Here is a 60,948-nt window from a genome sequence, read left to right on the forward strand (position 1 = left end):
GCGCTGGGCTGCAGAGGTCCAGGGGAACACACAGCTTTCTGTTGGTTTATTCCAGAATCTCTCTCTCTGTTTTCCCCTCCGTTCTTCACTGCAGTTACACGACCACCCTCGACTCCAAATCTAAATCTTACTGTCGAATTCTTGTCCTTTTTTTCCTGGAATCTTTTTTTTTTTTTTACATTTTCTTGTTTCATTCCATTTTCTTGGTTCTATTCTGTGTTCAGAGTTTCTGTGCCTCACTTGAGGTTTTGATTTTTTTTTCTCACAACTTTTGGTTTGAGCAAAATATCTCTACTTGTTCTCCCTTGCATTTTTTAAACTGGACTTGTTATTTTTGTTGATCATTTTTTAGTTTGCATCAAAAGACAAAGAAGGGGAGAATCCCCAGCATAGGGGTTGGTGTTTGATACACACAACAGATGACACAAGTCATAAAACACCAAAAAAGATGGAACAAAGAGGAAGGTGGAGCAATGGTTGAAGACTAAACGATTACGATCATCTCGTCTTCAAGAAAATTAATGAAACTGAAATGAAGCTACGAACTCCTTAAATTGATGTTATATTAATATTGCATTGTTCCGATATTCATGGAGCCTCAAGTCTGAGCTCTTCCAAAATAAATGTAAAATCAACTTTTTTCAAATAATGCTGGTTATGATAGTGAGCAAAGAGAGAATCCCTGGTCCCTGCAGGACGAACTCATCCTGGATGTGAACCGTCTCATCATATCCACCTCATAAAGAACTGTATAGTAGCTCCATCGTCAGGTTTCATATTTATTTTGTCTTATAATTTCTCTTGGTAAACAGTATATCTGCTGTATAAATTCAATGCTAGCATTTAGCTCAACGCACTGCACTGTAAAATAAAATATGCTGACTTAACTTAAAAAATTTATGCAAACTCATTGCCTTCAATGAATTAAGCCAAGTCAATTAAATATAGTTGAGCAACCTTAAAGTATCTATCTATCTATCTATCTATCTATCTATCTATCTATCTATCTATCTATCTATCTATCTATCTATCTATCTATCTATCTATCTATCTATCTATCTATCTATCTATCTATCTATCTATCTATCTATCTATCTATCTATCTATCTATCTATCTATCTAACCTTAACTTGATCATTTTAGGTGACCAATACTTAAAACCTTTAAGCTCATGCAACTTTCACCCTGTGGCTTAAAATAATCTAATTCAGGTAACTCATTTATTTTTAAGTTGACTTAGCTTAGTTCTTTTAAGGCAATGAGTTTGCTTAAATTCTTTAAGTTATCCCAGCCTATGTTCAACCCTTTACCTATATGGCCACGTAGCATCACTGCTGGTGCTGATTTACTGTCAGACTTGTCATATATACTTCTGCATCTTAGGATCTGAACATGCTTTTTCTACAAAAGCCTTGATCTGGAACTAAAATTCTTTGCTTCATTCTGATCCCCATCGAGCCGAGTGCCCACCACACCAGTCTTTGTTGCAGAGACACTGATCCCTCTGTCTGCAGACAGAACTGTGTGTGATCAACTCTCTGCAGCGCCACATGGTCAGGAATGTAGCAGGGAGGACGTAGAACATTTGTGAGTAAGAGGGAGATTCAACAAAAATCCCACCTCCCTCCCCCTGCCTGTTCACAGACAGTAACTAGTCATATTAATACATATACTGTATGCCATTGATACTGCAACCAATAACCGATCAGTAGCAGCTAACAGAATATCATTATTGATGCGGTTTGGATGCTCAGATTGTCTCTTGCCGCTCTGGATGTCCCCCCACGAGCATTTCCTGTTCGGGATAAAGGAGGGATTGTCTGGGAGGGGGTGACGGCATCATCACAACATGCAAACACCCCCCCAATTGAAATACTAAGGGATGTGTCCCTCTGCCTCCAGGGGCAGAAAGCACTAAAAATACTCTGTCTGACCAGGCACCCATCTGCCCCCACCCCGAAGACAGGCGCACAAGAATGTCATGTTTTGTCAATCTGTAATGAAATGGATTAAATGATGGATTAAATTATTTTCTACATTAAAATGGTCTAATATTCCTGCTAACAGTCTTAATATACTTATTATCATTACTGAAACCAGCAACCTCATTTCCGAAATGCACGTCTCATTACCGCAACAGGTGTGCATTTAGCATTATTTTAATGCATTTAGCATTAAAATAATGCATTATTTTAATGCTAATGAATTTTAAAAAAGTGGTTTGTTTTTAGATGCATGTGCACGATATACATGTTAACATCTTTAAAGTTTGCCAAATCATTTTTGAAGAAATATGTCAGTTTTCAATAAAATATAAAAACCTTATAGGTTGTAGATTGTAAAAGGTGTTGTGGTAATGAGAGAAAAAAAGGACAAAATCAAATAAAAATTTAAATTTAAAAATATTTTTTATGACATAGTTTTTGAGTAAGTAGTGCATGACTGTTAAAAATCAACTTTTAAAATTTTGAAAAATAATTGGCTTTTGTTTATGGCTCTGATTGCGGTTGCGGTACTGCACTGTTGCGGTAATGAGATTTTTTAAGGACGTATTTTGGAAAATATGTTCAAAAAGGTGTTAAATTGTTAGAAAATACCCCTCCCCCCCTTCATCTGCTGTCAGCCTCATGAGGATCAATCAGAAGCAGGATTGACCAAGAACAGAGGAGGCGGTGGAGACGGGAGGAAAATAAACGCTGATGCTCCTGCGAGTGGGTGGAGGTGGAGATATTGATCCATTCCTATGACTCCACTGTGTTCCTCCTCAGCTGCCTTTTCCTAAACAGTCATAAATATTGAAACCCATTGAGCAGATGTCTCGTGCATGCGCATGCGCATACGCAGAAATCTTTTCCCATGCAGTCGCACAAGCGTTGACGTACAGGAAATGCACGTGTCAGCTGCAGTGGTTTCTCACGGCGAGGCGGTGCAGCTGTGAACACAGCCGGCGTGACTCATCATCAGAATCGTTCCACACGCCCTGAGTTCTATTTGCTCTTCTAATGTTTCAGCTGAAGTTTCAGTTTGATCCTGACAACCCCCCCCCCCCCTGAAGGTTATCTCCGTCTGAGTCAGAGGTAAAGACTGGTTTGAACAAGTCAGACTTATGAAAGCCTTCTTTTTCCCTAGTTAAGAAGTTCATGTTGAGGGGATGCATCTGGCAGGTGTTCAGATTGATGACTCGCAGGATTGTGTAATCCTCAAGGGCCCAATGGGGGGGTCATTGGGCTCTTGGAGATTCACCACACTCTCCGTTACATCTGTCGACTCCCGTGACTCAAATGCAACGAGCAGAAAAAGGGAGTACGGTCGCTCGGAAAGAAAAAAGAAAGATCAACTTTGCTTTGGATCCAAAGAACATTTTATGGCAGAGATAGTGAAGGAAAAAGACCATAAATGTGTCCATCTGCTACTGAATGGAACCATCTGTCACTGCTTTTGGTTCTACCGGTCCGTGGGTCATTCGATACCGGGCTGCACAGAAAGAAAAAATAGGTTACATTACTTCCGTTTAATTTATTTCTGAGTCTGAAAGATGTTTTATTTTGAAACGTGACGTCTGTGAATGACACACAGACGAATGCGTGTGTCCTCCCACTTGACAGGTCTCGGTCACGTGACAGGTTAGCAGCCGTTACCCCTAAATTAAGCACCCAAAACCACTCCAGTGTTCTGGATTAAAGTCAAGGCAGATTATCCTGAGATCGTCCAAAAAGTATCTTAATCCCTGTTTCCATTTCCACCTCCTGTCTCTGTGAAGTGGGATTTTCTGCAGTGACAGTAAAGAAAACCAAACTGGAGTAGACCGGACGTCTGAACACAATTCAGGTGTCATTGTCTCCGTTACCCCGAGATCAGGGGTCCCCAATCACTAATTCATTATTGTAATTATTATTATTGACTTGTTCACCCTTTTATTGATAATGATCAGTATTTCTCCTACGTTGAATGAACTGATTATAAGTCGCTATATTTCAAAATAAACCTCATCAGTGCCGTCACTTCAATCCAGTTTAATATAATTATTTCTTACAATTATTTTGTTTACAGAGATGTTGATGATCAATATATGAAAAGAAGGTTGTTTATTGTCTGTTGATGTCTGTATTTTACATAAAACCACTGATTTATTATTAGACTACAGCCGTCCTGGTGTCATTAACGATTATCGAGCAAATGAAGAAACCGGTCTGTGAAAATATTGTCTGCAATGAAACCGGTTGGGGACCGCTGGACTAGATTGATCGTTCCGATGGTTTTGGTTTGTTACTCGACTTACAAGCTGAACTCTGGCCTTTGTGGGGGTGTTTGTGTCAGTGTGTGTGCCGTGTACACCTCACCACACCTTGTGTGTCTGCTGGTCTGATAAACCTGGTGGGGGTGTCCCTGACCTTCCTTGAATTGACGTAAAAAGACGACGACGCTCTTCTCAAATGAGTCCTGGTCACAAAACAACGTTATCATCGATGTACCCAAACTGTTTGAGTTTGTTTTATCAGGATTATGAAATCTCCACATTTTCTCTCTCGACAGGAGCGCATTGGGACGATGGTTTGACACTTGAAAGGCCCGGTTACCATGGCTCCCGTGTCTCTCGTCGTCTTGGGTTTCCTCCTGTCGCTCCTTCGTCCGTCGGACGCCCAAACGATCGTCGGCTCGTCCAGCTTCCCCCCCTCCGACCTGCCTTCTAAGTCTTCACCTCCGCCGACCAGGCAGACCGTGAGGTCATGGCCGTCTTTGCCTCCCAGAGGTCGCAGCGACGTCCCGGTCAGAGTTACCCTCCAGGAGAGGTTTACGACCACAAACGCAGTTCAGCCGGGGCAGAGAGCGTCCCGCCCCACTGCGGAATCCACCCCATCCTTCGAATCTGCCCTGACGACGCAGAACCTCAGCAGCGGGCCGGTTACTAGACCGAATGCCCCCAGGTCCAGGACTGACACGGCCAGTTTAACCTCCAGAGGGGCAGTTGGGAAGGGAGATGCCACGACTAAATACTCGACTCCCCTTCTGCCCACGCTGCCCTCTGCTGGTGATGCTGAGGAGACGGGAACGACAGGAAGTTCACAGGAAGGAGCGATCAAAACGACGCAGGATAATGATTTGAAGGAGTCGGGATCTGGTAGCGTTCCATTCCGTTCACCCGATCTGCTTCCGACAGTTGGCGGTGAAACGGCGCAGCAGCAGCCTCAGGCGCAAACCGGGATGTCCCAGCCTTCTGATGTGACGACGCCATCGCCCGACGGACCGTCGCTGAAGCCGGGCGTGTTCACGCTCACGACAGAAGGTCAGAAGGCTTCAACGTGGCGGATTCCCACAACGACGGGTGAGGAACGTCTCCTACCGGAGCCGTCTGACAGGAAGTTGAAGCCAAAATCTTTGTACTTAACTGTTTTGTCGCCGTCGTTTCAGGTGGACAGACGGGGACGGCGTCACCAGAACCCACTTCTGTTGTCAGACCGTCGAAAACTGCTGGGAAACCGATCATGGCACGAGGTGGACCGCGTTCACAACCCACAACCGGAACGCCCACGACAACACGAGACGGCGTGAGGAGATCGTCCAACTCGACCAATCAGCTCAACGAAAGAACACAACGAGGAAGAAGCACGGCGACCACAGCCGTCCAGTCGTCAGGGGCAGGTGATGGTTATTCATAGTTTTCACATTTAAAAACAAAACATATTTCAATTGTATTCATAGAAAACCAAAAAAGGACTGGGCTGAAGCAAATTGCTCATATAAGCCCCCCCTGATTAACACATATTAATCACAACATCAACATTCTTTTGTTTTTTAACAACATTCACATAAATCGAATTATTGACCACTATCCACTGACTTCCCCTCAGCAAATTTACAAACATTTATAACCGTCAATTAAGTCATATTTTATTTTTTTCTTGAATTTAGACAGAATTTTTATCAACTTAAATTCATCTTCCCTCCTAGTTCGGACACACGTCTCTGCCTGACGTGTGTTCTTGCTTTAACAGACTCTAATCGTACTAGACCTCGGAGGTTATATGTGCTTTTTCTTAGTTTATAAAAGTATTGAATGGTTAAAGGAATATTCCTTATTCACAATTTGAAATACAATTTTTAACAAATTTAACTTTACAATATCTACAAATTTCAATATATTTTGATTTTATGAAAAGTATGATCATGAAACCCTACTTCATTAATTAGTCTTTTTTTGCATTTTAATCAGAGGATCTATTTTGTTTTACATGTGTGTCCCCAGATTTCACAGCAGTAGGAAAGAAATGGAGCACAGGTGACGGAGACATTATGTGCAGACATTTCTTCTTCAATGTGTTTAGTTTTATACAATAAACCAAGTGATTTGTACAGCTGGGCCCTTTTTTTTTACTGGAAGGATCTGGATGAGGCTTCAAAGGAGGGAAAAAGCAGACAAATGTTTCCATGGAAAGTGGGGTGGTAGATGTGTGGGGGGAGTCGAGGGAGGGTAAAAGAGGGGGTGGCAGCCAGACAAAGAGATGGACGAGAGGGAGAATGGGGTCTGACAAAGAGACGGGAAGTAGACATGAGAGGAGGAGATTGGGTTAAAAGTACACCAGAAGAAAGGTGCAGGCGTAGAAACGCAGGGAGAGGGAACGGTAATGAAATCCAGATGGGATGGAGGGGGGGGGGGGTGGAAGAGGAAAAGTATGACACATGGCGAGTGTGAGGCAGTCTCGTAGTTACCGTTAAAACAACGTCTTAATGACTTTTAAACACTCGTTTCTCCTCCCTCATGTGAACATTTTTTGTGAAGTGAACTCCTTGGAAACTATTAACAGCCAGTATCCATGGCAACGCAAATATGTACTTTTAATACTGCATTCATCTGCCTCCGTACCTGTGTGACCCATGAGGTGAAATGGGATATTTAGTTTTGGGTTTACTGCTACATGTAGACCTGTAAAGGGTACGTGTGTGTGTGTGTGTGTGTGTGTGTGTGTGTGTGTGTGTGTGTGTGTGTGTGTGTGTGTGTGTGTGTGTGTGTGTGTGTGTGTGTGTGTGTGTGTGTGTGTGTGTGTGTGTGTGTGTGTGTGTGTGTGTGGTGTGGGTCTGTGTGTGTGTGTGTGTGTGTGTGTGTGTGTGTGTGTGTGTGTGTGTTTTCAAGAGAAAAGTCAAGGGCAGGGGTTGGTTTAAGTGTAACCAGCAGTGAAATGTGATCAGAACATCTGGAATGTGTCAGGATTTCACTCCTGGAGGAAAAAAGTTGGAAGGAAGGAAGTGAAAAATACCTTTAGATAAATAAATAAGTGTGTGTGTGTGTGTGTGTGTGTGTGGGTGTGTGCTTGTGTGTGTGTGTGCAGAGGCAGTGACTCCGAGTGGAATTAAGACACAGGTTAGACTGAGGCCCCGCCCACACGATGACAGATTTTTTTGAAAACGCAACTTTTTAAAAACGCATCGAAAACGATTCGCGTCCACACGACAGCGTTTTCAAAAAAATCTCCGTCCACACGTAAACGCAGCAGTGCGTTTTTGAATACGCTGTCAGCATGCCAAACCATGTGGTGGCAGTATTGAGTCAAATTTTATCCAATAGGAATCCTCCGTGTTTTCTTGTCACAACACACGGGCCCATAAATATGACGTCACAGAGGTTTTTGTCGCAGGAAAGACGTCAGCGTTTTCAGAAAGTTGTGGATACACCGTCCACACGACAACACAGACCCAGAGTTTAAAAAAACCCACCTCGGCCAGCGTTTTTAAAAAGTTGCGTTTTCGTTCTGGATATTTGCGTTATCGTGTGGACGGAAGGCGTAAACACAACTAAAAAAGTTGCGTTTTTAAAAAATCCGTCATCGTGTGGACGGGGCCTGAGTCATAGGCCTGAGTCATGAGTCTATAGGAGATATACAGTAGTCTATAGGAGATATAGTCTATAGGAGATATAGTTGGACAGATGTTGACTGACTTTCTATTTGTATTTATGTTTTGTCTTAAAAATTACTTTTGTCTTTTTACACCTTAAATTTAGCTCCACTGAAATCTGTCCGTCTATTGGTCCTTTTTGGTACCTTAAAAAACACCCAAAAAAATGTAATTGATTGATAATTAATTTGAGTCACTTTGGATTATTTTTTATATGTCGGGTTTGGTCAGAATTTAATTTAAAAAAAATCTTATATACCTTGAACAACTTATAAACAATGTGTTCACAAGTTGTTAAAGATCCTGCCTCTTTTTATCTAAACATTTCTACAATTTTAAATTCTGTGTTCCTATAATAACAGCTCACTATTCTCAAGAAAAGTGTGCACATCTTGTAAACTGCTTATTGTTTTTTTGACAAATTGCACTTATATACTAGGAACATTATCTTTTTCGATTTCTTTTGTTTTGATAATTATTTGCTGCTAAACTTAATTGCGATTGGGATTTTTTTTAAATATATATCTTCAAAATGACAAATTAAGTGATCATTACGAAGTGATTTGCTCTTCTAGGTTAGTGAAAGAGAAAGTAGGATGAGGGAGGGAGCAGTGTCACCGTCTATCTGAGATCATTTGTATAGAATAATGTTGGACAGCTGAACAGAGACTTTATCTCATTCATAGATGCATTGTGACACTGTTCAGTGTTATATAAGGTAGATGTTCTCGCTAATTACATAATGTAATCCAATTAAATGGGACAATAACATCTCAGATGTCCGGGGGGGGTGGGGTTGGATCAGCATAAGGTCGTACATATTTAGGATTATGACACGAACGCTCTGATGAACTGGAGCTGTTGGTATTTTATTTGTCTGTTCTGCTGAAAATTGCTGAGCAATAAATAATCAGAATTTGGACTGAATATGTAAAAATAATAAATATCTGCAGACTGTAAGATAGCATGATTATTATTTATATTTTTACATATAAATAGGTTTATTATTATTTCTGTACTAAGCCGGGGGTTAAAGCATCGCACTAAGATAAGATAAAGGATGCAAATTTAATGACTTTTAAAAATTACATTGTTACATAATTACAACACATTTTAGATGGATAACTGATGCTAATGGAAAGCTGCCCTCTAGTGGCTGTTGAGTAGAATCTCACGTAGAAAAAGATTTGATTATTTTGGACAGTTTGATTTTAAAATCATTTAGAAAATTAAAAACAACATTCTCGTTGTGTTTTCAAAGGAACCGTCGCCCCCCCCGTCACCAGCGTCGTACCCGTAACCGGAGGAACAAGCGTCGCCCCTACGCATCCGGCGGTCATAGCTCGGAGGAACCACTCCGTCTTCCTGGCACATCCTCGCCAGGGGTCCCACGTGACGTCCAAACCGGCCCCCTCCATCAGCGCCGAGCCCCCCCCTCCTAACGCCACCCTTCTCTACTGGGGGGACCTGAGCCGGACGCTGGCCTTTGCGTGGGAGCTGCACGTCTACGGCTCGGCGAGCCTCTTCCTCCTCCTGTTCGCCGGCGCCGCCCTCGGCCTCGCCCTGGCCCCCGGCACAAACTGCCCCCACCATGGCGCCCTCGCCCTCGCCAACGCTTTATTATTCCTGGCTGGGGGTGTCAGGGCTGCCCTTTTTCTGATCGACCCATACGGCACGCGGAAGCTGCTCCCCCGCCCGGCGGTGACCGCCCTCTACAACCTGCCCCTGCACCTGCTGGTGTGGGGGCAGGCGGCGCTGGTGCTGCTGGCGTTGAAGGCTGCAGGGGTAAGTGTGTTGCCCTCCGCTTTGGAGCGCCCCCCCCTGGTGGCTGCGTCGGCCGTGCTGCAGTGCACCCTGCTGCTGGCGGCCGACCTGCTGTCCCCCGCCCTCTCCCCCGTGGTGCCCGTCACGCTGCAGTTCCTGTCCCTCTGCGGGGGCGGGGGCCTCTGTCTGGGGTACCTCTGCTACGTCTTCCCCCGTATCCGCCACCCCCCCATCCCTCACCCCGAAGAATCCAGGAGGAAGTCGTGGAGAGGCAGCAGGAGGATAGGGGCGATCCTGGGGAGGGTGTTGGTGGTGTGTGCCGTCCTGGGGGGGCTGTGCTGCGCGCTGCACGTCCACCCCACCCTGTGGCTCTACGGGCTGCTGGGAAACTGGACGCGCTTCACCTGGGGGTGGTGGCTGGTGCACTTCTGGGCCCGGCTCCTGGAGCTGGCGTGGGGGTTCTCCCTCCTGTTTTTGGGTTCCTGGCTGTTCTGGAGGCCTGACAGCGGCCGGGGGGGGGACGAGAGCGGAGGGGATGGCAGAGCTGGAGGAGACCTGCCCTCCCCCAGTCAATCGGTCGGCTCCCCCCAAAGACACACCTGCTGGTCGAAGATCGTCCAGAGCCTCAGGGGGAAGCCCTGCAGGAAGTCTGACAGTAATGGGGTCGGGGGGGGAGGAAAACAAGGGGAGGTGTCCAACAACTGGACCAACCTGATCCGGAACCAGGAGCAGGCCTGCGTGAAGGACCACAACGCGGGGCGGAACCATGGGGGCCCGTCTGATGGCTCCACCGGCTCCCTGCTGAGACTGCAGGCCCTGGGCCGGCCCCCCCAGCCCTCCGTCAGTGGCGGTTTGGACCAGGACAGGGACACCTGCCTGTCCTTTTATGAGTTTGACCTACGGCCCCCGTCCCCCATCGACCTGACCCGCAGCATCGACGAGGCCCTGCATAGGGAACACCTGCTGGGAGGGGGGAGTCTGTTTCACTCTTTGAGCCAACACTCACAGCTGCCCTCCCCAGGCTCAGGGGCCAGCCAGGGGCCCTGGCTCCGCAGGAACAGCGACCCTCAGCTGCTGTCGGAGAGCAGCGACGCCCCCACAGAGTCGTCCATGCCACTGGGGGGCAGCATTCTCAGCAGTGTGCCCAGCAGACAGGTGACCGCCCCCCCCACGCCCTCCCACCAGGGTCACAGGTCGGCAGGAAGCGTCCCTTCGTCAATGTCCTGCCCCGTGTCGCTGCACCCCTCCAGAACGTCGACGGGACACCTGGGGGGGGACGGGGGGGACGACACCCGACCGTTCATCACCCCGGACTCAGAAAGGCTGCGAGAAAGAGGAGGAAGACCCGTCGGGTCACGGAGTTACCTGGAAGTCAGCAGGCGGGAGGATTCCCCCAGCGTCAGCAGCGAGATTATTGACCTATGAAGAAAAGCTTAAAGGACAATGACCGTAGATCAAAAACACACCGCCAAACAAAGTCATCCTGAACGGGGTTCAGAGAAGAAAGATCAAGTTTAACAGATAAACAACACAGTACGCTCATAGGCCTTCTCTTTTATTTCTGACACACACACACACACACACACACACACACACACACACACACACACACACACACACACACACACACACACACACACACACACACACACACACACACCATACATTGGTATAACTTCAAGCACTCCAGGACCAGAAATCCAGTTTCTTACGTCCCAGAAATCGTTCATCCAGCCTTTGACTTTAACTGGTGTAAAATGTTTGATTGTGATGAATTTCATGTCCTCATAATTTATATTATAGTTTTAGCTCCTAAAACATGCAGTTTCAACAAGTTCTGATGGGTAGAAAAGACAAACGTGGGACCGTTTTTATTGTTTCTGTGGAGAAATGTCACCTTATAAACTGTTCAGAGTTGACTTGTTGTCTTCCTTCTTAAAACTTGCTTTGTGATGTAAAAACGTGCCATACATGACCCCGGTCGCTTGGATCTTCTCTATATTTACGATTCTGATATATGTTCCCACCGACACGACGGTTCAGACAGACTGCTGCTTCTAAAATCTCCATATGCTGCTGCTGCTGATGTTGTCCAGTTGCCTCGTACGTCACGTAAAGAGGCAACCTGTAGGTTTTCAAATTCAAGATTCAAGTTAAATGCATTACAACTCAACATATTTCTATAGGACAAAGCTATTGCAATGCCTATTTATGTATATTAAATATATTAAAGCCTATGACTGCACTTTTAAAGATGGCTTGGCATGAGATTCAATCGCAGTTCAGTATTTTCCACGCTATAAGGTGCATCTCATTATAAGGCGCACCTTCAATGAATGGCATACTTTAACACCTTTTCATATATAAGGTGCATTGTCTGTTTGTGTGAGAATTAAAGGCTTTTAGGTGCATCTTATGGTGCGGAAAATACTGTAATTATTAATCAAACTGTCAATACGTAACTCTGTTACAGAGCACTTCAGTGTAAGACTTTTACAACTTTAGAGGAAAATATATTTCAAATAAACGACGTATAAGCAACAATGTAAATGACATTATTTTTGATGTTCATGATTAAAGTTTTATTTGGAACATATTTCTAACTGTTACTGTGAAAGACAATCTGAAGCGGCACCCGCTTCCGTTTCTGTCTGGACATCAGGTTGTGGTCGAGGACATTTCAGAGATCATGTCAAACAGGTTTTTGAGTGGTGACGTAGGTTTCACACAACAAATCAATAATTAATCAATTGAAATATGGAAGAAGATGACTGAACATTTCACTTTGAACCACGATCTAATGATTAACTTGAATCTTTGTGGCGACGCCTGTTATTCTCTAGTTTTGTTCTGTTTTTCTGGGTTACTTTTCTAATTATCAAATGATATATTTGAGGAAGAAAGCTGTTCAAAGCAGCGACACATGCGTTTGGAATAGACCATAATTCATGCGTCTGTTCCTGAGGAGATTCGGTCCATGACTTGTTTTCCTACTACCTTGAAGTGACTTGCTGCCCCCCCCCCAAGTGATGTGAGATGCTCAGTATTTACGATACGATGGCCGTGTGTTGTCGTCTACATTCCCATGAACTCATGAATAAGATGTCGCTGTTACTGCTATTATTTACAGGAGTATTATTTCTGTCACCCACAAAGCAATACGTGCCATAGAAAATAAAAGCAGTGACCCCCCCCCCCAGTCTGTAGTCACAGTGCAGAAGTACAGTGTTAGATTCATTCATTTAGTTTTCAACATGAACTTTTGTTTTTGTATTTAATGCTGCATTTCATGTCTGAATTGAAATAAACGTAAAACCGTGAAGCGTTGTTATTACTGTTGTTTATACATTTAGTTAATTTTTTATTTCGTATTCAGGGGTGTCGCTTAAGATGTTCATCTTCTTGCTCTGATTTCAAACCAGCGGGGGGTTTTCCTCTCCTTTGTTTCCTACTGGATAACGCCTTCTCGCTTCGTGCTGGTTGGAGTTTCTAGTTTCTAGATCAAATAACTACCGTAACAAAATTTGCCTTTTGTTTCTACAGTAAAAAGTATTTTAGACATAAATACGATTCTAAACAGTCTGAATAACTGTGTAAATAACTAATAACCAAACAGAGAGAGGGAAGCTAAATTACATGCCAGTTCAATGCAAATCCTCAAACTACTGGGCAGTCAAGGGCCAAAATAATAATCACAGGTAATTATCATTTAATTACTCTAAACCTCAGTACGGAACCTCAGTGTAGGATTCTTCATTTTCTGCTTGTAGTCTTCATCAAACGTTTCATTCTGGGCCACAGTGAAGTGGTTTTTCCAGTCCCCAACTGTCCCTAGAGAATAAAGATTTGATGGAATTACTAATAAATACTGTTAGCAGACACTTGGTATCACAACAAAATATTATAATAAATAATTCCATAATAGAATTTTTTTTCACTGTACCTTTTCTCATGAAAGGAGACACATTCTGATTCATATATTTCACTGTGGAAAAGTTAACCGTCTTGTTTAGCTTCATACGGTCAAACTTTGCTTCAGCTAGAATCGTTTCTTTATCCTGGACTGAAGGAGTCAAACCAACGAATGAGCAGAGTCCCTCCGCCTCTCGTCCAGAGTCCTGCAGAAACGTTTAAATCATGGAATAATTTAAACGGAATCATCTAATAATTTAATTAATAATTTAGGATTAATTTAAATAATCATAAATAAATAATAATTTAATTTAAATAATAATTTAAACAGAAAGACTGATTTTAACACGGTAAAGATAGTTTTGAAGGATACAAGTTGTGTTAAAAAGGACACACAAACACGCCTCTGCTCACCTCAATCATATCCTCGTAGAACATGTAGTGAAGGTTTGAATACGTCTGTTTCTTCTCCCACCAGCCGTTCACGTGGTCGTACCAGGATCCAAACACCACTGAAGTCAGGGAATAATATCTGATGGGACATCCTGAAAGATATTACTTCCATTTACAGTCACACAACCAGTCCACTCACTATTTCCTTCCATGAAATTGTGCAGAAAGGCGTTCCAGTCCCCCGGATCCGGCTGGGCCTCGTTCATACGGCTGAAGTGGAAATAGGAAACCACGCTGTCCTTTGCGTTTCGAGCCACATAGATCATCTATTCAAGGAAAAATTACCTAATTGTAAATTATCTGCATCATAACACTTTATACAAGTGCCGTATGTGTCGTAGCCTGATGTCACGCTCCCAGAAAGATTTGGGTATGAACTGGACTGGTAGATGAGTTTTAATCAGACGAGGCGTGGTGGGAAGCTGGTCTGCCACGTCTGTTCCTTTGACAACAAGAAGAATTGGATTCCTATGTTTCACATTAGAAAACTCTAAAACTAAAAACATTATTATCAAGCATGACAAAGCTGCTTTTCCACTTTGAACAAACTCAAATATTTATCATGGTAATTTCTATGTCAATTTTTGTTAAAAAAGGAAAGTATTCTGATTTTCATGGTATGAAAATGTCCTGTGCAACCATTTCCTCCACATCCCACAGACATGCATGCATCTCATGCAGACTGATGGTTAATCCCGTTAACTCTGAACAGAATCAGTAAAAAGCCTCTCATGGGATCGTGAATGAAATGAAAACTGCTGTTCAACCTTTGGGTCCATTTGGTCTGCTCAGTTCCAGAAATGGAACTCTGTGGTGTAGAGGAAGGGACGCCCCCCGCTCTGGACACGTCTCCCCAAAATACAGAAGGTCCAGGATGTAGGAGACCCGCGTGTTTCCTGAGATGACACGAATACACTGGGCTCATCCATTGAAACACAGGACATTAAAGTGCCATAATTTCCTTCACACAACCCCACCTGCTTTCGGGTAAGTAGCTATGAGGACATCATCTGCTCTCGCTTCAAAACTCTGCACGTTGTCCCAGTTGGAGGTGAACTGTTCTGTCATGGGGGCTCCATGGAAGCTGAACGGGGTCGGTCTAAGTGTCAGCACCTCCAAAAGAGAGGCTTCTAATAAATAATCTATTCATGTGTTAATTCAAAATCAATGTTGAGTATTGATCCTAAAGTCTGACTCACCTATGAATTAAATTTAAAAATGTCTTATCATATAATCCAGTCTGTATTCAGTTAATGAAGTAAAGGCGAGTTTCCTCAGTATTTCTGATGAACAAATAATCCCACTATTTGTTCATCAAATAGTGGGATTATTTGATGAACAAATAGTTATGTAGTGGAGCGTTTCTAACACAGGGGAACACTGAAATTACACTTTTTAAAAAAAAAAAAGCTGACGTGGTTTTCTTGTATGACTGTGGAGTCATATAAGATATGACAAGATATGTCTGACTTGGATGATTAATCATCTGATAAATAAGTTCAGTATCTTTAAATTTTTTAATAACCAGTTATAAAGAATCCAAACTGCTCACCCTTCGTCCTTCTGTCTGCATTTCTGACTGGTCTTATGAACTTCCTCATCACCTTCCTCAAAAATGTTGCAGTACTATAAAGCAATACTGTAATACTGTGACAGGCTGGTGCATTCTTGAAATAAATAAAAAAAATAGTGAGAATGAGGAAATGATCTTGAATGGACACCAGAGAGTTCTCTAACACGGGCAAAATAATACGTATAGCAGAGGGAGTCAGTATTATGGGGTAGAGCACCGAGATCACGTCAAGGTTTCCTGATAAAAGTGTTCAGGTGTTATATAATGATTACAAAAGGTAAAGGTTCCTGCTCTTCCCCCCCCCCCTCCTTGTGTTTTCTTTTTATTGTACGGGCGTGTCTGAACAATGTCATCAACATCGCCGTGAAGAACTGGTTTTACCTCCAGTAATCTGCTCGATAATTCCATCCCTGCTGGCTTAGTGCCCCTCACCAGACGGAAAACACAAAACTGTGTTGGTGTGGAGAGTCTATATGAAGTCGTTCATAGAATAATAGAATGATATAAAAGTCTCATTTTTAAAGTCCCCAAAAATGCAAAAATGAACAAACATTATGAGCACACATATGACACTATCATCCACATTTTAATTAAAAAAAGTGAACAGAAAGGAAACACAAGACATGCAGAGAACTAAAACAACCTGGTAACAAACCAAAAGAAGAAACCAGCTTATAAAGCCTCAGGCTAATCAGTCCAATCAGGTCCAGGTGTGGAGACGAGGCTCCGCCCACAAGAGTAGGACATGACCATACCCCGTTCAATCCTGCATACATAAAACGACACGTCAGTTAATCTACATTTTATTATTTCTCTTATTTCCAATCTCTAATAAAAACTCAAACCTGACTTGTTTTTCTTTACATCTGTTTTATTTTCAGATTGAATTAAATGATGAGATTAGAGACATCTCACACGTTGTCACTTATCACATTGATATAAATGATCATGGAAAGTATTGTCATAATCCATATAGCTTTTAAGCTGTACTTCTCCTTTTTTTAATTACTTTTTTTTTTAATTAAAAATTAAAAATGATAACAAATTTTTTAAATTAAAATTGTAGTTATTTTTTTTAAATTATTACCAGTTTTATCTTTTGTGCTCTCTTTCTGCACAAAGTGTGGGTCAGTTATCACAATCACTCATCGGAACTTTCAGCTGAACTATTAACCCGACAGAAGAGTATTATATAAAATACTGTATATGAACTATACTGTATACAAAATGATGGACAGATGTTTCCTCAGATGTTTCCACCATCATTACTGGTCTTGAACCAGTGTCAGAATACACAACCAGTTCAGACTGTGTTGCGGAACTGCAGAGTGGGGTCCTTCATCTTTCTCTTGTAGTCTTCATCAAACTCTTCATTCTGAGCAACAGTGAAGTGGTTCTTCCAGTCTCCAACCTTCCCTGTAGAACCGACCAGAACCAGTTTCAGCTGAAGGTGCAGATGCATCATATTATAGACATTTTTTTTAGCTTACCTTTTCTCAAAAAAGGAGAAATTTTGAAATTCATAATTGGGAGTTTGGAATAGTTGACCAGGTCATTCTTTGCCATTTTATCAAAGTGCACTTTCTCTGTGATCCGTTTCATCTCCTCAGCTGGGAGAGACAAACCAACAAAGCTGCAGAGTTTCTCTATTTCCCTTCCAGTGTCCTGGTGATCAGAAAACATCGGTGCAGCGTTACCATCAAGAGGAAGACTTCAGAGGAATTATCTCCTTTGGAAGAACCTTCAAAAATGTACCTCAACTATATCTTCATAGAACATATAATGGAGATTTGAGTAAGTCTGTTTCTTCTTCCACCAGTTGTTCACGTGGTCATGCCAGGATCCATACCCCACTAAAGCAGCAGATCATCAGTTGGAATGTTCATTAGGAATCTGTTAAACAACCCCAGTGTCTGTGTCATAAATACCCTTTCCCTCCATGAATCTGTGGAGGTAGCTGTTCCAGTCTCCAGGCTCTGGTTCAACGCTGTTCATCCGATCAAAATGAAAGTACGACACTGCACAGTCTTTGGCATTGCGGGCAAGATAGACGATCTGCAGGAGAAGAACACTTAAATTAAATTACATGAGAAATATTTGCATGCACATTTTTATCGTAATACCAGTGGTAAGTATCTCTAAAATTGTACATGTTCACTTTCATTGATTTCTGACCTTGCAGTTTTTCTCCCAGAAGGATTTTGGCACAAACTGAACCGGGTAATGGGTTTTAATGAGTCGAGGAGACGTGGGAAGTTTGTCCGCCACGTCAGCTCCCACATGAAGAACTGCATGAGAAAGATAGATTCAGCAAATCATGAACCTGTGAAGTACTGCAGTAGTTTTGAATCCGTCTTTTCCACACTATAAGGCGCACTGAGAAAATTAAAGGGTTTGTGGTGCGCCTTATAGTGAGAAAAATACTGTACTTCTATTTCATGCCATATTAGAGACATACACTTTGAAGCAAAATATAGAAAATCACGAAACAAGACACTGAGTTGAAGTTCTTCTACTTTTTTTTATGAGACCCGTGTGTGAGGTGTGGTGAGTGTTGGCTCTTCAACCTGAATTTATGCTGACAGTGAACTCCAAGAAAGGCACTGCTTCAGCGATGGGGATGGCTGTCTGACGCTCTGGGGATGTCTGACCAAAAAACAGCAGGTCCAGGATGTGGGAGACCCATGTTGTTCCTGAAAGGTGGAACACAGGTAAGAAGATGGGAAATTAATGTGCCCCACCCTCCACTTCTACACCCACCTTTAATGATTTTTGCAAATCCTTTTCAACTTATATTCTGTTGAATACACTGCAAAGACAAGATATTTAATGGCAGCAACATGTTGCAAAAAAGTTGGAACAGGGGCACAGGATGATGGTTTTTAATGCAGTACCGCCTGAGGGGTCGAAGGTCACGGACATTCAATGTTGGTTTTCTGCCTCGCCGCTTTCGTGCAGTAATGTCTCCAGATTCTCGGAACCTTGTGATGATATTACGGACCGTAGATGGTGAAATTCCCTGAATTCCCTGCCATAGCTTGTTGAGCATTTGTTCACGCCTTTGTTCACTAGTGGTGACCCACTAGTGAACAAAGGGAAGCTGCTTTGATACCCAATCATGGCATCCAACTGTTCTCAAGTAGTCTGTTCACCTGTGGGATGTTCACCTGTGGGATGTTCACCTGTGGGATGTTCACCTGTGGGATATTCACCTGTGGGATGTTCACCTGTGGGATGTTCCCAATAAGTGTTTGATGAGCATTCCTCAACTTTCTCCATCTTTTTTTTTAACCTCTTGTGCAGCTTTTTTGAAACTTGTTGCAGGCATTAAATTCCAAATGAGCTAATATTTGCACAAAATAACAAAGTTTACCAATTCAAAAGTTAAGTATCTTGTCTTTTCTGTGTATTCAATAGAATACAGGTTGAAATAGATTTGCAAATCATTACATTCTGTTTTTATATATGATTTACAAAATGTGCCAACTTCCCCAGATTTGGGTCATACCCAGGACGGGACATGGATGGTCGTAAGTTTACAAGATAGAAACACGATTAAATAAAATTCCCAAACCTCCGAATACAGTGGACTGACCTGCTTTTGGGTAGGTTACAATCAGTATATCATCTGGCCTGGCTTGGAAATTTTGAACTTTTTCCCAGCTGTCGGTGAAATATCGGGTCAAAGGGATGCCGTGGAAGTCAAACAGTTCTGGACGAGAGGGGGAATTTATCTAAAATGCATAAAATATAGAACACCGTTCATCATCACAATAATAAAGTTCCATCGTCAAAGAAAAGTCTCTTTTTCTGTTAAATAACAGCCATTAAATTCACCATGGTGTCATCATATCAATAAGAAGCATCAATGCAGCGCAAATGGCTTCAGGGGGGGTCAAACTCATTTCACTGAGGGCCACATCAGCATCACGGCTGTCCTCAGAGGGCCAGATGTAACTAATAAACAGGGCTTTGAACCAGAATTTTTTGCCAATCGGTTCATTCGGAACAGAAACAGTTTCACAACATTTCCAGTTTTACGATCCACCCAAGAACTGATCTTCCTGAACCGGTTCTTCTTCTTCTTCTCCTCCTTTGGGCTTTTCCCTTCAGGGGTCTCCACAGCCAATCAGAGTCCTCCATCTAACCCTGTCTTCTCATCCTCTTCTCTCACACCAACTACCTTCATGTCCTCTTTCACTACATCCATAAACCTCCTCTTTGGTTTGCGGGTGTCAGAGTGTCGGAGGTCACCGGGGAGGGAACACAGTGTCGCTCTGAACGAAGCATGTGGTGATCGGTCAACAGACAGAAAACACCGATAAATGTCCAGAGCATCGGAGGAAGAAGTCCACCGGAGATTAATGTCTACAAGTCGCTTGAGGGGGACACACTGCACTGAAAATGACTGGCAGTCAATGAGTTAATGTCTAAATCAAACATGTTTTTTTAAATTGTCAGACTGCAGTGTTTACCTGTTATAAATATTGTGAGACTCTCTTTTCCTTGATTGTTGATCTGCCTCAACTTCTCTCATCACACATTGAATGAATGACAGGAAGGGAAACATGAGGTCAGATATTCTTTTCAAGAACGAAAAAACAAACGATATTAACCGGTTTACAATTATTTTCTGTTCCCGGAACATTAAAAAATATCAAGTTTTCGAATTCATGTTCGTTCCTGGCAAAATAGCAAACGTTTCTGGTTTTCTTTTTCATTTCCATGAACCGGTTCAAAGCCCTGCTTAAAAAATGTAACTAAATGTAGAAGTTACATTTAGTTTCATTTAGTTAACTGCCCCTTAATGTTAAATAACTGAATTTCTGACTGATTCTAGTTCCAAACATTACAGTTAGACAGAAAAAACATGTTTGTTTGTTTCTCTGTTCTAACATAAATCCTTTTCATTTGTCAGGTTATTAAACCCACAGAACTCCATCAATCAAGGATCAAACTATCAATCAATAAAGAAAAATAACATCAGACACAAGTTAGGACATTAACTTTTGTTTTTTGTTCAAGTTAAAATAGGCCTAATTACTGCATTGTGGGAAATGTGGTTTTTGGTCAAAGCACGCTTTTGACCTATTTATTTTTAGACACTCTGACCTTTTATGCTCTCGAGGGCCACATTAAATGATGTGGAGGGCCACATTTGGCCCCCGAGCCGTAAGTTTGACTTGTGCTTTTAGTGAAGTGTTGGAGACTCGGGCAGCTTGTTTCCCTGAAAATATTACATTTGCAGGTACCAAAAAAACCCCAAACAAACTTGGACTTAATGAGTAAAAATTAAAAGTCTAGAGATTATTTCAGTGATATACTGCACCTTATCCGTCTCATCAGACATTTCGATCAGCTGGTGTTTCTGTTGTGAGTCTAAGCCTCCTCTGCTGCTCTCAGCTTCCACAAATCGTGTTTGTGCCGCTCTCTTCCTGTTACGTAACTCTCTCTCCGGTGTCCTTTGTGACTGTAATCCGACTCCCAGTTCCAGATGAGATGAGAGCTTAGCCACCACCCATCCGTTCACAATCTTTGTCCACTTTACCCTTTACGTCTCGCCACCCCTTTCTACTCATTGCAGTCAGGTTTACACTTTATGATGTGATCCTGGTGTGCAGTCAAAGGGAGTACAAAACGATGCAGAATAAGAAGCAGTCGTTGAAACACGTCAGAAACAGGTTGGACTCCTCCGTCTATTAACTGGATCGGATCTTTTGTTCCCCGTGTTCACCCACAGAAAAATCAAGTGAACTGTTTTGCAATCTCATGAAGGTGAACTGAGGATATTAGTCCCCCCCCCCCCGGAAGATTCAAAGGAAACAACTCGCACAACTGATTTACTGAGCAGATTAGGAATTTGAGGCATATTACCTTTAACATCACTGAAAACATGGAACATGACCAATGAAGGAAATACATTATCACAGACGTGACCAAATTTCCATGCAGTGGTGGAGTCCCATTTCCCCACCGGATCCTGACGGCTCTACACAGGGTTTTGTGATGATCCATTAGGTATATTCTTATTCCTAACAAAGCTATAAATTATTTTATCATTACAGGTAAACCTCTGCTTGGTTCCAGAAGACACGACGTAAAGCGAATAAACTAGACTCCTCAACTGATGGTAGCCATTCCCAGTTCTGTACTGTAATATTTTTCAATAATATTTTTCATCCGATGTGGTGGGTCATGTCTGACAAGGGCAATAAAAAATATACAACAGAGCAAGTCAGTGGTGTGGGGTAGAACACCATGATCAAATATTGTCATAATCCACATGATCAGTGTCACGGGAACACGGCCCTCGTCCTTGCAGGTCACTATTTGCTCGGTCTTGCAGGTCTTCAGCTGTGCAGAATTAACATCAAGTAACTGGGGACACCTGGTGTGTGTTCCCAGTTACTTAAGCCCCGCCTGCCCATTCACCTGGGGTCTACCTGTAGCAGACTGGAAATAGGGCTGCGGAGGTGGTCCTGTGACGACTGATGGGGCTTCGGAACCTTTGTGACAACTGTTTTGAAAACTGGTTCATTACTTCATTCGTTGGGAACGTGGACGCCCTCTGCTGGCGGGGTGACTGTACTGCAGCCACGCAACGATCGATGACCCTTTAAAGCAGCACTTTGAGGTGTCCTGTGTTGTATACACTTCTGAATAAAACTGAAATGAATTTAATTTAATGTGTTAATCCTTGCTTGCTATATCATAGCCATACATTGTAGGACATTTTTTATGATTATTGATTCTTGCAGGTTTCAATAAAGCAATAAGAGGTATAGATTACATGTTCATGTATATGTAATATAAATATATACACATGGGTTTTTGCATGTGATTCACATAAGAGGATTAGGGCTAATGGAAAAAAACAAGGTTTATACTTTGAGATAAAAGTCAGAATTCTGACTTTAATAACACTTTATTTTAACACTAATTGTTTAATAAACTCTTATTAACTTTTGAAGGGCAATACATCGCCCTTATTTGTTGTGGTCGTAACATCAATTATTTATTTTTATTGTATTTATTTTTTTGCTATGAAGATAAACTTATTCCACTGGGTTGAATTTTCAAAGCTACTCAGTTACAATACAGTATTAAAAATGCAGGACCATCTCGCAATTCATACCTTTATAAAAGACGCGCTGAGAACTTGAATGAGAAGCTGTTTCAATTAAGTTTGATAACTGGGATAGGCTTCAGCAACCCCTGTGACCTGCAGGTAGAAGATGAATGAATGAATTAATGAACGAATGAATGAACGAACGAACGAACGAACGAACGAACGAACGAATGATCACTGTGATTTAGAAAGTTGAAAAAGATTTTCATCCATGAAACTCAGTAGTCATGATTGTTGGTTTATATCTTGAGTCACATGTCGGAATTAGACATTGCTATTGGCTGTATTGGTCGCCATGAGAACTGGTGAGTCTCTGATTCACGTATGACTGCTGTTTCTGGGGTCAGGTGAAGCCAAGGTGAAAACAGAGAAATTTCTGCTTCAAAAAAATTATAATAGTATAATAAATCCTTTAATAACCTCCTTAGGAAAATGACTTTTTTTCCATTCGAAATATTTGCACACACAAACACACACACACACACACACACACACACACACACACACATATATATATATATATATATATATATATAGTATAGGCCCATACACACAAACACACACACACAGGGTCTGTAGGCATGCTGAAAATGGTATGGCGGGTGGCGGGCAGCTCGTGGGGTGCACCATGAGCAGCTTGTGAGGGGATGGCGCTTTGCTCAAGGGCACCTCCTACTGTCAGTTCACTATCAAAATATTTTGGACCACTTGGGTCTTGAACTGGAAATTTCCGGTCCCTGGTCCAAGACTTACTGGTCTGAGCTACTGCCGCCCCAGTCTGGGTGGGAGCGGGAATCAAACCGCCGATCTTGTGATCATTGGATGACCCGCTCTACCAACTGAGCCACTGCCGCCTCTAATGAATATTCATTTGTTTGGTTAATTTTATTTATTTTTTATATTTATTTGTTAGGTTAATTTTATTTATTTTTGTTTATTTTTTATATTTATTTTTGTTTTTATTTTTTATTTATCTATAGATGATGGACAGTCCTCAGATGTTTCCACCATCATTATTGGTCTTGAACTAGTGTCAGAATACAGATTTCAGTGCTGAAATGAAGAGTGGGATCCTTCATCTTTCTCTTGTAGTCTTCATCCAACTCTTCATTCTGGGCCACAGTGAAGTGGTTCTTCCAGTCACCAACCTTCCCTGTGGAAGAAAGACAGAAACAAGTCTGTTGTTTTAGCTGCAGGTGGAGAGTGTGTTTTCTGTAATGCCATATTTGTGTAAGATAATGCATTTCATTATGTGTCATTTTCCACATTACCTTTTCTCATGAAAGGTGAAGTTTTGAAATTCATTTGTGGGTTTGTAGAATAGTTGGTCATATTGTTGTTTTTCATATTGTCAAACTGCACTTCATTTATTATTTGTTTCTTCTCCTCAAGTGATGGAGACAAACCGAGAAAGGAGCAGAGTTTGTTTAATTCTTTTGCACAATCCTGAAAAATACCATGAAAAAATTAAATTATTTCAATGTTCACAATTAGACAGATAGAATTGTTGCCCGAATACAAACAACACAATAAATTAAACATCATGAAATAACCTGTTGGTGTGTACCTCAGTCATATCTTCATAGAACATGTAATGGAGGTTTGAATAAGTCTGTTTTTTCTTCCACCAGCCGTTCACATGGTCGTACCAGGATCCAAACGCCACTGAAGAAACACAGTTAAACCCAATTTTTTTTTTTTTTTTAATTTTTTTATTTTATATACTGGTTTGATCCCCGAAGGGAAATTAAGAACGCACACTCTAGCTACTGATTACAAACGCATGCATACATATATATTTGTGAGTACAGGCCCCTGTATTACACACACACACACACACACACACACACACACACACACAGGGGGGCCTGTAGGCATGCAGGGGAGGTAGAGTGGCAGGCAGCTCCTTCTTGGTGCGCCTCAAATGAGCAATTTGTAAAGGGGACGGCACCTTGCTCAAGGGTGCCTCGGCAGTGCTCCGGAGATGAGCTGACACCTCCCACTGTCAGCTCACCTCCGGGTATTTTTTGGGGGGGCAGGAGCGGGAATCGAACCGCCGATCTTAAATCATAGGACGACCTGCTCTACCGCCCGCTTTACCACTGAGCCACTGCCGCCCCAATGAGACTGTTCATCAGTGTGTTTGTCTCATCCACACGTCTCTGTTCCACCAACAGACTGATATTTACGCTTTGTTATGATTATATTTCATATTTACCCTTTCCCTCCATGAATCTCTTGAGGTAGCTGTTCCAGTCTCCAGGGTCAGGCTGGGTAATGAGCATGCGATCAAAGTGAAAATAAGACACCACGTTGTCTTTGGCATTACGGGCTACATAGACTATCTATAGAAGAAAGGACATTAATATTTCAGGTGTTTTCAGTCTATAAATGGAATCACCCTTGTTGTTGAATGGACTTTACATGTTGTAATTATACCAAAATAATGTTAATAACACTCAAACTACTGACCTTACAGTTTTGCTCCCAAAAGGACTTTGGTATGAACTGGACTGGAAGATGAGTTTTAATGATTCGTGGAGAGATGGGAAGATTCTCTGCCTGTTCAACTCCTTTATGAAGAACAAATGATAGAGACAGCAAACCCTTTTAATCTGAAACCCTCATTATAATGTCAAATGTATCTTGTATGATATATTAATTTTTGAGCCCTCCACAAGGGCAGCACAAAAAATTGTCCCCCTAAAAAACCCAAGGTACCCAATCAGGTACATGTAGTGACTGGATAATCCAACATGGCCCAGTTTGTAAATCTGTGAATCCGAGGCACCTGCATCAGCCAGTATGTGGAGTTAGTTCTGATGAGTGAATGACTGACAAACAGGTAAGGAGGTTAAGTATATTTTCATTAATGGAACCTGAATGCATTGGTAGGCGTGAAAACTCCAAGAAAGGCACCCTGTCATAGATTGGGATGGATGTCAGTCTCTCTGGGGATGTCTGACCAAAGTACAGCAGGTCAAGAATGTAGGAGACCCATGTTGTTCCTAAAAGACAGAGAAAGGAGAACACATCTATGTACTGAATCCACACATCCATGTCCTTCACCCACTGTAAAGCCTTCACACTGACTGATCACATGGACTGACCTGCTTTAGGATACGTTGCAATCAGAATGTCATCTGGTCTGGCCTTAAAGGTCTGAACTCTCTCCCAGGTGTCAGTGAAATAATGGGTCATTGAGACGCCATGAAAATCAAAGAGTTCTGGTCGAGGAGGAAATTCCATCTGTTAAAGAAAACAATCACATGACAAAAGATTTATAATAACTGTATGGTTAAATCTATAAATACTCTCTGCTTACAGAAGTCAGATATTTCCTGATAACTGACCCCTGAAGGGAAAAGCCAAAAGGAGAAGAAGAAGAAGTCTGAACCACAAATTCTAACTCTTGGTGGTCTATAAGGTATCAAAGTGTTAATTAGCACAAAATTTCATATTTATCAATCAAACTATACAGTAAGTCACATGATTTATAACATCTTAACAAAGAGATGCACCTCGTCCAAATCAAACACCACGACATCAAAAGTATTTCTTACCATTTCTCACGCTGTGACATCCAAGATACTCTGATTACAGTACAATCAAAAGGAGACTGTTTTCATGCTAAACTCAACTCAGAGAAAGATTATGAAGTCCAGCTCCTCCTTCTGTCTTCTGTCTGAATGTGTTATAGTTCTTGTCAATTTATAAACCATATTTTCAGAGAACTACAGGAGTGCCCATAACTGTTGCTGACATGACTCTTTCAGAGGCTGTATCATGTTTTTTGTGGTAGTGAGCATTGAACAGCCACACAGTTTTCAGGTGCCCAATTGTCTGCCCATAACTTCCTTTCAGATTGTCTCCTTAGGGTCACCGCAGCGCGTTACCCTTTTTTTATTTTTCATCTTTTTATTCATTTATTTTTCGTACATGTGAATATAACAGACTCCACACCTTCATCACATTTACACCATCAACAACAACATCTGTGAAATAAAGGGCTGACGGGTAGAACCCAACAGGCTTGTGAAATTCCCGTCCCCCAGAATCAATAAACATCTCATTACATGATGTTGTCAGCCAATTCAGACATTAAATGTTTTCAGCCAGTTCATCCATTGAATTTTGAAAGACGTTCATACTGTTATCCACTTCCAGATATTAGTCTTTGTCCCAGATACAACCTAGATCAGGGGTATTCAATTAAAAGTCACGGAGGGTCCGGTTAGAAAACTTTCCTCTTAGTAAAAGGTCCAAACCCAAGTCCAGTCTGTGTCTTATAGCCGGTCCCTATGTCCACATTATTATTTCTTATCAATAATCAATGGAGGATAATTTTAAGTGAGTGCAGAGCTATCTCTTAGACCTCACCATAAATAAAAGTAGACCCAGGAAAATAAATTTCAAGCCTTTATGTTAGGTTGTAGAACACACAAACCTCAGAATTAAAAATAAAATGTAAAAAGAGCCGAATAATCCTTTTTCTCGTTGATTAAAGACGTCCCAGCCTGAAGAACTGAAGGACGACACTTCAAGTAAAAGAACATGAACATGTTCAGAAAGCATGAAGAAAAACTGGCTCTTTCAGGGGAAACATGCAAACAACTTTCTTCATGAGAGAAAGGGGCGTGTGGTCTGACAGTCATTCACTTGTGCACAAGTAACCTAGTGCATAAGGTGTACCTGTGCACAGGCACACCTGGTGGTGGTCACCTTATGGTGGTCACCTTATGGTAGTCACCTTATGGTGGTCACCTTATGGTGGTCACCTGGTGGTGGTCACCTGGTGGTGGTCTCTGTAATGTTGGTGACAGAGACCACTGGACATGTTCAGCATCTTTTATTGCTGCATGTTTGTCCTCTCCCCTTGTGTGTGTTTCATAGTGGAGTTACACTCAGCAAAGAGCTCCTTATCTTTGTGAAGGAACCTCACACACACACACACACACACACACACACACACACACACACACACACACACACACACACACACACACACACACACACATGGTTCTCTCTGAATAGCTGCATCAAGCTGTTAATATTTCTGATGTTCTGGTTGTGTTGAAGCTGAAGTTGGGAGTTTTTCCACACATCTCATCTTTCTGTTTTCCCCAAACAAAATCTCAACAACAGCTTTTAAGCACTTCTTCACAACTGCCCCATCACTGAAAGATGTTTCTGTTGCCCCAAACTCCACCATGCCTTTAGTGAACATCCGTTTGCATTTTTCTGGGTCATTTTGCCCTCAGCTCGGACTTCAGGGGATAATTCTGCACAAAGATCTGTGCTTTGTTTCGTAGTGGCGCTTCATGTTACCACGTTTAATTCATGCTACGTGTTCAGACCATATGAGGTCAAATGATTTTGAACTGCCTGACGGAGGAATAAACATACATTCCGTCCACTCATTGTTAACCAGCGGTTTTCCTCGTTCACCTCCTTCGTTTGGAGCTCTGCTGTCTCCCTTCTTCTGTGCTCCTGTAGGTAAACTCACAGCGCTAGTGAGCTGTCTCACTTCCTGGTACGCTGACAGCGCAGGTAGACAAACGATCTGATTGGCTGAACTGAGTGGAGCTGTTACCGTATTAACTGGAGGAGCAGCGCCCGCCATCTGTAGCCGCAACCTGCAAGTAAAAATGCGCCAAGAAAATCTACTCTGGTGAATTTATCATGGAGTGGTCACGGGTCCAGACAGAACCATCACGCGGTCCGGATCCGGACCGCCGTCCGCCTTTTGGTGACCCCTGCCCTAACGGAACAATCCAGCAGATTAACCAAGCGTGAGCGGTGAAACTGGCACTTCAGTGACACCCCTTTTACACCCCCAGCAACCATCGTTGACGAGCCAGACGGGTTTCTACGATGGTCATTGGAAGACAGTGGTTCCTCTACTTACGAATGTCTCTACTTACGAAATTTCTCAGCAGGAAAGTATTACCTCTAGTTATGAAAGAAATTTCGACTTACATAAGGTAAAAATACAGTACGGGCTGATACTCTCAGCTCCCACAGGTTCCTGAACGCAACATTCTCATAGCTGCTCTGCCATTGGCTATTTCCTAGTATCTTCCTGGCATCCCATTGGCTCAGAGGGACCTCTGTGTGGAGCTAGACAGATGTCTATGCAGGGTCCTCGTCATTCGGCCCTCGACCCGTGACGTGTTCTGATAGTTTTACATAAATATATTAACTTTTAGAGTATTCACTATGGACCCCAAGAACGTGACGGAGAAAAGAGGAAAAGAAAAGACGAAGAAAAGAGTTTTTTTGTCCGTACAAACAAAGCAAGAGATGATAGAAAAGCCTGAAAAAGGGATGCGTTTGGTTGATCTCTCCAAAGAATATGGCCGTAATGCATCTACAATCACCACGTTATTAAAACTAAAGGAAGTTTAAGGAGTTTAAGGCGTCGCGTGGGTGGTTGGAGAAGTTCAGAAGGAGGACTGGAATTCACTCTGTTGTTCATGGTGGGGCAAGAGGGCATGAACCAAAGAGGGCAAAAAACAACGAGGACAGCAGTTAAAAGGTTAATGACCATTATTATTTTTTACTCTTATTTTTTATATTATGCACAACTCTCATTTATTGTGTAATAATCTAATCATAACATGTATTTGTTACATGTTTTGATGCATTTTTATGCTTTATAAAACATTTATGTCTGAATTTTTGGGGGCTTGGAACGGGTTAGGGCATTTGCATGGAAAACGCGTCTCTACGAAATTTACTACTTAAGAAAATTCTTCCGTAACCAATTAATTTCGTAAGTAGAGGTACCGCTGTATGAGTAGAACTGACCACACCTCAGCTGGAAGGAGACCAACCACCACTAGAATGGAAAAAGCCTCTTTCATGAGAGGTGGAACGTCTTCAAGAAACTTACTTAAGGTCCATTGGACTGATTTAAACAGCTTTGGATAACCTGGACCCGGAGAACTGAGAATCTACACAGACAAAAAAGCTAGAAATTATTTTAGCATTACAAGTGAAGCTCTGCTTGGTTCCAGGAGATGCAACCTAAATCAAAAAGAGATTTAAGTCAAGTTAACTATAGTCTCCAGGATAAACTGAAGGTAACCATTCCCAGTTCTGTATAGTGCTTTATTTATGAATGTGTTTTCAATAATATTTAATAATAGATATTATAGCAAGAAAGGAGATGACAGATCTTCAAATTACCAGCCTCTCTCAGTCACAGCACTTTTACGGACTCAAGTTAGCAGATATTTTAATTAACAAACTTTTGTCCTTTCTTAGTATTGACTCTGGAATGGCAGAATGGGTGTTGGGGGTTGTTTTTGACTTGTAGGCCCCTGGCTGTCAGGGCCAATGGTGTTTTTTTCTGAGAAGTTGTCATCTATAGGCTCACACAATGGTACGTACTATCTCCTTTATTATTCTTTATGCAAATGACTGCAGGAGTAATTTCAACCAAAGGCATCTTCTGAAATTTGCAGACGACACCATTTTTATCAGTCTGCTGCAGGATGGAGAGGTCGATCATGGACCTGTACTGACGAACTTTCAGTTCATTTTAACATTTGGTTTTATCTCTTGGTTTGGGAACCTCACTTCTCAGAGAAAAAATGTCCGTCTAAAATTGTCAAAATTACCAGCATTCCTCCACACAGTCCAGTCTGACCTGCCAAACCGCTCTCTCAGGAATCAGGTGGAAAAACATCATTCCCTGAGCTAAAATCAACAGGTAAAACTTTCACTTATTGCACTGGGAACAAATGAAAGTTTTAGCCTGTTGCTTTTAACCCTTAAGTTGCACTAAAGTGAAAGCTGGACTACACAGCAGCACTTTATTCATGTACTTTAAGTCGTGTTCTCATTTATTCTGGATACGTTTTGCTCATTTTACTCATTTTATTCTCTCTCTGGTGTGATTGTTCCATGTCTTCATTCATATGTTGTTGCTCTGTTTTTTTCCTTTGTTGACAGTAATCCCTCGCATATTTACGCTTCAAGATACACTGCTTCACTACATCGTGGATTTTTAGTGGGTAGTCACGAGACTCACGGAACGCAGCGCACTTCCCCGTATTAAAGAAACACTTTTAAACAGTCTGTCAGAGTGTGGGAAAAGGAAATACAGATTTAAGGGGGTTTAATATCAGTATGGAGAGGGTTCATAAAGGTTTAAATTACCGTAAAAAATTAAATAATAATAATAAAATAGTTTAACGAGGGATTACTGTGCTGAAGGTAAATTAGAGGCTCACTCTATCACACAGTCACACACATTCAAATACAGTTAGCGACTTGTAAAGGGGATGGCGCCTTACTCAAGGGCACCTCGGCAGTGCCAGGGAGGTGAGCTGACACCTCCCACTGTCAGCTCATTCCAAAATGACCACTTTTGGGACAATAAAGAACTGGATGTCAATTAATAACAATAAACATAACAAAATAACATTTGCAGAACTAGGCTAGTTAACAATATTGTCAGGTGGTTACAAAATACCTGTAACTGCATGATCACAGATCTTCAAATGACCAACCTGACATGACAGAACAACAAGTTGAAGCACGATGACAGCCAGCATACACAAAGAAGACATCATATGCACTCACGTTCAGGTTTAACTTCGTAAAATAAGAGACTGATCCCACCGCTCTGACACAAACCTCTCTGTCACAGCCAACACTCACTGAAGGCAGCCAGTGCTCAGGTATCCACCAAAGTCCCACAGGGGGTGCTGTGACGCAAAATGGACAAATCATCATCATTACCCGTTTCTTCCGATTTTGCAGGTAGTGGAGTTGCTAGAACCTTTCCCAGAAGACTTGGGGCATGAGGCAGGGTACACTCTGGGTGCGACGCCGGTGCATTACGGAGGCGCAAGAAGGACAGACATCCATCCATCCATCCGTCCATCCATCCATCCACTGGGACATCACCAGCTACCATCAGAACTGAAGAAGCCTCTTGGATGAGAAGCAAAACATCTTCAAAAAACTCGTACAAACCAGTGTATTGATTTAAACAGCTTTGGATTACCACGACCTGGTTAACTGAGAACATTCACATACATCAATGATATTATATATTTTTATTATTATTTATTGTACATTTATTTATTTTCTAGTGATTTTACAATTCAGTTAATTGTGGCAGACGTAAAGTGGAGTAAAATGATGTTAACTTGATTTTGATTTTTTTCATGTATTTTTAAAAAAAACGGATATATTATTGAGGACCACATAACTCAGAATTACATAAACTGAGGTAAACCTGTATTTGTTAATCCCACTTCTAAAGCCCATAGCCAGCTTAGATTATCTCCAGTTGAAGATGAGAAGTACCTTTGTTCAATTAACTACACGATCAGCAGCAAAGTGTTTATTTCAGTCGTCTGCTGTCGTGTTTATGTTTAATAATAATACAGACCAGAGTAACCGATCACAGATTTAATCATATACCATCAGCTAATTTATGACAAAAGTTAGTGACACTAATCAATCAAATGGATAATGTCTTCAGATGTTTTCACCATTATTATTGTTTTTGGACACACAACTAGTTCAGATCGTGGTGCGGAACTGCAGCGTGGGATCCTTCATCTTTCTCTTGTAGTCTTCATCAAACGCTTCATTCTGGGCCACAGTGAAGTGGTTCTTCCAGTCACCAACCTTCCCTGCGGAACCACAGAGAATTAAATACCTGATCTGGTTTGATTTGGATGCTCGTGTATTTGTTAGGTCACCTTTTCTAAGGAAAGTAGAAATTTTGAAATCCAACACTGGGACTGTAGAATAATTGACCATCTTGTTATTTTGCATACGATCAAACTGAACCTCATCGATTATTTTTCTCTTCTCCTCCACTGAGGGAGACAAACCAAGAAAGGAGCAGAGTTTGTTTATTTCCCGTCCCGTATCCTGGAAACACAACAGTCACATATCCTCATCATTACCTGTTAGCATAGCGCTACAGACAACTGTGTTGAACTAGCCCACTTTATTTAACATAGAGATCCATAAACTGCATGAAATCTTCACAGACACGTCAGTTCCCTGAATCTTGGATTACCTCGATCATATCTTCATAGAACATGTAATGGAGGTTTGAATATGTCTGTTTCTTCTTCCACCAGCCGTTCACGTGGTCGTACCAGGATCCAAACATCACTGAATCGACAGAAGAACGTATGAAATTCATCTTCAGCTCAGAAATCTGTTTCAATAAAGATCAGTTCTATTTTTAACTCTTTCAAGAAGGGTTTTATCAAGAACGCCTGACCTAAAACATCTTGATCGATTGTAACGGCGTTTGGCAGGGGAACTGGAAATATGTGAATGTATGATTTGTCTCCTTTTTAGCTTTTAAATTATTTTGAATAAATAAATTCACATTTATACTTTCATAAATAACTTGCAAACGTCTTATGAAACACAGCGGGAGAATGAGGCGTGTGCCAGAAAATAAAGCTGAATTTTGAAATAGATCTGGATAAATGTGGTGGATTCATTTTGATGGTTTGCAGGTATTTTTTGTTACGATCCTGTGTTTTAGTGTTGGTGTTCTGTTCATTCCTGATTTCCGTTTCCCTTTGCAGGTGTTTCTGATTTCCAGCAGCTGATGAGACACACCTGAACTGTATTCTGTCATCATCCTCCCTATTTCTTCTCTACATTTTGTCATGATTGTGGTCCTGGTTATTTCTTTTTCCCCTTTTCTGCTAATTTTTTCATCTTTACTCTGCTGCTTTCTGTTCGGATGTTCCCTTATTTTTTTATTTTTTTTGGTTTTTCTTTTTGGGGGTTGCCTGAGAATTAAATTTGTTGACTGTCTGACTCTGAGTTTTGGGATCCTGGTGTCTTTCCAGTAGAAAATTCTCACAATTTTAATAAAATTTCAATTGTAATTTCACTGAAATGGACTTTGGTGGCGCTGAGAGCTCTTGTTGTCGTGTTTCCTGTTTACCCTTTCCATCCATGAATCTGTGGTGGTAGCTGTTCCATTCTCCAGGATCTGGTGCGATCATGTTCATGCGATCAAAGTGAAAAAATGACACCATGCTGTCTTTGGCGTTGCGGGCCAGGTATATTATCTTTAGACGGAGAGAAATGAAAAGAAAGAGAACACTAAACATTATTTTGGAGGAAGACATGTCTCAAAGTTTCTCATCAACCACCATCCAGAAGAAATACGAGTCGTGTCTCCTCAGCTTTAGGATCTCGTCATCACACACTGATTTTATGGAAAAAACAAACACATTTCTGACCTTGCAGTTTTGCTCCCAAAAGGATTTAGCCAGAAAATGGACTGGATAGTGAGTTTTAATGAGGCGTGGAGAGGTGGGAAGCCGGTCTGCCAGGTCAACTCCTGCATGAACTCCTACATGGTGAAGATGGAGACAGCAATTTCCTGCTGGTGTGAAGTATTTAAGCAGTCATTTTGGACTGCTGCTGCTGTTGTTTGTCTTGTTGGAGACAAAATAATTATGAAAGGTAAAATCAGCGTGGTTTACTGTTTGATTGGAATTTGATGTTTAGATGCTTATGATGCAAGTTCAACCTAAATCCAACATGGAGAAGGCCATCTCCAGGAATGGAACCCTTTCATGAATTGGGACTGATGTCTGACGTTCTGGCAGAGTCTGACCAAAGTACAGCTGGTCGAGGATGTAGGAGAGCCACGTTGTTCCTGAACGTAAAAGAAACGCACGGCAGAAACACGTGACCCCAACTCCTCACCGCCACACACACATGCTTTATGAGGTGTGCAGGTCAGGCACTTTTACTTATATAACACCAATAAGACTCAAGTCTGTTCAACACGTTTTACACTGGAAGAAACTGAACGAAAAGAATATCAAAAGAAAAGATGCATTAATATAACGAGACTTTCTATTGGTTTACTCTTTTCTTCCCAAATAAGATTGACTTACTTATATTTATTCATCTATTCATATATTTATATGAATCCAACCATCTAGGAGTTTCTACGGATTAATGCTTGTCTCCCTTCTTGAAATTAAAAAAATTAAGAGATGAACAGAAATATTTTAGAAGCCGCATGAATTTACACAAGTGGACTGACCTGCTTTTGGGTAGGTGGCAATTACTATATCATCCGGCCTGGCCTGAAAATTTTGAATATTCTCCCAGTTGATGGTAAAACCGTTGACCATTGAGACGCCATGAAAATCAAACAGTTTGGATCTTGTGGGTAAATTCACCTAAACACACAAGTATATCATTTTCTGAAGTGTTTGTTTGGAGAAGAAAGCAAACATCAAAAATAATTGTCACAGAAAATGAAGCCAAATTAATTTTTTTGTTAAAAAAAATGGCAAAACTGAGGTAAAAACCAAATTACAACAAAATATAGATGGTGTGTCATTAAACTGTTTTTCCTGGAATTGCGGCACATGATAAGAAAAAGTTGGTGTGGTATTTCTTTTTTCCTAAAAAGCAACAACCAGAGCACACAGTCCCACCACCACAAAAAAATCTGGTTTGTAAAAAGTACATTAAATGTGCTGAAACATTAAAAGAGAGGAATGAGCAGTGTGGTTAATATTTGACCGGCAACACTCTGAGCTGAAGAGTCCATCCTATTGAATTCTATCCTATTATAACTCCCACATGTCAGAGTCTCTACATGTATTCAGCGTGCACAGACATACATCAATACACCAACTGCTTCATCTGATAGGTTGTAATAGTTTAATTGTCTAATTAGTTTAATTAGATTTATGTTTAATTATCTGATCAATTTCTTAGAATAAAATCAACCAAGAATGCATTGAAGCTGTGGCACAAAATACTACAATAATGTGTTATATTTTTATTTGTTTGATTTTTACTATTGAACTGCTATTGAAGCTGTTTGTGATAGCAGTAACACAGAAGGTGTATGCATCAAAGTAGTATACATATATGTATACATGTACATACGAAAAGAAATAATACATATTTTAGGAAATATTTCTTTAAACAATGGCAAGTTTAAACTTTTTGATGACTCTTATTTTTCTCTTGAAAGGACAAAAATTGATAGATTTTGCATTTTTTCCCAATGACATTTCTCTTCAGTTCTATTGATTTAAGCATGAAAACTTCCTTCACATTAAATCCCACTGTGTGTTCATGGGAACGTTTCCCCTGACATACCTTTGGTGGATTCTCAGACATTCTGAGCTGCTGGTTGTTCCAGTAGATGTTTGACTCTTCTCTCCTGTTGTAGTTCCCTCCTACTATTTTTGCTCCCCCCTTCATGTTATATAATCCTGTTAACTTGTAACTTGATGGTCGTCCCACGGCCTTCGTATAACCTTCCTTTGCATTCTTCCGCGTCATTAACTCAGGGTGGTCAGGTTCACAGTGAGTCTTTCCCATGATTTGTTTTTTTGATCCATAATTTTGAGTATTGAATCACGTCTCTAATAGGGAGATTTGCTGTATATGTACATATAATGTATATCCTTCTCAATTGATGGTGGTTTGAAGACCTCTAATGCTGATTTTGTGCATATCTGCTGGGGCCTGGAGACATTTTTATGACATCTGCCAACGGTAAAACTTTCCATGTGTAATCATCCACATTTTCTGAGAACTGATAGAGAAAAACTGATGCAAAACTTCCAGAAAGAGTGGGGAAACAAACATGAAAAACAAAACAAGTGAAAAATCGTGTTTAAAAAATGCCCCTCCTGAAGTGACCAGGAAGGATAGGATCAGGAATGAGTACATCAGAGGGACAGCACATGTTAGAGGTTCTGGAGATAAAGTCAGAGAGGCCAGACTGAGATGGTTTGGACATGTCCAGAGGAGAGATAGTGAATATATTGGTAGAAGTTACAATGAATATCAAAGGTTCAGAATTAAAAATTATCATGTCTGACAATTGTAAATACACAAGTAAACTGCAATTAAAAGATTTTTTACTATTCAGGCTTGTGCACTGTGTTCTGTGCTGGTTAATGAGAAGCTCTAATGAGATCAGTTAAAGAATGTGGACTAAAATCTTTAAACCATAATAACTTCTTAATTTGTTGGAACGATAAATACCAAATGTGGACGAATCTTCAAATTATCACAGCCGCTTTGGGCTTCAGTGTGGAACTGAAGTTTTGGACCAATGTCTGAAAATATAACTACAGTATTTTCCACACTATAAGGCGCCTAAAAGCCTGTAAAACTGACAGTGTGCCTTATAGTCTGGTGCGTCTTATATGCAGAAAATACTGTAGTTCAGATTGTAGTGCGGAAGTGTAGAGGGGAGTCCTTCATCTTTTTCTTGTAGTCTTCATCAAACTCTTCGTTCTGGGCCACAGTGAAGTGGTTCTTCCAGTCTCCAACCTTCCCTACAGGAACACAAATAATGACTTCAGTTCCTTTAGTTTCAGGCTGAGATCTACTTTAATCCAATATCACACAAATGCAGTTGTTTTTTTTAAAATCACATTACCTTTTCTCATGAAAGGAGAAACTTTCCCATCCATGACTGGTAATAAAGAGTAGTTGACCATATCGTTCTTCTTCATGTTATCAAACTTCAATTCGTGTCTGAGAAGTTTTTTCTCCTCATCTGAGGGAGACAAACCCAGAAAGGAGCAGAGTTTGTCTATTTCCAATTCAGTATCCTGGGAAGAGAATAAAAAAGAATTGTAGGTTACATTTACATTACATTTCATTTTAATAAGTTGCTCATTTAAGGGCGCAACCGCCTCTCTACCTCCCCCCCACTGCATGCCCACAGGAAATGATGGAAATGATATGATGGAAAACATAAATATTAGATAGATAGGTAGATAGATAGATAGATAGATAGATAGATAGATAGATAGATAGATAGATAGATAGATAGATAGATAGATAGATAGATAGATAGATAGATAGATAGATAGATAGATAGATAGATAGATAGATAGATAGATAGATACTTTATTAAGTACTAAATCGATTGCATTGCAAAAGATGCCTTACTAAGAAGAACCAACACAGACCATAATGATACCTGAATCATGTCTTCATAGAACATATAATGGAGGTTTGAATACGTCTGTTTTTTCTTCCAAAAGCCGTTCACGTGGTCGTACCAGGATCCATACAAGACTAAAGAAACAGAATGACACGTAAGAAAAAAATGTCAATGTGGGTCAAAATCTTTCTTTTCTTTTTTTTTTACCCTTCCCCTCCATGAATCTCTTGAGGTAGCTGTTCCAGTCTCCAGGGTCCGGTTGACCCACGTTCATACGATCAAAGTGGAAAAAGGACACCACGTTGTCTTTGGCGTTGCGGGCTAGATAGACAATCTATAGAAGACAGAACAGTTTAAGTTCTTTGGTGCTCTACTTTAACGTCTGATCATGCATTGTTAAAAATAATAATTATGCAAACCTTGCAGTTTTGATCCCAAAAGGATTTTGGCACAAGATGGACTGGAAGATGACTTTTAATGAGTCGTGGAGAGGTGGGAAGATTGTCTGCCAAGTCAACTCCTACGTGAAAAGACAAAGATGGAGTAAGCAGAGACCAAATGCAAACTGTCAGCCATTCACTTTATACTTCAATGGAATAAACTGACCTAAATCCAGCTTTGGAAAGGCGAGCTCCAGGAAAGGCACTCTGTCATAGATCGGGATGGACGTCAGTCGCTCTGGCAATGACTGACCGAAGTACAGCAGGTCAAGGATGTAGGAGACCCATGTTGTTCCTGAATAAAAATGTTGAAAGATGTGGAAAATGACATCATAAAAACACCTTACTTCTGTGGGCACTTCTTTTAGGAGGTTAGAAGATTATACAATGACAAGCTATATGGACTGACCTGATTTAGGAAATGTAGAAATCAGTATGTCGTCTGGCCTGGCCTGGAAGTTTTGAATGTTCTCCCAGTTATCGGTGAAATAATGGGTCAATGAGATGCCTTTAAAGTCAAACAGTTCTGGTCGAGGAGGAAATTCCAGCTATTAAAGAAAAAAACACATCAGAACAGACTAAATACTGTATATTCTATAGAGGAAAATCACCATTTTTGTTTCTTACTTTATTCATCCTTAGCTTGGAAATCTGCACCGGTATGACCGTTATATTTAGTTATTTGACACAACATAACTTCTCTGCAATTATACATCCAAGCTCGAACTGTGTGGAAACCCCGTCCCCCCCCCAATGTATCCTGGTTCAAAATAGGCTGGTGTCATCATTAGACCTTAACAGTGAAAATTATGAAGTAAATATTGGTGGTTTCATAATGATTCTTGACATGACAGCATTTTGGAATGTTCAGAATAGTTAATCAAGCTTTTTTGAACCATTATCATTGTAGCTTTCATTTAGTGTCCTGATATTTTTTTTAACTATTCCACCAATTTGTTCTTTTTTTTTTTTTTTGAGAATCCAAATTCTATACAAATACAGTAATGCCCAAAATGAGTGCCTATGGTAGTTCTAGTCGGCCGCTATCTAGGATCCAGAACCGAGGCTATGCGTGGAGGTAAGCCCCACCAGATCCAACTGGTAACGCTCCACCTCCAACACAAGCTCCAGCTCCTTCCCCGCTAGTGACGTGACATTCCACGTCCCCAAAGCCAGCTTCTGCCGCCCGGGTCTGGTCCGTCGTGACCCCCTGTCGTCACTGCCACCCATATGGCAGCTCACCCGACCCCATCGGGCTGCCCTGCGGGAGGTGGCTCCACAGGGGTGGGTCCACGTTGACTTTTTGGGCTGAGCCCAGCCGGGCCCTGTGGCAGACCCAGCCACCAGGCGCTCGCTGACGGGTCCTCCGTCCAGGCCTGGCTCCAGACGTGGGCCCTGGACTTCCTCCGGGCAGGGTCACATGTTTCCCTTTTCTGTTTTTCATGGGATCTTCTGGAACCATTCTTTGTCTGGCCCTTCACCTGAGACCTGTTTGCCTTGGGTGACCCTACCAGGAGTACAGGACTCCCAACAACATAGCTCCCAGGATCCTTAGGGCACACAAACCTCTCCACCACGATAAGGTGATGGTTCCTTGGAGAGATTTAAAACACCTGCATTTTTGTTTATTAGTACAACATTTCAAGTTAACCATGTACTAACATCTGAACGTAAAACACTGCAGCGTTCAGGACTTACTTTAGTTGAATTGTCGCTCATTTTGACCACAACCTTGTCCTTGTTTGGTTTCTTTTCTCTTCTCCTGCTGAGACGTTCAAAACAAACTGACTTCTCGACTAAATCACAAGTCAGCGCTTATTGCTTTAAGTAATCTCTCTGGCAAATGTTAAAGTCCAGCCCCTTTCCTGCCTCCTCTCAGGGTAAGTCAGGACAGCTGACTGGAAAAAATCATGTCTGTTATGTGAAATACAACCGCAAGTTCCAGAATCTGGGTTAATATCAGATCAGCCCCTCATGATTCCAGAAACCGGCAGCTATTCTTCTCCTCTTGGTTCATATGGAGGAGATGTTGTGCTAAAACCCACAGAACCATTTGCATATATGTTCTTAAATTTAAGTTATTATCATATATAGTCTGGATTGTCAAAGCAAAGATAAGACCAGCAGCTCAGTAGCAGAATATTAAGTTTATAACTTCCTTCCTTTGTGAGTATAGTTTTATTATCTCACAGATAATAGTTTTATTCAAGATATGCATATATAAATGAGTGCACAGCATGGACTGCAAAGCTCAGTGTTTTTTTCCTTCCTCAATCTTTAATTATCAACATACCTTGTTCTGATTTGCTGATATTTCCATTTCATTTCTTCAGTAATTTTTTGTTAACATGCTTGTTTTATAGGAAGAGGACATGATATAGGAAATGGAACAAAAAACATATGAAGCTAAGACTCAGTAGTTCCTGCTATAGTTCAGTTCAGGTTAAAGTCCTCGCTGCATCGATCAGTCAAAGCTTGTGTAACCAGAAGAGAGATTGATTGGCAGACCAGTTCAGTTCATAGTAAATTTCATAGTAAATATGTGCTATTTTTGCTGTTTAATGAATATTTTACTTTTCTTCATTTGAAATAATTTGAGCTTACTGACTCCTCTCTCCTGCTGTAGTTTCTATTCGTGCTCCTCCTTTATTGTACTGTATAATCCTGTCATCCTGTAATTTGAAGATGACCGCACACCTTCCCATTTAATCTTCTTTTGCGTTTTGTGTTTCTCAGGAAACACAAAAATCTGGACCACATGTTCATACACATACACAGGGGTACTTACATATTCATGACACAGAAGATTTCTGCTTTTTTTTTTTCATTTGGTGTAATTTAATTTTTTGTCTATTTTTGAATTTTTATTTGAAATATGTTAAAACAGAACTCTAAACTGTGAACAGAAGTCCAGCCATTCCAGGCTGAACCTCTAAGGATCGACACGCCCCACATGAAGAACTACAAGACTATAACGGCCTTGTCAGAGATAAGTGTTGCTGAGCACTGCTTCCTTCTGACCAACAGCTGTAACAGCAGGTGCATTTCTAGCAGGTCATATCCAATGTGCAAAAAAATAATCGAAAGCATAACGATTGTATATACTTGTATTTGTATTTTATTCTTTACTCTTTTTCTACTGTTAAATTATTACACTGCGAGGAGTTGCCCAAAATTTCTTTGTGTAGTGATAATAAAGGCTTTCTATTCTATTCTATTCTATTCTATTCTATTCTATTCTATTCTATTCTATTCTATTCTATTCTATTCTATTCTATCCTTTTCTATTCTATTCTATCCTAAACATAACAAATGTAAAGGAAACAAATCCAGTTGCTTTACATAGACGAGGGGTGGGGCACAAACTAAATCAGGAGTTTGTGGGTTCTCCGGTCCTCAGGTACACCATACCATACATCAGTGTGTTCATTCATTCTAGAAACAACTCAAGACAAAGATGTCAGATTTCAGCAAAATCACAAGCTTTATTGAACAGTTAATTAAATGATCAATAACTCTACAGAGGGTTCATTCAGTGGCATCAAATCCAACCAAGAGGAAGTTCAGTCATCGAAGAACAAAGAGTCTAAACGACGTGTTCCTGGGAGGCTCACTCTCCTGAATCTTATATAACATTGTAAACTCAAGTTTTAAAATGCTTTTTTTTAAAGGCAGATAGAGTTCCCACTCTCCTAATTTCATTATCCAGTTTGTTCCAGACTTTGACAGCAGTAAACGATAATGAAAATGTTTTTTGGGTCATTCTTGCTTTCTTCTGAAAAAATGCTGTTTCCTCTCACTTGGTAGCTGGATTCATTAATCTGTATTTGTGATTGCATATTTTGTGGGAACTAATTATTGGCTGCTTTATACATAAATTGAGTAGTTCTATAGCTAACTATGTCTTGTATGTTCAGTAGTTTAGAATTAAAATGAATCATTGATTTGTGTGAGCTCTATAATGATCATTGTGAATAATTCTTATGGCTCTTTTCTAGGTTAAAAATAAAGGTTATAAACCACTTCTATATGTGTTTCCCCACACCTCAGTACAGTAGTTAAGGTAGGACAGTACTAATGCACAATAAATTATATAAAGTGCCTTCTGATTTAATAGTTCTTGAGTTTTCTTCATATTAATGTTGAGTTTGGCTACAGCCAAAGAGATTGTGCTTTATTATGAATTTATCCAGTCTGTTATTGAACAGCTTCTCTAGAATTTTTGATAACTGTGGTAGTATTGAAACAGGGCAATAAATTCACAAACATCCCCATTATTATACTGCATATTGGAACCACTTTTGCAAACTTCATTTTGTTGGGAAACACCCCAGTGTGAAATGACAAACTGGGGTTAATAATAATGTTCATGAAATGATTGAGTAAATATCTTACAACCTTTAATTCACTGTTCAGATTTCAGTGCGGAAATGAAGAGTGGGATCCTTCATCTTTCTCTTGTAGTCTTCATCAAACTCTTCATTCTGGGCCACAGTGAAGTGGTTCTTCCAGTCACCAACCTTCCCTGTGGAAGAAGTTATTTTAGCAGCAGGTGGAGTTTTCTGCAAAGCCATATTTGTTATTTTCCACATTACCTTTTCTCATGAAAGGGGAAATTTTGAAATTCATGTAAGGACTAGTAGAATAGTTGGCCATATCGTTGTTTTTCATATTGTCAAAGTGCACTTCACCCAAAATTTGTTTTTTCTCCTCAAGTGATGGAGACAAACTGAGAAAGGAGCAGAGTTTGTCTAATTCTCGTACATCGTCCTAAAATACCACAAAAAGATAAAATTATTTCAATACAGTATTCCCAACTAGACAATACGAGTTAAGCTGTTGGTGTGTACCTCAGTGATATCTTCATAGAACATGTAATGGAGGTTTGAATAAGTCTGTTTTTTCTTCCACCAGCCGCTCACATGGTCGTACCAGGATCCAAACACCACTGGAGAAACACAGTTAAACCCAATGAGACTGTTCATCAGTGTGTGTGTGTGTGTGTGTGTGTTCCACCTAAAGACTGACATTTACCCTTTCCATTCATGAATTTGTGTAGGTAGCTGTTCCAGTCTCCAGGGTCAGGCTCGACTGTGATCATGCGATCAAAGTGAAAATACGACACCACGTTGTCTTTGGCGTTGCGGGCAAGATAGACTATCTATAGACGACAGAACACAACGTTTGTTTGTTTTTCATCACTCAGTCTTGACAAAACTCTTAAGTGTTGTTGAATGGACTTCACCATCCATCCACCTTCTTATGCGTATCTGTAGTCGGGTCGCGAGGGCAGCAGCTTCAAGAGAGAACCCCAAACTTCCCTTTCCCCCCACATCCACCAACTCTGACTGGGGGGTCCCAAGGCGTTCCCAGGCCAGTGTTGAGATATAATCCCTCCACCTGGTCCTGGGTCTGCCCCGAGGTCTCCTCCCAGCTGGACGAGCCAGAAACACCTCCCTAGGGAGGCGTCCCGGAGGCATCCGCACCAGATGCCCAAACCACCTCAACTGACTTCTTTCCATACAAAGGAGCAGCGGCTCTACCCCAAGCCTCTGGCCATTAGCAGTGTTTCTCACCCTATTTCTGAGGGAAACAACAGGTACCTGCCTGAGGAAGCCCATTTCGGCCGCTTGTATCGACAATCTTGTTCTTTCAGTCATGACCATAAATGAGAGTAGGAACAAAGACCAAACGGTAAATAGAGAGCTTTACCGTTCGGTTCCAGTTCCTTCCCCATCAGTGAGGTGACATCCACGTCCCCAAAGCCAGCTTCTGCTGCCTGGGTCTGGTCCGTCATGACCCCCTGTCTTCACTGCCACCCATATGGTACCCCACCCGACCCCATCGGTCTGCCCTGAGGGTGGTGGGTCCACAGAGGACATTTTATGAAAATACAACAATATTAATGTAGTTTCCCCTTGAAGCTGCTGCCCCCGCGACCCGACGACGGATGAGCAGATAAAAATGGTTGGATGGATGGTTGGATAGATGGATGGACAAAAATAATGCAAATAACACATGAACTACTGACCTTACAGTTTTGCTCCCAAAAGGACTTTGGTATGAACTGGACTGGAAGATGAGTTTTAATGATTCGTGGAGAGATGGAAAGATTCTCTGCCAGGTCAACTCCTTTATGAAAAGATAAAGATGGAGAAAACAAACTATTTTCATTCAATTCTCTTCAGTCTGCTAATATCTGGTAAATATGTCTGGACACAGGATATTAATGTAGATGAATGGTTAAGTACACAAAGCAGTTTCTCACTTAAATTCGTGAAACACCACTTATAATGTTTATGTCTTTCATTTGTTCACTTTGTTTGTGATCCATTTCTAAAGTGAACTTCCTTTAACATTTATTCTGTATTATCCTGTATGTTTCAGGTTGGCTGCTGGAAATCAACCTGATGTTACAAACTTCGGTCAAAGGGAGGCAGTGTTCAGAACGACAACAGTTAATCCACCAAAACGCAGCCAAATGCATGATGGTCTATTGTTTTGTGTACTTCTGGACTGAGTTGGAGGTGCACAAAGAATGATTAAACAATTTGGCATTGTTTTTGTTCTTGCTGGATCAGACCATCATAATTCATGACATTTTAATGGCAGTAATTTAACGTAATAACCCAATGGGTTGTGTCCTGTGAAGACATTCATCTCCCAGGTGGAAAAAAGAACAGGATAAAGTGTGTTTGTGATTTGTGTGAAAATATGGACAATATATTTCATCGTTTATTTAACCTGTATCTATGTATGAGTCTGAGGCCTCCAAGAAAGGCACTCTTTTACTGATTGGCATGGACGTCAGTCGCTCTTTGTGTGTGTGTCCAAAATAAAGCAGTTCAAGAATGTAAGAAACCCATGTTGTTCCTGAAAGACAGAGAAAGGAAAATAAAATCAGCACAAACTTTTACTTCTATATAAGCATCTGCATCTTGTAGAAAACATTCACAATGACTGACCTGCTTTAGGAAACGTTGCCATCAGAATGTCATCTGGTCTGGCCTTAAAGTTTTGAACTCTTTCCCAGGTACTTGTGACATATGAGGTCATTGAGACGCCATGGAAGTCAAACAGCTCTGGTCGAGGAGGTAATTCCATCTGACAAAGAAAACGGTCACGTGACAACAGACAAAATAGATAATCACTATTATTATCACTATTATTATTATTATTATTATTATTATTATTATTATTATTATGGCTGAAAGGGATTTTCGTCTTAAACTTTATTTAAGCAGGATGTCCCATTGAGAATCTGTTTTACAAGAGAGACCTGGTCAAGGTGGCTTTCAGGTAAGTCAAAAAGTGCTATAAACTGGTACAAACACGCAAAACAGAAATGAGCGTTAAAACATTAAGGGAGTAAAATGTAAAAACAATGAAAAAAACTGTGAGATGTTAAAATAATAAAAGAGAGCAACGGCTAATTTGAGTGTCCTCAAAGATGGATCCTTAGATCAGGAATTTCACCATCAGCAAATTCTAAATTATTAAAGTACAGTAGTCGTAGTAGTAGTAGTAGTTGTGTAACGGCCTGTACACAACTTTGTATGCATGGTTTGATACATATACGCATGTAAAAAAAGAGTGTAAAGATAATTTCCCCGTAAGGGATCAATAAAGTTGACTTTCTTTCTTTCTTTCTAGTCACGTCACACAGGTTAATGATGCCACACAGGTACAGTATTCACACGAAGCAGTTAGTAAGCCTTCATTTAACTTAATAATGGGGAAATTGACTTAACCACACACACACACACACACACACACACACACGCACACAGTCAGGTTCAATCAACCTAGAACATCTAAAACACACTCACAAAAAGCAGGAGACAACAGTTTATATTTTTTACTTGCAAGGAGAACGGACAGAGATGTGCTCAGTTACAGATCTCCAACCCGTTCTCAACATGTCTCTACCGAACCATCTCCTTTATTCACTTGGGGCGTTCCCGGTTTACATTATTTTTCTAAGGGATGGGGGGCAGAAAACCGACAGTAAAAACAACACCTCTGGAATGATGCCATTAAAGAGTTAATAATTCTTCTTTTTATGACATCCTCAGTTCAGAGGTCACGCCTCGATCAAGGGACCTACTGCTGTTGTCTCCCTGAAAAAGTAACTCAAGACATAGCAAGACACTTACACACAGGTACAGTATAACCATTTATATGGTCATAATATGTAAAGCCGAAAGAATAAAGGAATATAAAAGAGTAAATATGAGAGAACTTATATACATTATTCTAACACACACACACGAACACACACAGTGGCCACAGACAGACAGACCGCACAACCGAAAGACAGACAGACGTATTGATATCTATAGATACACAAAAAAACTAGGCAAACATCTTCAGTCCTTTTCAAACTTTACAGCATAAAGACTTCACATTTAAGGTTCATATGGTTTGCATGAAAAACACCAGCATCTGTGTTCACCAGCAGAACATTTCAAGTTCACCAGGTTCTAACATCTGGAGGTTAACCTCACTGCAGCGTTCAGGACTTACTTTAGTTGAATTGTCGCTCATTTTGACCACAACTTTGTCCTCGTTCCGTTTCTTTTCTCTTCTCCTGCTGAGACGTTCAAAACAAACTGACTTCTCGACTAAATCACAAGTCAGCGTTTTTACCCCCTTAAGTAATCTCTCTGGCAAATGTTGAAGTCCAGCCCCTTTCCCGCCTCCTCTGAGGGTAAGTCAGGACAGCTGACTGGAAAATACAGCCGCAAGTTGTAGAATCTGGGTTAATATCAGATCAGCCCCTCATGACTCCAGAAACCAGCAGCTATTCTTCTCCTTTTGGTTCATATGGAGGAGATGTTGTGCTAAAACCCACGGCGCTGCATGCAGCATATCTGTTCTTGAGTTTAAATTACTATCACATGTAATCTGGATTGTCAAGGCAAAGGTTGGACCAGCGGCTCATAATTTTACAACTTTTATTTATTTATTTTTATTTTATTTACTTTGTTTACTTCCTTCCTTTGTGAGTATAACTTGATTGTCTAACAGATAATGGTTTTAGTCAAGATGTGCAAACATAAATGAGTGCACAGCTCAGTGTTTTTTCCTTCCTCGATCTATAATTATCAACACGCTTTGCTCTGATCTGCTGACTATTTTTCCTTCCAACCACTTTTACACCACAAACCTCTTGTCTGACGTCTCATTGTAATATAAATTTCTATGATTGCTTGTTCTTGTGTTGTTTTTTATACTTGTTCCTTTGCACCCATGTTTTTGCACCATGAATTGTCTTAAAAAATGTGTTCTAAACTTGTGTGTGATGACATTAAATGCATTCTATTCTATTCTGTTATGATAAACTTGCCTTCCCTTTCACTCAGATTCACTCAGTTTATTGCGTAACATGCTTGTTATCATGCTTGTTATATATTGTTATATAACTATGCTTACACCAAGCAAGAGAACATTTTACACTAAATATCTTCTATTTTAGCTGTTTAATTTAGAGATTTTACTTTCATTTGAAATTATTTTGGGAGTGCAAGCTCTCTTCTGTTGTTATAATTTTCTCCTACTTTTTGTCCTCCACCTTTCGACGCCTCTTAAAATCATTTTCCTGAGTCATTTTTTTCAATATCTTCAGGAAACACAATAATGCAATTTCATCTGGTCTGGCTTTAAAGTTTTGAACTCTTTCCCAGCTACTTATGAGGTCATGGAGACGCCATGGAAGTCAAACAGCTCTGGTCGAGGAGGTAATTCCATCTGACAAATAAAACAGTCACGTGACAACAGCACTGCCCTGGCAGGAGTAGATGGGAGATGAAACATCTTTCCCCAACCTGAAGCAAGTCAGGTTGATCATTTCTTAACATTTACATTAATATTACTATTATATACGTAGATGAATTATGTTTTCGTAAAAGAGTAAAAAAACTTTTACTTAAAAGACTTTTAAGTATTCTATGTGGCCCGCCAGAGCATAAAAGGTAAAAGTGTCTAAAAATAAATAGGTCAAAAGTGTGTTTTGACCAAAACTACATTTCCCATAGTGCAGTAATTAAGGCCTGACAAATTAAAAGAATGTATGTTATTACAGAGACACAAACAAACGTGTTTTTTCAGTGTAACTAATATTTGTAGCTTGAATAAGTCAGAAATTCAGTTACTTAACAAGGAGTGGTTACATTTATGTTACATTACATTGAGTTACATTTAGTTACATTTATTAGTGACATCTGGCCCTTTGAGGACAGACGTTATGCCGATGTGGCCCTCAGTGAAAAGAGTTTGACACCCCTGCTCTAAATAATATATTTACAGGTGTTGCATGCATGTAACTCAGAATATACAGTATATAACCTGAGAATAAGTCCCACAGTATTTAAAGAGAGATCATTTTTAATACATACCTTGGGCCGATCATCAGACGTTCTGATCTCTTCGTTTCTCTGCTGTGCATCTGATACTGTTGCAGTCATTTTTTGCTCTTTGCTCCTCTTGTTGCACAACTGTATTTAATTTCACTTAATCTGACGATGTAATTACTCTAATTAAGGTACACTTAGTAATGGGTACTGTAAATGTCCTGGAGGGGGGAAAGAGTGAGAGAAACACAAACAACCTTCTCAGTTGCTCTCAAAAACACCAAACCTGTAACATAATTAAAGTCATATTTTTATTGAGGGATAACTCATGGATAAATCATCTTCCTGATGTTTATCTACAGTTTCAGGCACATTTCTTTCCAAGATGTTTCAATCTCAAACTCGATCAAATAACCAAAGTTGATGGAACGTGCAAAAAAGAAAGCAAACCAATCAAAGGAAGGATTGTTCCCCGGAACATTAATCCTGATTCTCATGCATTCCTTTGACACAGAAAAACTACACCTCTGTCCACTGACATGATTCTAACATAGTCTGACCAAAGTGTTGCACTTGCCTTACATAAAAATTAAGAACATCAAAACATTAATTAGAACCACTTATTTTTTAATGATTTTTTGTTAACCAAATCATTTTATTGTTCAGGTGAAGTGAAGGCAGGTAGCGTGCAAAAAATGCAGGACAAGTCATCCTCTGTCTGTGATCTCTGTAAGTGTTTTATTTAACAGCAAATAACCAACATGTGCATTAGTCTCTATTTGGACAAGAGTTACTGTATTGATCACTAATAATGTAAACATGACTAGATACCTGTAAACATGTGATCACAATGATTATAACAGTCTAGAAGTTGAAATCATGATTTGTTAGTTATTTATATGCACCTTTCCCATAATTGTTTAGATTTCACTGCGGAAATGAAGAGTGGGATCCTTCATCTTTCTCTTGTAGTCTTCATCAAACTCTTCATTCTGGGCCACAGTGAAGTGGTTCTTCCAGTCACCAACCTTCCCTGTGGAAGAAAAACAGAAACGAGTCTGTTGTTTTAGCTGCAGGTGGAGAGTGTGTTTTCTGTAATGCCATATTTATGGAAGATTGTGAATTTCATTATTTGTCATTTTCCACATTACCTTTTCTCATGAAAGGTGAAATTTTGACATTGGCATGTAGGCTGGTAGAGTAGTTGACCATATTGTTGTATTTCATATTGTCAAACTGAACTTCACCTAAAATTTGTTTCTTCTCCTCAAGTGATGGAGACAAACCGAGAAAGGAGCAGAGTTTGTCTAATTCTTTTGCACAATCCTGAAAAATACCATGAAAAAATGAAGTTATTTCAATACTCTGAACAAACCCACAAACACATTAAATTAATCATCATAAAATAACCTGTTGGTGTGTACCTCAGTCATATCTTCATAGAACATGTAATGGAGGTTTGAATAAGTCTGTTTTTTCTTCCACCAGCCGTTCACATGGTCGTACCAGGATCCAAACGCCACTGGAGAAACACAGTTAAACCCAATGAGACTGTTCATCAGTGTGTGTGTCTCATCCACACGTCTCTGTTCCTATAAAAAACAGATGTCTTAGTGTGGGTACCTGTGTTCTGATGTGAAAAGCTCCATTATGATTATATTTCATATTTACCCTTCCCCTCCATGAATCTCTTGAGGTAGCTGTTCCAGTCTCCAGGGTCCGGCTCAGTCACGACCATACGATCAAAGTGAAAATACGACACCACGTTGTCTTTGGCATTACGGGCTACATAGACTATCTATAGAAGAAAGAACATTAATATTTCTTAACATTAATAATCTTCAGTGTTGAATGGACTTCACATTTTGTGAATATGTTAATAACACTCAAACTACTAACCTTACAGTTTTGTTCCCAAAAGGACTTTGGAATGAACTGAACTGGAAAATGAGTTTTAATGATTCTTGGGGAGGTGGGAAGATTCTCTGCCTGTTCAACTCCTTTATAAAAAAGTAAAAATGGAGAAAACAAACCATTAGAATGTGAAGTCCTTAAATAGTCCTTAGTCTGTTAACATTTGTAAATATCATCAGCATATTAAGGTTAATGTTTACTGTAATAATACAGTTTCTCAACAAAGTTCATTAAATACCCTTAGGATGCCTAAAATTAAGTGAATTATCTTTTTTAAATTTGTTTACATTGTCTCTGGGGGGGGCGGCACGGTGGCGCAGTGGTTAGCGCTGCTGCCTCACAACACGGCGGACCCGGGTTCGAGTCCCGCTCTGTGCGGAGTTCGCATGCTCTCCCCGTGTCTGCGTGGGTTCTCTCCGGGTTCTCCGGCTTCCTCCCACCCCCAAAAGCATGCGCTTCAGGTTGATTGGCCGGTCCCAAATTGACCGTAGGAGTGAGTGTGTGAGTGAATGATTTGTTTGTTTCTATGTGGCTCCGCGGTGCACTGGCGTCGTGCCCGGAGTGTCCCCCGCCTCACGCCCTGAGACTGCCAGGATAGGCACTGGCTACCCCGCGACCTGCGTTAGCGGATTAAGCGGATTTGGAAAATGAATGAATGAATGTCTCTGGGGGTATCTGTATTAATTTTTCCTGTCATCCTGGTTTTGAATCAAGCTCATCCCGTTCACCTGTGTTTCCTCACTCACCTGCAACTAATCTGCTGATCAATATCCATTCTATATACTCTGATCAGCCCTCAGTTCCCCGCCAGACTGTCAGTGTTCATCCTACTTCCCAGTATTCCTATTTCCTGCCATTACATGGGGAATTATGGTGAACCAAACCATGGGGGGGAGGGGGATTTGTTTCGTGGACAGTTCTGGGCTCTGTGTTTGATCCACAGTTCCTGCAGGGAAGTGCAGCAAACTGGTCGTTAAGCTGGTCATTTCAGTCTACCTGCATATTTTGAATTACTCCTGTCGCCGGTTAAGGTTTCCAGGACATGTTGCCCCTCGACTCCCCAGCTGTGCTTTAGTAATGCTGTTTTCTGAGCTGCACTCGCATCGGTAAGTCAGGTAGCTTGTAGATGCATCATAGAAGACTATTGCTAGCGATTTCACGGTGTTGTAGGCTCACTGGGAGGTGGGATGATGGGATGTGAAAGAACAAAATCAAAATTTAGCAAACCTTGTCGCCAAATGTTGTGTATAAAAAAGGATTTCTGGATGAGAGGATTATTCACACAACTCAATTTTTGTTGAGAGAAACCAGAAATTAGAATTTCAGACCAATACAGCTGCAAATCAAACATGTAGTGAGGCTAAACCAAAGGAGGTGGAGAGTACAGGATGTGTTTGTGATGCATGTTTGTGAAAATGTGGTGAGTATATATCATTTATGGAACCTGATTTATCAAATACATCTCTGAGATCCAAGAAAGGCACCCTGTCATAGATTGGGATGGATGTCAGTCTCTCTGGGGATGTCTGACCAAAGTACAGCAGGTCAAGAATGTAGGAGACCCATGTTGTTCCTAAAAGACAGAGAAAGGAGAACACATCTATGTACTGAATCCACACATCCATGTCCTTCACCCACTGTAAAGCCTTCACACTGACTGATCACATGGACTCACCTGCTTTAGGATACGTTGCAATCAGAATGTCATCTGGTCTGGCCTTAAAGGTCTGAACTCTGTCCCAGAGGTCGGTGAAATAATGGGTCATTGAGACGCCATGAAAATCAAAGAGTTCTGGTCGAGGAGGAAAATCCATCTGTTAAAGAAAGAAAAGACTAAATGTCCTATCGTTCATTATCACTGTGTGAGAGGAATAAAGATAACAACTTGATTACATAGAAAAGACATAATTAACAGTGAATTTATTTTCATGATGAACTGAAGGATATTTTCACTCTGGTGGCAAAATAGGGAACAGAAATCCAACTCTAGTTTGGTGAGCTGAGGAATGACGTCATTTCTCTGACTGGTTTCGGGGGAGACAGCGTGGAATCTTGTGTGTGTAGATTGGTATGTTGCACAGGCACACACACACACACACACACACACACACACACACACACGTAACCGGTTTTAGACTAATTCTTCAATCGGACTCCACTTTATTTACGTTGTTATTCTCACATCAATTTCTACTACAGTGATTTTAAATTACTACGCGGTGAATTTAGTATCTAGAAATGGTTTAATTTATTATTAAGTCGGACTTTACCCCTTAATTCACTGCATTTAGTTTATGTTTTATGTCCAACTTGCCTGCGGACTTTAAACGTTTTTGCGCTGCTTTTATTATAGCCGCTGCACTAATTATCATTTAGTAGTTTCTTTATTTAGTGTCTCTCTGGACGTCAAAACTCGTTTTGCTTTTGCTCGAGACGATATCTTTATATGATATCTATATAAACGACGCGCACAATCTTTACGCAGCGCTTTCGTGCGCGCTGTGGGGGGGGGGGGGTCACCAAATGTCTTTACGCGCACCCCCGTTTTCACTTCTTACCTTAATTGTTCGCAGTCCGGACACGATGTGGTCTCCGTCGACGTTCAAACACCTGTTCAGACTGAGTCGCGGCACCGCTTTGTCAGATCGACTCCCCGACACACAGGTAATGGTTAAGCCCCCCGGCACAAAGGAGCGCAACGACTCTCCTTAAAGCTCTGCGGCTGGGGTGTTCTTGGTTCTCTGTTCGGAGCTGCTAGAGAGATGTGAGAAGAACCTCCAACCTTCCCCATTTTGTAATCGAACAATAAAATCTTTTTTTTTAATAACGTTTGTCTGAATTGACTATCCACTGTGACCAGAATAAAAATTCCGGGTGGAGACTGACAGCTGACCCCTGACCCCTGTGTCCAAAAGTCGATCTAACAGAACCACAAATTCTAACTCTTGCTGGTCTGTAAGGTATCGAAGTGTTCATTAGCTCAACGTTTCACATTTATCAAGTAATTCAACTCCACCTCACACTAAAGCACACTGCAGGACACCGTAACACCTAACAAAGACACACTTTGGTCAAATCAAACATCATAACTTCAGACTGACGTTCACAACCATCTGATTACTCCACAATGTCAGAAATCACAGCAAGTGATTCACGTTCCCTGTGAACAATCCTGTGTGGGGTTTGTTCTCTCCAGGTCTGTGTGGGTTCCTCTCTTCCTCCAACAAGAAATGTACACCATCCTAGAATTACCACAAGAAAATTAAACTATTTCATTATTTCCAATTAGATGGTTTTGTAACAAATCTACAATGACAATGTAATACAATACAAAACATCTGCAGGTGTACCTCAGGGATATCTTCATAGAACTGTAATGTAATGTAAAATCTCTGTTCCACTAAAAGCTCCACTCTTTACTCTGTATTGTCCTGTACATTGGAAGTGGAAGTTAACCTGCTGTTACAAACTGAAGTCAAAGGGAGGCAGTATTCAGTATGATAATAGTTGTTCAGTCCAAATCCAACCAAATGCATTGTATTATACTGTAGTTCTATATTGGAGAATTAGTAGCTGCTGCCTGAGAACATTTCTTTGAAGATATATCTTACCCGATGGGTAATATGCGTTTAAAGAGTTATATGAAATATAAATATCTGTAATAACTCCAGATTGGCTTTTGATTTTAATGTAGTTTGTTTTTTTTAAACCACATTTAAAACTATATTTTTTCATATTTTCATGATAACACATCACTGACAAAACTCAAGCAACTCAGTCATTTGTGGTAACTAAGTTCCCAAGTTGAATTCATAGAATGATTTATGTGACAGACATAAATGTGTTTCTGATGCATGTTTATGAAAATATAATAAATTTAAACCTTTATTTAACCTTATCCTATATACACATATGTGGTCTCTCCTATTGAATTAGAACAGATCAAGAATGGAGGAGACCCATGTTGTTCATAAAAGACAGAACAGAAGACAAAATGATCCCAACATTTCCTTATTGTGCAAATCCATATTTTAATAAAGTAGTCACATTGTCTGAGCTGCTTCATGTTGTAATCAGTAAATCAAATGGTCTGGCCTTAAACTTTTGAACAGAATAGGTGTTGTGCATAATTTTCTAAGACACAAGATCTGCGTTCCGTTCAGAACGCAGCGCGCACACGGATGCTGTCAGCCAACAGTATGCGATCACAGTATCACGTGACTACCTACTAAAAAATTGTGATGTAGACAAGCCATGCATCTTGAAGTGTGAATAAACTAAGGATTATTGTACTGTTGTCTCAAGTTTGTCCTCGTCCTCAAATACCAGACTGGAAACTATAATTTGAAATCATGATTTGTTAGTTATTTATAAGCAACTTTCCCATCATTGTTTAGATTTCAGTGCGGAAATGAAGAGTGGGATCCTTCATCTTTCTCTTGTAGTCTTCATCAAACTCTTCATTCTGGGCCACAGTGAAGTGGTTCTTCCAGTCACCAACCTTCCCTGTGGAAGAAAAACAGAAACGAGTCTGTTGTTTTAGTTGAAGGTGGAGAGTGTGTTTTCTGTGATTAGTAGTAATTTTCCACATTACCTTTTCTCATGAAAGGTGAAGTTTTGAAATTCATCCGTCCATTTGTAGAATAGTTGACCATATCGTTGTTTTTCATATTGTCAAACTGCACTTCCCCTGTAATTTGTTTCTTCTCCTCAAGTGATGGAGACAAACCGAGAAAGGAGCAGAGTTTGTCTAATTCTTTTGCACAATCCTGAAAATACCATTAAAAAAATGTAATTATTTCATTACTCCGAATTAGACTGATCTAGAATTGTAGCCCAAGTACAACAAGCCCACAAGCACAACTAATAAAACATCATGACATAACCTGTTGGTGTGTACCTCAGTCATATCTTCATAGAACATGTAATGGAGGTTTGAATAAGTCTGTTTTTTCTTCCACCAGCCGTTCACGTGGTCGTACCAGGATCCAAACGCCACTGAAGAAACACAGTTAAACCCAATAAGACTGTTCATCAGTGTGTGTGAACTTAAAGGCTGATATTAACCCTTTCCATTAATACATTTCGGGAAACTTTTGTTCTGTTATGATTACATTTCAATCAGAAAAGATCGGTGGAGGCGGGAGATACCATACCAGAAGTGGGCGATCATTCACCTTCCCCCTAGCTTCTCATGGGAAAGCACCGTCAAACTGCTTTCGAGAGGCGGGATGGAAGATGGGCCTACTTTGGAAGATCAAACGATGACAAACGGAATGAACAACGATGATGGGAAGGTTCTCCGAAAGTCTAAATGCAATAGTTCCAGTGAGTGATGCCCCTGCTGTACCCATAGAGTTGTCCAGCCAGAAAGCCAAAGTAAATGTCCAAAAAGACGCAGAACAATCATGTGGACAAAAATGAAAAACCAAAAGGAATGGTGCAGGCTTGGTAAACTGACCTTGCCGAGCAACATCATCTATGAGGAGTGCAGAGAGAGGCTTGGAGTCACAGCCCAGAGGCAGAAAGGAAGAAGGGAGAAATTTATCGATGAGCTAGTATTCAACAGGCGCTCACTGCAAAAGAGGTGGAAGAAGGCAGTCCCAAAGGAAAAAAAAGGTCCCAAGGTTTTATGGGGCGACCTCAAGCAGAGTCTTGCCAAGCTGCGTCAGGCAGAGAGACTCAGGAGGCTCCGTAAGCAGAAGGTCAAGGAAATAAAAGACCACTTCAAAGATCCTTTCCAGTTTGCCTGTCAGCTGCTGGATGAAAAGTGAAGTTTCAAGCCGGCCATCTCGAAAGAGTATCTGGAACAACCCTTCAAGTGCCAGTACTCAGATGCAAGATTTACCACTTGGCTCACCAGGCCATGTCCCACTTCCAGACTCCCCGAAGACCCTTTTCAACACCTCCTCACCCAGGCTGAATGAGAATGTATTAAAAAAAGGTCAGATAAGCCTCAGCACCTGGATCAAGCATTCAAAATCTCAGTCATCAGAGTGAGGCAAATGGCCAGAGGCTTGAAATTTTCATCAAGAGACTGCAGCTTCGTCTGAAGTCCATCAATTTAGGGCATTGGTAGGAGAAAGGAGAAGACTCGCCTTGTACTCAAACTGGAGGAGTCCAGAAACGAAGCTGTGAAGAGCACAGCGGTGACCGTCCATACTGGGCAGAAGTGGAGGGCCCAGGATGAAGTGGACCAAGATGAGTCAGGCTGCAACACACAGAGGTCTTGGGAAGAATTCAAGACCGCTATTAATGGCTAGGCTGGGGGCAGCCAGTTCAGTTCTGTTCCGAAGCCACAAGGGAGCAGAAGAAGAACATGGTGGTGCAAGAGGTAATACATGGTACAGGACCACTACCTCATCAAGGCCACTCCCCTTCAGGAACTTGGGAGTGATTTTTGATCAATATCTGTGCTTTGACTCTCATATTAAGTCTGTTTCTTGGACACAGCCTTCTTTCATTTACGAAACATTGCTAAAGTTAGAAATTTCTTATCCTTTACAGACACAGAAAAAATCATTCATGCCTTTGTTACTTCCAGATTGGATCACTGCAATTCCTTATTATCGAGCTGTTCAAGCTCCTCCCTTTGGACTCTACATTTAGCTCAGAATGCAGCTGACTGACTCGAAGTGGGAGGAGAGAGCACATCCATAGCTATTTGGCTCCTTTACTCTGGAACAATCTCCCAGCCTCGGTCCAGGAGGCAGACACCCTTAGCTTATTTAAGAGGAGACTAAAAGCTTACAATTAGGAACAACACAGATTTCTTTTGCTACTAATATTAAATTAGACTTTAATCTTGCAAGATACTGATGCGCTGTCCTTGTGCTTTTGCTCGACAGGTGGGGAACAAGTATGGAAGACAGGAAATCCAAAGGCCTGGAAATCCCGCCCCCACTTCAGCAACTACAGCACAATCTGGACTGGAAATTCAATCTGGCCTGTCTGCCACTCTTTCTGTCTCTGTCTCTCGTTTTTCCTTGCTCTGTCTCTATCCCCATTTTATTTCCTTTCCCACCCTACCGGTCAAGATGGGTGACCGCCCTGGGTCTGGGTCCTGCCCGGAGTTTCTTCCTCAATGAGGGAGTTTTTCCCAGCCACCATTGCTTATGCTTGCTCAGGAGGGTTCTATTGGGTTTCTGTCTGTTGAAGCGCTTCGAACATGCCCACATCTGGTGAACTCCACAATCTCGGCTCAGCTTTCTTGTGAAGGAAGCATGTGACAACCTTCCATGCCCTCGAAACCTCAACCAATGGTTTAGAAGTGAGAGCAAGTGCTTCCCATGCAGCAAGAACAACGCAGGTCTTCAACACTTCCTGTCAGTGTGCAACATCACGCTATCACAAGGACACTTCTGATGGCAGCACAATCAGGTACAGGATTGTTTGGATCCACCCTGAGAAAGACCATCAAGGAACTGGTGAAGGAGGCTAAGAAAGCACTCTTCTTGATATACTTATGGAAGAGGGACATCAGTGGGGGGAAAAACACCCCCAGGAAGTCAGTTGCAGGGGTTGGCTTGGGGAGACATCCCCACGAAGCCACTGCCACCTGCCCCCACAACCTCCCACTCTCCCACCCCCCCAGCCACAGGAGTCCTGGCTTGCAGGCGAAACATTATTGAGTGGTGGGACAGCTGATGACCTTGCAGCTGACTTCAAAGTACACAGGAGGGGGTGCAACAGGCAGAGATGCCAAGCAGTTCAGTCTGTATTATTTGAGATGTATATTTACCCTTTCCCTCCATGAATCTCTTGAGGTAGCTGTTCCAGTCTCCAGGCTCAGGCTCGATTAAGGCCATGCGATCAAAGTGAAAATAAGACAACACATTGTCTTTGGCATTACGGGCTACATAGACAATCTATAGAAGAAAGAACAAATTAAAAGTGCTTTTCAGTCTACAATTGGAATCTTCAGTGTTGTTGAATGGACTTTTAAAAATTTCTATATACAGAATGGACTTCACATTTTGTGAATATGTCAATAACACACAAACTACTAACCTTACAATTTTGTTCCCAAAAGGACTTTGGTATGAACTGGACTGGAAAATGAGTTTTAATGATTCTTGGGGAGGTGGAAAGATTCTCTGCCTGTTCAACTCCTTTATGAAAAGGAAACAATGGAGAAAGCAAACCCTTATAGTCTGAAGTCCTTGATATAAAGCCAAATATATCATGTGTGATATATGAATGTTTGAGTCAGCAACAAGAGCAGCGTGACAGTTTCCTCCCAAAAAAACCCCCCCAGTGTATACAATCAAGTACAGTAATCCCTCGCACATTCTAGAACCTGTTAGTTTCAAAGTTTCAAAGAATTGGAATTTTATATCAATTATTTAATGGTTTGGGCTTTGCAGGTTTAAATATTCTTTGGTCTGCTAATATGTAGTAAATACACAGTGTTCCTGAGAACACTCGAATGTAAAGAAAGTCAAAGACTAATGTGAAATATAAATATGTGTACTAACTCCAGATTGGGTTTTTGTTGAATATTTAGTTTTTGTTTAATGCCATGTTTTATGCCCATGTCCATTGTCATATCACTTTGTTTTAATATATATCACTGTAAGAACCCAAGCAATTGTGTGCTGTGTGGCAACTAACGTCCCAGATTAAGCTAATTAAAGAACACATTGAAATGTGTGTGTGGTAACCAGATTCAAGCAAGTGCTCTCCGGATCTGCTCTCTGTCATTTATGCAAGACTGGAAAGTCTTGCATAAATGACAAAGAACAACCTGGCATGGAGTCCATGTCGGGGAGCAGTATAGTAAGGTTTGTGAAAATAAGGTTCATATATTTTCATTGATGGAACCTGAATCCATAAATGGGGGACTGATATCCAAGAAAGGCACTCTGTCATAGATTGGGATGGATGTCAGTCTCTCTGGGGATGTCTGACCAAAGTACAGCAGGTCAAGAATGTAGGAGACCCATGTTGTTCCTAAAAGACAGAGAAAGGAGAACACATCTATGTACTGAATCCACACATCCATGTCCTCCACCCACTGTAAAGCCTTCACACTGACTGATCACATGGACTGACCTGCTTTGGGATACGTTGCAATCAGAATGTCATCTGGTCTGGCCTTAAAGTTTTGAACTCTCTCCCAGCTGTCAGTGTAATAATGGGTCATTGAGACGCCATGAAATTCAAAGAGTTCTGGTCGAGGAGGAAAATCCATCTGTTGAAGAAAACAATCACATCACAAAACATTAAATGCATAATCACTGTATGATTAAAGCTAACAGTGTTATCGTAAATACTCACCATTTACAGAAGAAGTTAGATTTCTCTAGATTACTGAAGCACAAATTCTAACTCTTGCTGGTCTAAAAGGTATTGAAATGTTCATTAAATTAACATTTCAGATTTATCAAGTAATAAACTCCACTCCACACTAAAGCACACTGCATGATTTAGTAAATCTTAACAAAGAGACACACCTTGGCCAAATCAAATATCAAGACATCAGAAGTATTTCTTATCTCTTCTCACGCTGGGACACCCAAGACAATCTGATTACTCTACAATCAATGGGTCACTATTTTAACTCAACTCAGGAAAAGATGTTAAAGTCCAGCTCCTCCTTCTGTCTTTGGAAATTTTTCAGGTCAGTCGTTAATTGGTTTTGATTCACAGCAAGAATGTCATTCCTTGGTTCACAATCACCGTGGATGATCCTGTGTGGAGTTTGTATGTTCTCTTCCATGACCAGAAACACGCAATGTAGTTGACCTGGTGACTCTAAATTTCCCATAGCCATGAATGTGACTGTGTTTGGTTGTTTGTCTTTCATGTGGCCCTGTGATAAGCTGGCGGTGCGTCCAGGGTATACCCCATGTTCCACCGATTCTCAGCTGGAAAGAAGCCTGCAGTCTGAATGTGTTCTAGTTCTTCGGAGAACTACAGGAGTACTCACAACCGTGGATATCATGACTCTTTCAGAAGATGTAGCATGCTTCTTGCCTTACCGAGTATTGAACAGCCACACAAATATCAAGGGCCCAGTTGGGTTAGGTTTAGGGACTCCCCAGTTCTAAATACAAAGTAAATATGATTTAAACCTTTTGGATGAATCTTGATTCATCATACTGATCTCTGTTTCGTACACAGTGTGGCTTCTTTCATCTTTTTTCGTAGTCTTCATCATTCTGTGAAACATGTGCAGTAATTTGTCAGTTTACGTTAAATCACAAATTTAGAAATTTTGAACTCCATATTTGGGAACGAAGAGTAGTTGACCATGTTGTTCTTTCTCATGCTATCCAACTACAGTTCACTTCTAATTTGTTTCTTTTCTACAATGACGGAGACAAACCAAGATAGGAGCAGAGTTTGTCTATTTCACATTCAGTTTCTTGGAAACACATTACCCGCATGAGTTATCCTGTAACTACTGACCAGTTAGTTATTCTGTATTTTTGGAGATTTGTCCTCCAATGACATTGTTGATTTAACAAGACAAATCAGCTGCCCTAACATACGTTCACTCACAGACCTACATCTATGGCTTATCAGGACCACCCTGCTCACCCATCTATACGATCCATTTGTAAAGG

The 60,948-nt window shown here is 40.9% G+C and overlaps 9 protein-coding genes across 10 annotated transcripts in view; 1 reads left to right on the forward strand and 8 right to left on the reverse strand.

The window, feature by feature from the left end:
- Positions 1-11,571, forward strand: part of LOC137612344 (proline-rich transmembrane protein 3) — a 13,871-nt gene extending 2,300 nt beyond the window's left edge. Inside the window, exons 2-4 of the mRNA XM_068340840.1 lie at positions 4,534-5,323; positions 5,410-5,640; positions 9,152-11,571. Of these exons, the coding sequence (XP_068196941.1) occupies positions 4,579-5,323; positions 5,410-5,640; positions 9,152-11,079 (2,904 nt within the window). The 5' untranslated portion in view covers positions 4,534-4,578 and the 3' untranslated portion in view covers positions 11,080-11,571. The remainder of the gene's footprint in view (positions 1-4,533; positions 5,324-5,409; positions 5,641-9,151) is intronic.
- A 1,547-nt stretch (positions 11,572-13,118) lies between these two features.
- LOC137612361 (cytosolic sulfotransferase 1-like) lies at positions 13,119-16,027 on the reverse strand. Its single transcript, XM_068340859.1, has 8 exons — positions 15,572-16,027; positions 14,997-15,118; positions 14,787-14,915; positions 14,361-14,461; positions 14,159-14,285; positions 13,981-14,078; positions 13,598-13,772; positions 13,119-13,485 (listed from the first exon to the last, which is right to left on the reverse strand). Exons 2-8 carry the CDS (start codon positions 15,085-15,087, stop codon positions 13,373-13,375), a joined length of 834 nt encoding a protein of 277 aa, XP_068196960.1. The 5' UTR covers positions 15,088-15,118; positions 15,572-16,027; the 3' UTR covers positions 13,119-13,372.
- Positions 16,028-16,159: 132 nt separating this feature from the next.
- LOC137612353 (cytosolic sulfotransferase 2-like) lies at positions 16,160-21,133 on the reverse strand. Its single transcript, XM_068340850.1, has 8 exons — positions 20,922-21,133; positions 19,188-19,326; positions 18,160-18,285; positions 17,768-17,880; positions 17,521-17,647; positions 17,348-17,445; positions 17,083-17,257; positions 16,160-17,008 (listed from the first exon to the last, which is right to left on the reverse strand). Exons 1-8 carry the CDS (start codon positions 20,940-20,942, stop codon positions 16,896-16,898), a joined length of 912 nt encoding a protein of 303 aa, XP_068196951.1. The 5' UTR covers positions 20,943-21,133; the 3' UTR covers positions 16,160-16,895.
- A 2,601-nt stretch (positions 21,134-23,734) lies between these two features.
- Positions 23,735-25,973, reverse strand: LOC137601963 (cytosolic sulfotransferase 3-like). Its single transcript, XM_068324473.1, has 7 exons — positions 25,832-25,973; positions 25,601-25,729; positions 25,194-25,294; positions 24,940-25,066; positions 24,289-24,386; positions 23,993-24,167; positions 23,735-23,874 (listed from the first exon to the last, which is right to left on the reverse strand). Exons 1-7 carry the CDS (start codon positions 25,968-25,970, stop codon positions 23,735-23,737), a joined length of 909 nt encoding a protein of 302 aa, XP_068180574.1. The 5' UTR covers positions 25,971-25,973.
- A 6,291-nt stretch (positions 25,974-32,264) lies between these two features.
- LOC137601973 (cytosolic sulfotransferase 1-like) lies at positions 32,265-35,966 on the reverse strand. The gene is made up of 8 exons (XM_068324485.1): positions 35,862-35,966; positions 34,786-34,924; positions 34,261-34,389; positions 33,968-34,068; positions 33,667-33,793; positions 32,773-32,870; positions 32,447-32,621; positions 32,265-32,377 (listed from the first exon to the last, which is right to left on the reverse strand). The coding sequence occupies exons 1-8, from the start codon at positions 35,964-35,966 to the stop codon at positions 32,265-32,267; spliced, it is 987 nt and encodes a 328-aa protein (XP_068180586.1).
- LOC137609427 (cytosolic sulfotransferase 3-like) lies at positions 35,533-39,939 on the reverse strand. The gene is made up of 8 exons (XM_068336441.1): positions 39,810-39,939; positions 38,521-38,659; positions 38,278-38,406; positions 38,091-38,191; positions 37,879-38,005; positions 37,708-37,805; positions 37,159-37,333; positions 35,533-37,054 (listed from the first exon to the last, which is right to left on the reverse strand). The coding sequence occupies exons 1-8, from the start codon at positions 39,828-39,830 to the stop codon at positions 36,942-36,944; spliced, it is 903 nt and encodes a 300-aa protein (XP_068192542.1). The 5' UTR covers positions 39,831-39,939; the 3' UTR covers positions 35,533-36,941.
- A 1,632-nt stretch (positions 39,940-41,571) lies between these two features.
- LOC137609418 (cytosolic sulfotransferase 1-like) lies at positions 41,572-46,772 on the reverse strand. The gene is made up of 8 exons (XM_068336432.1): positions 46,638-46,772; positions 45,077-45,215; positions 44,856-44,984; positions 44,143-44,243; positions 43,146-43,272; positions 42,962-43,059; positions 42,707-42,881; positions 41,572-42,636 (listed from the first exon to the last, which is right to left on the reverse strand). Exons 1-8 carry the CDS (start codon positions 46,656-46,658, stop codon positions 42,524-42,526), a joined length of 903 nt encoding a protein of 300 aa, XP_068192533.1. The 5' UTR covers positions 46,659-46,772; the 3' UTR covers positions 41,572-42,523.
- A 2,415-nt stretch (positions 46,773-49,187) lies between these two features.
- On the reverse strand, positions 49,188-53,976 carry LOC137609447 (cytosolic sulfotransferase 3-like). Its single transcript, XM_068336471.1, has 8 exons — positions 52,936-53,976; positions 52,053-52,191; positions 51,822-51,950; positions 50,363-50,463; positions 50,135-50,261; positions 49,888-49,985; positions 49,615-49,789; positions 49,188-49,496 (listed from the first exon to the last, which is right to left on the reverse strand). The coding sequence occupies exons 2-8, from the start codon at positions 52,189-52,191 to the stop codon at positions 49,384-49,386; spliced, it is 882 nt and encodes a 293-aa protein (XP_068192572.1). The 5' UTR covers positions 52,936-53,976; the 3' UTR covers positions 49,188-49,383.
- Positions 53,977-54,038: 62 nt separating this feature from the next.
- LOC137609437 (cytosolic sulfotransferase 1-like) lies at positions 54,039-59,914 on the reverse strand. 2 transcript variants are annotated; one of them, XM_068336452.1, is made up of 9 exons: positions 59,833-59,914; positions 59,657-59,718; positions 59,432-59,570; positions 59,201-59,329; positions 58,388-58,488; positions 58,119-58,245; positions 55,278-55,375; positions 54,972-55,146; positions 54,039-54,883 (listed from the first exon to the last, which is right to left on the reverse strand). In XM_068336452.1, exons 2-9 carry the CDS (start codon positions 59,657-59,659, stop codon positions 54,771-54,773), a joined length of 885 nt encoding a protein of 294 aa, XP_068192553.1. In that variant the 5' UTR covers positions 59,660-59,718; positions 59,833-59,914; the 3' UTR covers positions 54,039-54,770. The 2 variants fall into 2 exon arrangements, with proteins under 2 accessions (XP_068192553.1, XP_068192563.1); XM_068336462.1 differs by having other exon boundaries at positions 59,657-59,893.
- Positions 59,915-60,948: the final 1,034 nt, after the last annotated feature.

Source organism: Antennarius striatus, chromosome 2 (genome assembly GCF_040054535.1).
Source record: "Antennarius striatus isolate MH-2024 chromosome 2, ASM4005453v1, whole genome shotgun sequence".
Taxonomy (NCBI): domain Eukaryota; kingdom Metazoa; phylum Chordata; class Actinopteri; order Lophiiformes; family Antennariidae; genus Antennarius; species Antennarius striatus.

What these genes read in the sequence shown, in the direction of transcription:
- LOC137601973 (XM_068324485.1), bottom strand. Translation starts at nt 35,966, where the DNA reads ATGAAGGGGGGAGCAAAAATAGTAGGAGGGAACTACAACAGGAGAGAA. An exon ending in TGTCTGAGAATCCACCAAAG is followed by an intron (nt 34,925 to 35,861) that starts GTATGTCAGGGG and finishes TTGTGTGTTTAG; the next exon opens with GTGAATTTACCCACAAGATC. An exon ending in TGCCACCTACCCAAAAGCAG is followed by an intron (nt 34,390 to 34,785) that starts GTCAGTCCACTT and finishes TTTTACGTTCAG; the next exon opens with GAACAACGTGGCTCTCCTAC.
- LOC137609437 (XM_068336452.1), bottom strand. An exon ending in TCCCCCATTTATGGATTCAG is followed by an intron (nt 58,489 to 59,200) that starts GTTCCATCAATG and finishes CTTTTCATAAAG; the next exon opens with GAGTTGAACAGGCAGAGAAT. An exon ending in TCTATGAAGATATGACTGAG is followed by an intron (nt 55,147 to 55,277) that starts GTACACACCAAC and finishes TGGTATTTTCAG; the next exon opens with GATTGTGCAAAAGAATTAGA.
- LOC137609447 (XM_068336471.1), bottom strand. Translation starts at nt 52,191, where the DNA reads ATGGATTTTCCTCCTCGACCAGAACTCTTTGATTTTCATGGCGTCTCA. An exon ending in AGATGTATTTGATAAATCAG is followed by an intron (nt 50,464 to 51,821) that starts GTTCCATAAATG and finishes TTTTTTATAAAG; the next exon opens with GAGTTGAACAGGCAGAGAAT. An exon ending in TTCACCTTTCATGAGAAAAG is followed by an intron (nt 49,497 to 49,614) that starts GTAATGTGGAAA and finishes TTTCTTCCACAG; the next exon opens with GGAAGGTTGGTGACTGGAAG.
- LOC137612361 (XM_068340859.1), bottom strand. Translation starts at nt 15,087, where the DNA reads ATGACAGAACAGTTCACCTCCAACTGGGACAACGTGCAGAGTTTTGAA. An exon ending in CAGACCAAATGGACCCAAAG is followed by an intron (nt 14,462 to 14,786) that starts GTTGAACAGCAG and finishes TTGTTGTCAAAG; the next exon opens with GAACAGACGTGGCAGACCAG. An exon ending in TCTGGGAGCGTGACATCAGG is followed by an intron (nt 14,286 to 14,360) that starts CTACGACACATA and finishes TTCCTTGAATAG; the next exon opens with ATGATCTATGTGGCTCGAAA.
- LOC137609418 (XM_068336432.1), bottom strand. Translation starts at nt 46,658, where the DNA reads ATGAGCGACAATTCAACTAAA. An exon ending in CAAATTCATGAATGGAAAGG is followed by an intron (nt 43,060 to 43,145) that starts GTAAATGTCAGT and finishes GTGTTTCTCCAG; the next exon opens with TGGTGTTTGGATCCTGGTAC. An exon ending in TTCCCCTTTCATGAGAAAAG is followed by an intron (nt 42,637 to 42,706) that starts GTAATGTGGAAA and finishes CTTCTTCCACAG; the next exon opens with GGAAGGTTGGTGACTGGAAG.
- LOC137601963 (XM_068324473.1), bottom strand. Translation starts at nt 25,970, where the DNA reads ATGGAATTTCCTCCTCGACCAGAACTCTTTGATTTTCATGGCGTCTCA. An exon ending in TCTATGAAGATATGACTGAG is followed by an intron (nt 24,168 to 24,288) that starts GTACACACCAAC and finishes GGTATTTTTCAG; the next exon opens with GATTGTGCAAAAGAATTAAA. An exon ending in TTCACCTTTCATGAGAAAAG is followed by an intron (nt 23,875 to 23,992) that starts GTAATGTGGAAA and finishes TTTCTTCCACAG; the next exon opens with GGAAGGTTGGTGACTGGAAG.
- LOC137612353 (XM_068340850.1), bottom strand. Translation starts at nt 20,942, where the DNA reads ATGTCTGATGAGACGGATAAG. An exon ending in TGTCTGATGAGACGGATAAG is followed by an intron (nt 19,327 to 20,921) that starts GTGCAGTATATC and finishes TATGCATTTTAG; the next exon opens with ATAAATTCCCCCTCTCGTCC. An exon ending in TTCTCCTTTTTTGAGAAAAG is followed by an intron (nt 17,009 to 17,082) that starts GTAAGCTAAAAA and finishes TCGGTTCTACAG; the next exon opens with GGAAGGTTGGAGACTGGAAG.
- LOC137609427 (XM_068336441.1), bottom strand. Translation starts at nt 39,830, where the DNA reads ATGAGCGACAATTCAACTAAA. An exon ending in CTTTCCAAAGCTGGATTTAG is followed by an intron (nt 38,192 to 38,277) that starts GTCAGTTTATTC and finishes CTTTTCACGTAG; the next exon opens with GAGTTGACTTGGCAGACAAT. An exon ending in TTCTCCTTTCATGAGAAAAG is followed by an intron (nt 37,055 to 37,158) that starts GTAATGTGATTT and finishes GTGTTCCTGTAG; the next exon opens with GGAAGGTTGGAGACTGGAAG.